The sequence below is a fragment of the Chironomus tepperi genome, unplaced genomic scaffold (genome assembly GCF_022539635.2).
Source record: "Chironomus tepperi strain 1889 unplaced genomic scaffold, CSIRO-AGI_Ctep_v1 contig_37, whole genome shotgun sequence".
NCBI classification, from domain to species: domain Eukaryota; kingdom Metazoa; phylum Arthropoda; class Insecta; order Diptera; family Chironomidae; genus Chironomus; species Chironomus tepperi.
Window position 1 is genome coordinate 286885 of NW_027226159.1, and position 72089 is coordinate 358973.

Below are 72089 nucleotides of genomic sequence, written 5' to 3' on the forward strand. Positions count from 1 at the left end.
ATAAATAAACTAAAACTGTCATCAACCTGTGCATTTAAAAGAATGTTGAAATAAATAATAAAATTTATTGAATTTGTTGAGACAAGTCTGATCAAATCGAGCGAGTAAATTACCATTTTCATTCCCAAATCGAGTCGTGTTTTGCTCTTTTTTGATAGACATTCAATTCAAATAAATCATTCAACTTCAATTTCTGGTTTTTTTTTGCTTTTTTAAGCTCCAGATCTGTAAATATATATTATGAAAATATAGATAATGATAAAATGAAGATCAGTGGATGGAGATGATGATGGAAAGAGAGAAAAAAGTTGAATGAAATTAGCGTTTATGAAAAATTGAATCAATCATCAGGCCAAAACCTGTTGGTTTTAATTCTTTGTTGCTTTGAATAAGCAGTTGAGCTTTGGTCTGGTTTGGAATTATTGCAATTTTGCAATTTTACTGTAGCTTTAACGGAAATTGAGTCGAAAACTCAAATGATTTTAACGGAAATTGATGATAAAAACTCAAATTCAACTGAAATTGATGCTAAAGATTCAAATTTCAACTGAAATTGATGCTAAAAGCTCAAATTTAACTGAAATTGATGCTAAAAATTCAAATTTTACTGAAATTGATGCTAAAGATTCAAATTTCAACTGAAATTGATGCTAAAAGCTCAAATTTAACTGAAATTGATGCTAAAAATTCAAATTTTACTCAAATTAATGCTAAAAATTCAAAATCAACTGAAATTGATGCTAAAAATTCAATTTCAACGGAAATTGGACTAAAAATTCAAATTTTACTCAAATTAATGCTAAAAATTCAAAATCAACTGAAATTGATGCTAAAAATTCAACTGAAATTGATGCTAAAAATTCAAATTTAACTGAAATTGATGCTAAAAATTCGAATCAACTGAAATTGATACAAAAAATTCAAATTTCAACTGAAATTGATGCAAAAAATTCAAATTTAACGAAAATTGATGCTAAATTTAACGAAAATTGATGCTAAAAAAAATTGATGCTAAAATTCAAAATTTTCTCCAAATTGTTCAAAAAAATTCAAATTTCAACTTAATTCTCTACTAAAAATCAAATTCTAACTGAAATTGATGCTAAAAATTCAATTTGAACTGAAATTGATGCTAAAAATGTGGATAAAACTGAAATTGATGCTTAAAGTTCAAATGAATTAAAATTGATGCTAAAAATCCAAATAAAACTGCAAATTGATGCTAAAAATTCAAATTGACTTAAAATGCCGCGATGCTAAAAATCCAAATAAATCTGAAATTGATGCTAAAAATTCAAATTGAATTAAAATTGATGCTAAAAATCCAAATAAAACTGAAATTGGGGAAGTTCAAATTGAGGATTAGAGGTGATGCTAAAAATCCAAATAAAACTGAAATTGATTTTAAAAATTCAAATTGAATTCAAAATTGATGAAAAATCCAAATAAAATTGAAATTGATGCTAAAACCTCAAATTGAGAAAATTGATGCTAAAAATTGAAATAAAACTGAAATTGATGCTAAAAGTTCAAATTAACCTCAAAATTGACGAAAAATCACCTCAAAATTGAGAAGACTAACCTCAAAATTGATAAGACTAAACTCAAAATTAAGAAGACTAACCTCAAAATTGATAAGACTAACCTCAAAATTGAGAAGACTAACCTCAAAATTGAGAAGACTAACGTCAAATTTGAAATGACTAACCTCAAAATTGTGAAGACTAACCTCAAAATTGAGAAAACTAACCTCAAAATTGAGAAGATTAACCTCAAAATTGAGAAGAATAACCTCAAAATTGAGAAGACTAACCTCAAAATTGATGCTAAAAATCCAAATAAAACTCAAAATTGAGAAGATTAATTCTTAAAATTGAGCTAAATAATCCAAATAAAATTGAGAAGATGCTAACCTCAAAATTGAATTAAGATTAACCTCAAAATCCAGAAGACTAACCTCAAATTGAGAAAATAACCTCAAAATTTAAAATTGACTAATCCTAAAACTGAAATTATGCTAAAATTCAAATTAACCTCAAAATTTGAAAATCCAAATAAAACTGAAATTGATGAAAAAATTCAAATTTAACTGAAATTGTTCAAAATTCAAATTTAACTCAAACCTAAAAATCAAATCCAACTGAAATTGATGCTAAAAATTCAAATTTAACCGAGAAAACCGCGCTAAAGTCAACAAACATTAGAGCAAAAAGATCATTTAATTCCGTAATTCTTCATCTCATCTCTATTTGTTCCAAATGCTTTTCATTCTCTTTCTTTCCTTATTTCTCTTTGTACATCAAGTCTATGTTTTTTGCCATAAAAAAAATTGTTTGCACATTACAGTAGATGGAGAAAAATGAGTTATGGATTAAATTAAATAAAAAAAAATATCTTTATAATGTCCATATTTTCTCCATCATTTCAAATAAAATTCCATGTACTTATTTCTCTCGTCCATAATCAATAATTCTATCAAGCTCTGGATAAATAGATCATCATTTCATTTTACTTTGATGAATGTATATGTGGACATACGGCGATAACATCTTATAGGGGGGAATGAAGTAGTGAGAGAGAGATGAGTGTATTGCAAATTGTTGAAAGAATTGCTGACTTTTTATGCCGCGACTTTGGTAATCTGACAATCAATCTGACTGGAATGAATTCTTAAAAAGACTTTTTTTTTACACTCAGGGGAATTTTTTGAGGACAGAGGTGTGACATTTTTGGAAGGAAGACTTTTTCAAAATCGATGAAGAAGTTTCAAAATTGAGAAGACTAACCTCAAAATTAAGGAGACTAACCTCAAAATTTAAATTTTAACCTCAAAATTGAGAAGATTAACTTCAAAAAGGATATTAAACTCAAAATTTAGAAGACTAACCTCAAAATTTTGCCTTACCTCAATTTGCCACAAAATTGAGAAGATGGGCCTCAAAATTTTAGAAACTTTTCAAATTTAAGAAGTATAATCTCGAAATTGAGAAAACTAACCTAAAAATCTAGCTCTAACCTTCAAAGGCTTAGAAAAATAACCTCAAAATTTACAAAATTAACCTCAAAATTTGTTCTAACCAAAAACTTGATCAAAAATTATAAAATTGCTGACATCAAAAATTTATCAAAATCCATAATTTACTGGATATTCCTCAATATACATCTAAGTGTACCAAATACTCCATCCACTTACTTAAGCCAATCTACAATTCATAAACTGCATTTATTCCAATGACTTATTCCATTCGCTTCACAAATGCTCTTTACGTTGAAAAAATATAAATACTTCTTTATATGATGATATATTATGAATTGATATCTGTCACAATTTTGATATATCATCTGGCTCTGTCTGCGCTTCATGTCATGAACCATTTGTAGCATTTTTCATTTCAACTTTTTTTTTCCTTCTCTTCTGGATTTTTTTTTTTTTATTATTCTTTTTTCAAACGATGAAAATGTTTCGCATTTTTATTACAGCACAAATAGACATTTATTTTATATTTTCTGTGCATCTTATGAGTTTGATGGGTCTGTTAAGGATGGATGTGATGGGTTGAGGTGGTCAGTTTTGTTTGGATTTGGGGATTATTGAGTTCTGGGTTGATACATTTGTCGGATAATCTTTTTTTGGATTTATCATTGAATTTTAAGTTTCTTGAATCTTGTAGACCCCTTAAAATGCGCTTTATGTCTTTCGAAGGCCTTTCCCACTTGTTGAAATGTACAGTTTCATTTGGATTTGGAGATATTGGTGATTCTGGACTGATTCATGTATATTTATGGATATATCCTTTAACATTAAGTTGCTTGAATCTCTAACACCCCTTAAAATGCGCTTTATGTCCTTCGAAGGCCTTCCCAACTTTTACTTGTTAGGGTGGACAGTTTTGCTTGAATTTGAACATAGTTGAGTGTTGGGCTGAAAAATTTGTCTGCTGAGCATTTAATGGATTTATAACTGAACTTTCAGTTGTTTGAATTTTGTAGACCCCTTAAAATGCGCTTTATGTTCTTTGAAGGTCTTTCCTACTTGTTGAGGTGGTCAGTTTCGCACACACGAGGAAAGAGAATTTTCTCATTTTGTATTTACGATGAATCTTCACATTATAGCTTCATATTTATGCGAATATGAAATGACTAAATTGATTGATTGTCGCTTTGATGGAATGTATTGACTCAATTTGTTAATTAATTAGTTATTAATGTAATTGTGTACGATTTGGAATTCCAAACAAAAAAAAAAAAATAATATTGAGGACTTGTGTTTGTAGTCACAGCAATCATTGTGTGCGATTTATTGTTGAAAAATTCATTAAATGCACATCACTTTTTGTGCAAATTCATAATTACAACTTGATGATGAAGCGGAATGAATTGACTGTACACGGTAAAGAAATTAATCAAATCCATTGATATTCTTGTGGATCGTCATCCGCTAATATGCATGTGACCGCAAAAATTAACTCAATAATTTCTAGAAAATTAAAAACAATTATTGACTTTCTTTTTTTTATTTATTTATTTTTGCCTTTTATAGATGAATCAGCAGTGCAAAGTGTGTGGCGAACCAGCAGCGGGTTTTCATTTTGGTGCATTTACATGTGAGGGATGTAAGGTGAGTTGAATAAATGATTTTTAATTGAAAAATTCTTTTTTCGTCGAATAATATTTTAATGGGATTTTATGATGACATGCTATACTCATTCTTTTCATGTAAGTGTAGAGGATATATGCGGTAAAGTCATTTTTTTTGGGAATATAATGATCTTTATTTGGTACAATTTAAGTTATTTTGTACGATTAGTTACAATGTTGCTTCAGGATCTCTAATTAGTCAATGAGACACTGGATATGACAGTGCTTCTTAAACTGTCTTCCACGACATCTTTTGGGGATATTTTGAGGATATCTAGGAGTTTCCTCATCTTGACTCAAATAAGGTTGGGTTCAAATTGCTATTGTAAGTTCAATTCTTATTGAATACAAATGGCTTACTTCCTTTACTGATTATACAAATCTGCTGTAATCCATGGATCCTCATAGTTGGCGTCAAAAGCTATCTCTAAAGCTTGCTGCCTTCTGCCAATTGCCAACTGATACACTGTTTTTATCAACAGAGCAACTCTTTTTGCTATAAATCAGTATCTTGCCTTTTCTAACAAGCATACGCTCAATAAGTAGGGCGGCTATCTGCTGTATTTTTACCGGGACAATTATTTTCTGCATTTTTTTTGCACGCTTCGTACGTAATTTATGTAGTTCTTTGAACATTAGGACTTAAAATAGTCCAAAAGAACCCCAAAAGTGCCAAACTTAGAAATGTCCCGATTTTTCTCAAAAGTGTTGCAAAAATCCTCTGGCCACTCTTCCAATATTGGTACAGGTGGATTAAATTTGCAGTATCTAGAGAACATACTAATTTAAACCGGAATAGACTCAGTGAGCATCTTTGAAGGTGCATGACGTAGAAATGGCCGAAATTCCGACCACATGCTGACTTGACTCTGGTTTGAGGAATGCCTTCAAATCTGGCTTGAGCTATGAGACATGCTGTTCTTATGTCGTATTTAGAGTCTTTTTTACGCTTTTTGCTTTCCGGGCTTATGCTTATATGTTAGTGTTGCGTCTATTTTTTAGTTACATCCGTGAACAGTGTATTATGGACTTTGAAAATTATTAATTTTAAGCACTGATTTCGGAACTTACTTAAATATTGATGAATGTCTATCGCTTGACTTTAAGTCCTGATTGGACAAAAATACATTAGAACTAGTCTTTGACTAGACATTGATTATTAGTTAAATATCAGAATCATCTGACATTATCATAGCAAATCCTAAATAAATATGTATAAACTGCATTGCCACTAAGATTATTCCCACAAATCGCCATCTCATTCCTGCTATGTCCAGCTGCAATAAAAAAGTCATTAAAATTCACAAAAAAAATTCCAAAATCCAACAATTCATTGTCTCTCATCTCTTTGACACAAGTACATCCATATTAATGAGCATACATAGATATATCCATAAAGGCAATAAACATAGTTATTGCAGATGTTGTTAACATGAAATCAACATGAAGAAAGGAATTTCCTTGAAAAATTGCAAAAAATTTCACGGCTATCCACGTCTATATGGATATACCATAGAATTCTCTCATGTATCCATATTCCACCTATAATTTCTGTACATTTTGTTAGTGCTGCTTATCTTGGACTCACTGTCATGACGATGACGATGGAAAAAGGTATAAAAAAAAGACATAGAATGAGAGAGGCAGGCACACATAGGTACATTATGGAAAAAAAAAAAAGTTGTAAATATTCTATTAATGAAGCAAAGTGCTGTCGCATGACTATTAACATAAATTTCCTAATCACCACAAACATCCGATGTCATGCAGCGACAGTCAAGCACAAGCAATATTACAGTTAGAGGTCGTCGAGGGCTCCAACTCTCTCAAGTGAATTCCATTCCTGATCGCATCAACTTGATTCTTTCTATTTTTTTTTATTGTCTTTAAGACGACAAAAATTCGTTCGGTTTTGTGCCTGTTCCTGCCTTCTCTATTTTTTTGCTTTTATCATAGCTACATCGAATGTCGGTGCAAAAAAAGAGAAACGTGAAGATAAAAATATCAAAAAAATAAATCCACATATGTATACAGTAAGTCGTATACGACATCTATTATATTCGCATCATAATCGCCTATAAAAAGGCACTTTAAAACGCATTAATTTATTCAAATTTCCGTCACAACAGTATAAATTATATGAATTTACAATTTTTTTTTTTTTGTTTGAGTGTCGGTGAGATAATTGGGATGAAACAGAGTCAACAAAATGAGAAATGTTGACCAGATGGACCAGTTGGAATGATTGGTGTAGATGGGATTTTGGGGGGTTTAAGCGCTTTTGGTGGTGGTGTGTTGTGGCACACAGGTTGTTAATCTTTAGTAGGGCGGCCATCTGCTGTATTTTTGCCAGGACGCTGCTGTATTTTTTCCTATTGCTGCTATGTCCTGACAAAGCCTCAAAATGTCCCGATTTTTCAACAAATCAAAAACTCCACACAAATATGGAATTTTTGACAAATTTTGAATATTGACTTTTTGAAGGTCAAGCCCAGCACTTTTTTGCAAGTTTCTAGCGTGATTTAACTAGTTCTTTGAATAATAAGACCCGAAACAGTCGAAATGAACCCAAATATTGCCAAACTTAGAAGTGACCCATTTTTTTCCAATAGTGTCCCGATATTTTGCGAAAATCCTCTGGTCATCCTGATCTTTAGTCTTCTATTCATTAAAAATCAATTTTAATGCTATTCCGGACATCTGGTCAGTCCGGATTAATTCTGATCTACTTGAATTTGACTGCAAGTGCCTATAAGTTTCTTTAAGAACTTACCATAATATTAAACTGAGCAACAGAATCAATCGCTAACAGGGTTGAGTTTGTCTCATAAAACCCTCAAAATTCGGCAGATGCTGACACAATGCACCTCTATCAATACACCTCTAGTTGCCCCAATGTAGTATGACCATACTGATATGAAGGTACGCTGACGACCCAAATGCTATTTTTGATTTTCTTAGACAGTGAAGCATTAAATTGGCTGTAGCGTGACACTTAAGTCACATGTATATTAAATTATAGGATCATCATATAAATTTATAAAGATGAACAGGAAGATGACTTTACAAAAACAAAACTATTAACCGAATGTGGTACCGAGTCAGAGTCGCTCTGGTTTAAGGCTATGTTTTTGATCGATTTCACGATTTGTGCTATTTGGTGCTATATTTCCAATTGATCAAAAAATCTAGCTAAGACAATCCCAAAACACATCTTTCATGCTTAAACTGTATTCTTAAAAATCTGCGCTCTTTAACAAAATTAAATCAATTCTAAAAATATGCCTCATCCCAACACAAACTAGAGCATTCAGCAATTCAGCCACTCGCCAATAGATAAGTTACATCCCAATAACTATAAAAATTTATGAGCAAATATATTTGTATGATAATGTCCACACTAAATTTGAATTCTTCTTGTTATTCTCTGTGACATATTAGAGGAGTTAGCACTGCTGTGACAATATCAATCGATTTCTAAACGCGATGCTATTTTGGCAGCCATTTATCGTCTTAAAACAAATGGATACGGCGTGTTGATTGTTTAATGACGGAAATGTTTAATACTTACCTTAACTAAATTCAATTTTATGGATATGCCGTCGTTTAATAAGCTGCGAAAAAAGCATTTTGTAATTTATAAAATGGATAGAAAATTAAAATAACGAATTTTTTAAATTTAAAATTGAATTTTTTATCTTTACGATCAATTTAAAGCAAAATTGGTTCTAAACTAGATATTCCCGAGATATTTTTTGTGCCTGAAAATTGGAACATTTTTTTAATGATTTTTGCGGTGTTTTGATGATAAAAACTTTTTATTGAGCTCATTTTAGTTATTTTATGGGATTTAAATGGAACATTTTTCTCAGGTGTTTCTGATGATTGCATTGGAATTGGAGATAATATTGTATGATATTAGGATTAGTCACCTGTGTCACTATGTGAAAAGAAATTTTTTAGTTCTTTTAATATTATTCAGGTTGTTAAAAAAGTTTGATGTTAAACACGTGGAAGAGACAAGAGACAGCATGGGATTATGGGATATTTTATAGTAACTATCGATGGTTCTAGATATTGTTTTGATTAGAATCTAGATGAAATTTAGAAAGATTTCTCTCCCTACCACAGGAGGTTTGAGCTGCCTCCAATTTTCCAAGGGGGCTTGTGCCCTCATGGCCCAACTTGACCACGTTACCTGTATTACTTCCTTAAACTGAAGTCGGTTCTATATTTCATGCATTTAACTTACTTACTTACTTCTTTAATCCCTTACAGATCATTGTCCTACAGATAGTGATCCATCGCCTTCTCTAGGCACCTAAAAGCTGGCTCTATTGCTTGCTGCCCATTACCAATTTAAAACAATATGCATGCAACAGCTTTATAAATGAAATTAAATTTACAATTAAATTATAGAATATCTTTATTCTTAGAAATGGGGGACCAGGAGTGGGCATATTCAGGAGGGAAGAGGTGGTTCAAGGCAATGGTTAAACCTCCTTCAGAATGTCCCAAATTTCCCACACCTCCTCTTTTAAAGCCAACAATTCTTCAATTGGCTTGGGTTTTTGGTAAACAAAAATCCCAAAACTCGATTCACGAACTTAGAAAAAAAATGCAAGTCTATCCCCTCCTACCTTCCCTTCAAAACATTTTTGGCCACATCCCTGACTTCGACTAGCTCATAATTCATCATTATCAGCTTAGTCACCATTTAAAACCCAATTTTAACACTTTAAAAACCATTTGTAATAAATTTCACAAAAATCTCCAAATCAGAATTTCATCTAAAATATTACAAAAACATTAACTTAATCCATCTAGCCGTCTTGTCATCCCAATGTCATTTCATCTTCATCAAAAACTACACAAATTAAAATTTATCACCTTAATACTCTACAAAAAATAAAAAGAATCGGAATTTATTCCACCTGCTTAAAACAAGATTCGATTTATTAACATTTGACATAAATTTGCCTTAGCTTATTTCAAATTCGCATTAAAAACAGTTTTCGGGTTGAATCTGAGGTGATATCAAGGCATTGGTAATGTGCGAAAGATTTAATCATAACTCAGGATTTTTGGTTTTTACCGGAATTTATATCTCGTTAATTAAAAATATATTCAGCATAGAAATCTGTTTGAATTTAGGAGAGGACTGGTTTGATAACAAAAAGTCCATCAATTCCTCTAATGTGATTTTAAAAGAAATGCTTCATAGTTTATCTTTATTGACTTGTGTTTTTGGTAAAGCCCCTTGTGATAGTTTTTGAAAATTGCCAAGTTGAGTAAAGTCAAGTTGATTGATGAAAATGCTAATGTCCAGTCAAGCTGACTTGAGTCAATCTAACTTGAGTTAAGCTGACTTGAGTCAATCTAACTTGAGTTAAGCTGACTTAAGTCAATCTTACTTGAGTCAATCTAACTTGAGTAAAGCTGACTTGAGTCAATCAAACTTGAGTCAATCTAACTTGAGTAAAGCTAACTTGAGTCAATCTAACTTGAGTTAAGCTGACTTGAGTCAATCTAACTTGAGTAAAGCTAACTTGAGTCAAACTTTCTTGAGACAATCTAACTCGAGTCAAGCTAACTTGAGACAAACTTACTTGAGTCAATCTAACTCGAGTTAAACTTACTTGAGTAATGCTAACTTGACTCAAAATCACCTAACTTGACTCAATTAAATCTTTAGTAAATTTACTAATTTGACACTATTTTACAGGGGAGTTCCACAAAATTCCATGCATCCTCATTCTCATATCTCACAAAACTTCAAAGAGAATTTTATTCCTATTTATTTGTCGACTATAACTTATTAAATTAGCATAGAAATAAATTTAGAGCAGTTAATTAATAATCAAATATCTATCAAAGATTTACAATTCCAATTCGTACACTTAAAAAAATGCCCCGTGACTATACAAACATAAGATGATGTTGAGAAAAATCTATTAATATTAATATTTATCATGATACATATATGAATACGCTGTGCAATAAAATAAATAAACTATCACAGACCAAAAAAAATTATGTTTATCGATTTATTAGCTTGTTTAGTTGGTTGGTGAGTTAATGAAGTGTTTACAGTTTGTAGTCAGGTTTGGAAACTTATTTGAATGAAGACTGAAGTTATGAATTAGGTTGATTCTTGTGGGAATGTGAAAGATTCTGAATTCGACATAAAAGAGTTATACCAGCTTAAATCTAGATCAATACTAATCAAATGGCTTCATAGGTCTTACCTGAACTTATGTCTATCTCCGGTTACCACTTGCAGATTCTTAACACGTGATACAATCCCGAATAGGAGAAATTTGTTAATCGATCCAAAATTCGGCACTAGACCGGTGTGATCCTGACTTAGTGTGTGATTCGGTTTCAATCAGACCCACTCCAGAGTCACGCTAGCTTGATGCCAGAGATTTGGAATCAATTAACTGACTGGTGCTATTCAACAAGTGCAATACAACCTCAATCGACAACTTTCTTCTAAAATCAGAAACCATTCCTATTTCTGCCATTTTAAACCAATTCCAATAAATGCGCTCTAGTTCTCTTTCAACTTCCAAACCACATTGCATAGCAATATATTCCTCCATTATCATATCGACTTCATATTTTATATCCAAAGTATATGAAAAAAATTAATTTCAAAAAACATTCAAAAAAATATTTTTAATTATAAAATTTTTTCAAAAAAAATTATCATATCCAACGAAGTTGAAACCATAAGGAAGAGAGAATGACAAGAAAATGTTAATAGCTGATCTTAATTTAAATTGATAGAAATTGAGACTATGTTTACACTGAGAGGTGTTAGAGTCGAATTTAGACAAATCGAACTTTTTGCTATTTATAAAGTCATGTGGATATTAATGGATATGATTATTGTTGGAGTTTTTTTTTATTGAAAATGCAAATTGTGTGAGTTGTTGAATGGTGAGGATGAATGCATGGAAGATTGTTGAATGAGTTTAGAGTCAAATTTGGAACAGATGGTCGTTAGTGATACATTTCCTTAACAAACAATCAGCCTACTGCAACTATACAATGAGCATGCTCATAAATGAATGAACTCAATCAATCGTATTCAGCATGCTCAATTTTCAGAGCATACTCATGAGCATGCACCTTGTCTATTCGGGTGTGGGTATCAAATTCAAAGTGGATATGCTAACAAGATGGGCATCTTCTTGAGAAGTATGTTATAGTATGCTAAGTTAATGGTATACGCACTCCAGAATGATCCATAACTCTTAATTTTGAGACTATGAGGTCAATTCCACTATGTGGATCTCGAATGTAAAATAAATCTAGAGTAAAGCAACCTATTAATGATAAAGAAGCAGCAGTTTAATAGATTATTTACACAAAGTAACCGAATATTTATCACAAACCTTAATCGACAATCTTCATGTTGCTTCATGCATTCATGTCGTACAGAAATACAACCACGGTACCTAAAAGCAGTCACTTTGTCTGTTAAGGAAACCTGTTAATCGATTCAAAATCCAGCAACAGGCCATAAAGAGTAGATTTGATCGAAATTCAGGAACATGACAGCGCCAAGCCGAACTACTGCCAGATTTTTGATCAATTAACCAATTTGTGGTACTTGAGATGATAGAATTGACTATTGTACGTAATATTGTGGATATAAATCTTCTAAATATGCCGTCAGATCCAAAAGACCACAAACCAGATGGATTCTGATTCGAATTTTAACTTACAGGGGCTTGTCCTTTGAATAAGTCAAATAAGTCAATTATGAGTATGGATAAATAAATAAATAAATAAAATAAAATTCTTGGAGCTTTAGAGGCTTTGATGTAGTTCCAGGTGTAGTTCTTTATTATCACTTAATGGATGGCGTCTTCATGTGTATTTCATACGGTTGCTATTCGGTCTCTAGCTCTGCAGCAGAGCCTTTTTCATTTGTGTGACTTAAGAGGACACAAAAAAACGCAAAACTGCTCAAGGCAAACTCAAGCCTAAATTATGAATCAAGCAATTAAATTGCCATTGTGCTTAGTTTGGCTGAAAAATCCAAAAACTGGTTTTTCAATCTGAACAAAAAATTCACACGTGAAAACGGTGTGAATATAAAAACTTTAAAATCCTCCAAAAAAAGTGTCAAAAGAATTGCCAAAACAATTTACTTTACCTTTAACGACTGTCCCGAACACAAAAAAAGGCGAAGATTTTCTTACAAAAGACATGAATTTATGAACAGTTGTTAATAATAACATCCACTTACGTCCAAGAATTATTTCATGCTTCATTTATTTTCTGATTTTCTCTTTCAATTTTTACACTTTTTTATGTGCCAAAAAAATAAGCGAATATCTTCGATTTATCATAAAAAAAAAAATCATGAAAAATGTCTCAATCAAGTGCAATTGACGATAAAATTCATATTCCCGAAAAAAAAAAAGTAAGTTGTGCTCATTCGTGCTTAACAATGAAAATTGTTCCCTGTTTAAGATGAAATGATGATTATTGTCCCATAAAAATTTACGATAATGCCTTGATATAGGATAATAATGAGTATTTGTTTGAAATAATATCTGTCGATTAACGATCAATACACAGGCACACATACAAAATATACCTCGTTACATTACATTCTTTTTATGAAACTAAATTATAATAATTATCTACGATTTCCTTCAATGCAATTCGTGAGATCAATTGATGATGAAATTAAGATATTCTCATTTTTTTTTTGGTGCATAAAAATTATATGTGAAAAAATTGAGTCATGATCATAAAAAGTTATTTGAATGCAGTTCAATGAAGGAATAAAGGGACGATAATTTGATGACTTTTGTTGGGGTATAAGGCGAATTTGGAGGGAGATGAAGGTGGTTTTAAGTGATTGGGGGTCCATTAGGGGGTCAGAATTCATTTAGGGTCAATAGTAGACATTAAAGCCCCACCATTTAACGATAAGACTCAACATTGTCCTGATAACATCAAGACAGCTGGGTATGACAAAAATGAGTTAGGCTCATTTTAAGTGATTAAGTGATTTAGAGACCAATGACAGACTTTATAGCCCTACCAGTTAATTACATTAGTTTATTAATAGCTTCACATAACTACCCGAGCAGCACACTTAATTAAAACAGCCATTCGTTGCCGACAGGTCACTTACATTTAGGTTTCATTCAAAATTGCTTGCCTGTAGACAAAACAACGGAAAGTCTGCAACCTTGGATAGAATAAAGATTAGGGTCCGTCGATGACGAAAACGCACTGCGATCTACGATCTGTTGTACCATCCCTGAGTATCGTTTAAAGTATTCCGATGTCCTTGATAAATTTAATAATGTCCGCGTATCGTTGCCTCCTTATATCCTGAAATTGACCTTGCCATCATTGAAATGTGCATCTGCAACCTTGGACGAACTATAAAATACAGCCCTTAATTACAGAAATGTGCATCTAAAGTGACATTTGTGTCACTGCAGAGTAACTGTTTTTGGCCATACTACCTATTTCGTTAACAGCTTCAGAAACTCTTCTTCCTACTTACTTCTTTGGCTGGGGCGCATGAGGGCCCATTGCTGCGCGTAGGGAATGTCTGAAGACAGCTCTATCCTTTGAAACCTTCTGCCAGTTCAGTACATTAATGGTAAGACTCGAAGTTGGCTGTTGTCTTCGCGGATTTACAGGAAGAAGCAAAATTCCCCTAATGGCTCCGCGACGGCTGATCTTGACCTATTGTACTGTAAAATGTACCATTTTCCGCATTGTGATACAGGAACAAAAGCGATGGACATAATGCTGTGTACTCCTAAAAAACCCATATACTTACACTTGCTTAACACTTAAACACTTCCAAAAAAATCATCAGTCAAAGCCACAAAAATGAAAACTTGCTCATAATAAATTAAGCAGCATAAATCATCAAAATTGAGAATTTGTAAAAATTAGCCTGAAAACAATGTAAAAGTCATAAAAAGTAAATGATTTTTTTTTATCGAGTCCAACAACACCAGTTTGCAGCACCAAAAAAAAATTTACAGCAGATTTTTAATTTCAATCATAATTTTCAATACCAATCGAAGTATATCCAATGTATGGACGAAAAAAAGTATAAAAATTATAATTGCTAATTAGGAATATAACGGATAGCTGAGATATCCATAAAAAATTCTACAAAAAAAAAAACTGGATATCTCTCAATAAAAGATATTAATTTATGCTTTCATCCTTCACATAAGGTCCCTGATGACTCTACATCATCGCGTTGTCTCGACATTTATTAACTGTCTACATTTAACGCGGCTCTTAACATTAATCGCATGTCTTTACATTAATTAAATAAATTGGAAGGAGTTTCCTCAATATTTTCATTAACTTTGTTTTTTTTTTTCTATCTCGTTCGATATGATTTAAAGCACATGCCATTTAGATGAACATCTTAAACAATTCTAATTCACACTAGATTTATACTCATGGCTGTATAGCTATTATCGCACGTTTTAAAAGGTGGCAAAAAGCTTAAAAAAATTGAAGTGCTCGTGTTGTTGTTTGCAATATTTTAAGATTAAGTGCTGTTGATGTTTTGGACAAGTTAGGAAGTAATTTGAGTTTTGAGCATTAAGCGCATTTTTTGGAAGTTCTTGATTTTCAAGATTGGTACTTTTATTAGGCATCATGGTGGATTAGCTTAGCCTTAATAATCTATTGTTTCCTACCCTTTAGACATTCAGTTACTAGTGGGATCCAAACCATTTGAAAGCTCATGATTGATTAGCTTAGTCATCTACTGTACCCTACCCTTGAGATATTCAGTTCTTGTGGGATACAGAACATTTGAAACTCTGATTGCATAGAAACGAGTACGTCATAAGACCTAAGGGATTGAACCCAGTAGCTTTGGAACGTAAGACCAACGCTCTACCATTTAAGGTCTATTTCATTAATAAGAATTTAGTCATATTTAAGTGAGAGTCTTACAACATCACTTTATAGTTCAATCACACTGCCATGTAACATAAAGTCATTAGATGCAGGCTTGAGTCCAACTAGGAAACTAATACTCCATCAAACGCATCAGTGAACTAATGCCAGTTGCAACTGTCTCTTAATTCCTTACTTACTTCGCTGGAAGTACAAATCAATTGGGATCCATGGCCTCCCTCAGATGGTGCCTAAAGCTGGTTCTGTCGCTCACTTCCATCTGCCAATTACCAATACCAAAAGTCAAATGTCTCAAAACCCATCAAATATGATTCATGACCTTCCATACAACAAAGCTATTGTAGTACAGAGCCTGATGTTGACTTTATCACTTACTTTAACACTTGCCAATTATCCAATGCTTTACTTCTTTAACATTAACATAATACTCAGCCATACTCACTTCAGCATAAAAACCAAATAGACACTTAACAATCTGCGTGTTGTCTACAACATTATCGACTAAAAACAACAAGAACACAAGATACCCAATATAATAAATTGCATAGATCGACAACATGATTAATCTTTTTATGAGCACAAAGAGAGGCACAACAAGCAGTGTCGAAAAAACTGTTGACATGCTAACATTAACATTAATTGCTTACATGAGAATCTCTTTTTTTTATTCATCCATTTTTACTATTTGTCGTGTTAAGAATAAACACGCGTGATAACCTTAAAAAAAGATGTTGACTAAGTGGCAATAATCAAGTATGATCTTGATTAAGGTAGATTAGGAATCGCTAGATGAGGGAATTGTGTAAAAATAGTGTATAAATTAATTTGCTATACATGTGTACATTTTGATGGAGATATAGATTAGAATGATGCAGGGATGGTGAGGATGTGGGGTTATGGCGAAGGCTTGAGGATGGAGTTTGTTGGATACTGTGTCTTGGTCTAATGAGTTATGCAATGAGCATTTGATAGATAAGAAGGTTTATGTAAGCATTGTGCCATTTTCAATTGCATTCTAAAATGATCCCCGGTAGCTCAGGAGGTAAGAGCACATGACATATAATCGGGAGGGCATGAGTTCGAGTCCCACTCGGGCCATGATGTGGAGAATTGTATTTTTTCTCTAGAACCTTACAAAAATTAAGGTTTTGAACATAGTTCATCCATCTAGCCTAGTCCCCCCTCCCAGCCTAGATCACTTAATATTGGAAGCCCTTCTAAAAATGAGTACAACCTAAGGTGGTAAATGCGGAACACATGGAGCCTAGTGCTCCACTTAGCCTAACACCAATAAGTACCAACCCCACCTTCCCGTGGTGAGAGGCCGTCAATCCAAGCCTCAAAGTGGGGCGGAGACGAACGGGGCTCTGGTCAACCAGGGTGCGTTGGCCCAGCAAGCCGCCATCTTTAAATAAAAGCTACGAAACCTAAAAGAAGGAATACCGGACTGGATATATCAATGAATACAACCTCAATTCCCTTAATTATTCATTTTTGCTTCCAATTCTACAAATTCCCATCCAATTCCTCCATAAACAAATCCCATAACATTAACAAAACAATTAATCTCAATTGTCTCAACCCATAAAGCTTTTCAGCTTCCACAGCCCTGCCTCAAATCTCCCAACACACAGCATTCGAGTACACGCGAGATTATCGATGTCAGATAATCTAAAAGACACCTATTCTCACTTCGCGCATAGAGCCTCAATGTGCCTGCAACTCAAGTAATGTGAATTTTAAATTAAGTCAATAAAAAAATGTCAAAAAAGCACCCGCGCGTCAAAATTTTATAAAGTCACTCAATAACATCGAATAATTTACATTTTACTTGGCTGGATAGGCTGACTGTCTCTCGATTTTGCCACTAGTTTATGAGATTTTCTCACTAGTAATTTTATTTTTATTATTATGCACAGCTAATCTATGTCGATTTCGAATGCCAAGTTATTTTTTTATGCCATTTAGATTGGCATTCTCTTAATTAGATAATTGCGAAACTGGAGCCGTTTTGTGAATGTAAAAAAAAAATCATTTAATCTGAGAATCTGATACATGAAAATTGTAATTGACAATCTCGAGATTATCTATTGAAAATTGACGGATAAAGTAGTACATATGTAAATGCTCATGAGGATTAATGTTTTCGCAGCTGAGCTAAGCTGTTTTGAGGTTTTAATTAAAATTGATCTTTGATTGGGGTATTAGATGGTGTTTTAAGGTTATTAGTCGAGTTAATAAATTTTTATAAATTTCAAAACTTATAATTTAAATTTAAAACAATTAAATTTTTTTAAAAATTTAAAAATTAAAAAAAAATTTATAAAATTGAAAAATTTTAAAAATTTAAAAAATTCAAAAAAAAAATTTAATTTTAAAATATTTTAAAAAATTAAAAAACAAAACAAGAAAAATTTTAAAAAATTTAAAAATTTTAAAAAATTTTAAAAAATCGAAAAAAAAAATGAAAAATTTTTAAAAATTGAAGAATTTTATAAAAATTGAAAAATTTTTTTTCAAAAAAAATTGACAAATTTTTAAAACAATTGACAAATTTTTAAAAAAATTGAAAAATTTTAAAAAAACTAATATTTAAAAAAATTTAATTATTTTTTAAGAAATTAAAAAAAATTTAAGAAGTAAAAAAAAAGTTTAAAAAATTTAAAAAAAAATTAAACTTGAAAATTTAAAATTGAAAATTGAAAAATTAAAAAAAAAATTGAAAAAATTGAAAAAATTGAAAAAATTTAAAAAAAATTTGAAAAAATTGAAAAAACTTAATTAAAACAATTCCAATTCCATCAAACCTACTATTAAACAATAAGCTATAAAAACTTAAAAATACCTCATAATGTTCATAGTCGTTCACTGCATTCACATTTTTTTTATTTATTTAATTCTCTTCCTATTTTCGTCTTATTATGTTAGATCTACTTAACATTTATAAACACTCTTAAGTCTAAATCAGCATGTAATTATTACTGTTAATCGCATTTACATATCAATCAAGTCAAATCACAGTCGGAGAGAGAGAAACTGTGTCTATCTTTTTCGTCACTCAGTCAGAGGCAATGTTGAAAGGTGTGCTTGTTAATTATTGGCAGTAGATTAGTGTTTTTGAAAATTTTGTGGTGAAATTTTGTTCAAAATTTTTTAAATTATTGAATGAAATTTAAAAAAATTTAATTTTTTTCTAAACTTCAAAATTTAATTTTTATTCTTTGTCTTTAAAAATTAAATATTTAAAAAACTTTAATTTAAAAATAGTTGAAAACTTTAAAATTCAAAAAAATTAAAAATATAAAAAATTAAATTTTAAAAATTGAAAAATTTTAAATAATAGAAAAATTTTAAAAAATTGAAAAATTGAAAAATTTTAAAATATTTTAAAAAAAATTTAAAAATTTTAAAATATTTTTGAAAAAAAAATTTAAAAATTTAAAAAAAATTAAAAATTTCAAAAAATTAAAAAATTTATAAAATTTAATAAATTAAAAATTTAGAAATTTTAAAAAATTGAAAAAAATTTAAAATCTAAAATTAAAAGTTTAAAAAGTTTAAAAATTTATGAAATTATTTCAACATTTCTTCCAAAATCCCCACAAAGGAACCTCCATCTCCATCAACTTTATTCATGTTTCTATAATTAATTTAATTCTCTCTCTCTTTTCACTTCCAAAATTTCAACATTTTTTTTCGAATGCGATCAATTTTCTTAACGCTTATTTTGTGCCGATCAGTGACAAACAAAAATAAATAAATTAGTTAAATGTTGGACATTATCATTAGATTTATTGAAATGACCGCTCATTAAGTGAAAGAAGTGAGATGATCGAGAAGCAGACATAACGAGATGACATTTTAAAATGGAAAGGAAATTTTGTCAATAATTAATGCTGTTTTGACAATCAGGCTTAATTGTGTGATGTGGAGTGGATGGAGGATTTGATGAGTTAGTCACAATGGATCACTAAGAGGCCAAGTGCATGCTTTTGAGAGGTTGTGCATCTTAAATATTCTAGGTGAGCATCTCATCCTGCTCTTGGACCACTCTTTTTACCTGCTGGGGCTTCATATAGTTAGCAGGTGCCCTCATCTAATGGATAGAATTTTTAAGACACATAACTCGTCAAATTAAACGCTGGAAATTCCAATTTGGGTATGTCCGCCTATATTTAGTCAATTTCTATGCCTAGATACTCCCTAGAGTACCCTACCTAGATTAGGTAGCCTATGTTGTCCAATAGACTAATCCCATAGACTACATTAGGTAGATTTTGGCAACAGGCAGCATATATTGCTGTGCGTTCCAAGACAAAGGTCATGTTTAGCTATAAATTGGCTTAGTCAGATGCTATGCCTCTCTAGAGCAGTTGTAGGTCCGGATACTCCCAGAAATAAGCAACATACAGCATATAACACTTGTATATTGCTGTATATGGCCATGCAAAGGTCATGTCTACCTTTAGATTAGTCTAATGCTTATCTACAGCCTTATCTTGACCTTATCTACTTCAAATCATTGACTAAAATTAAAAATCTGCGTTAATCGTCCTCATTTCCATTAATGCTCATTAGCTCGTCACATCTCTCAACCTAAATATCAGCTTAATCCATTTCAATAAATTTTTTCACGCATAAATTCAGATAAACTAATTAAATCGAACAGTTTTTTGGCATATTTAGAGTCAATTTATTCAGTTAGGCTCCAATGTTGAGGAAGAAGCGCCAAAAATCACAATTTACATGTAAATTTCATTCCTGTGCTCATATCTGCGTGATCTAAATTTTTTTTTGTTCGTTCATCTGATTTCAATAGCTGAAAATCATTTTAATCGTAAATTGTGTCATTTGATGGACCATAATATAAGGTTGATTAGCAATAACTTGACTGTGGCTGGATTTTTTCACACGATTTTGTTAAACGCTTTAAATGATAATTTTTATGAATTGCGTCGCTGTGATGATCATGATTTGAAATATCAATGAGTTGACCCCAGTATGGGATTAGAATTGGATGTGATATCATAAAGAGCATTGAGATATGGGAAATTGACTGGAGATTGTCAAAAATGATGATTTGTTATCTGATTTTTTTTGAATATAAAATGTTAAAAAAATTTTGAAAGTATTTTTAAGTTCAATTTTTAAAAAAATAAAAAAATCCAGTTTTTAAAAAATTTGAAAAATTAAATTTTAGAAATTCAAAAAAATTTTGAAAATTTCAAAAACGTCAAAAAGTTGAATTGTTATAAAGTTTAGAAATTTAAAAAAGCCAATTTTTAAAGGATTTTAAAATTCAATTTTTGAACTTTTAAAATTTCAATTCATTTTGAATTTTAAATTTTAGGAAATCATAGAATTCAATTCTTAAGAAATTTTAAAATCTGATTTTTGAGAAATTTAAAAAATTTAAATTTTTGAAAATTAAATTTTAAGTTTTTTTAAGAAACTTAAATTCAAAATAATTTAAAAACTCTACTTTTAAAATTTTTAAAATGTTTTAAATTGAAATAGTTTAATTTTTAAAAAGTTTAAACAACTTAATTTTCAAAAATCTAAAACTCAATTTTAAAAAGTTTAAAAAGTTCAATTTTAAAAATTTTAAAGAGTTTAAAAAATTTAAAAATTCTTTTTTTAAATAATTTAAAAATTCAATTGTTAAAGAGTTAAATTTTTAGGAAATTTGAAAATTTAAAAAAATTAATTTCAAGAAATTTTAAAATTTCAATTTTAGTAATTTAAAAAAATTTAAAGAAAATTAAATTTCAAAAAATTAGAAAATTAAATTTTTATTAAATTTTAAATTTTTGAAAAAAAATCAACAAAACATTTTTAAAAACTCTAATTTAAACAAAATTTATTCAAACTTTTAAAACATTTTCACAAAAACTTGTGCAAAAAAAAAGAATCATAAAAACTTATTGCCAAACATAAATCCACTTTAAGCAGCAAAAAAAAAAAAAAAAGTTGATCAAAAAGGAAAAAAAGCATTCTCAATAAATAATAAAAATTCATAATGACATGACACTATGCTGCCATATCCAATATGGATATCTATTCACAACAATAAAAATAAACTTTTTTATATTATGAGAAAAAAAAAATATAAAATAGAAGTTAATAATTTTCATCCTTTCTATATCCATTTCAATGCCCCAAGAGACACGATGACATATAGCATATAAGTTGGTGATAGATGAAATATTGACGAACTCGTTTCCAACATTTTAATGCATATGTACACACAATATTGCCAATTGCCAGTACAACAACAACGACGAAAAAAAGATTGTAAATCCAATAATGTATCACTAAAAGTCATGCGGATGTATACAAATTAAAGATTATCGTGATCACATTTGTTATTATTTACTTGAATTGAATAAAATAAAATAAAAAAAAAAATGCTTGGAGAGTCAACCAGGCACATATGTACATCTCGTTGAAATGATATTGCCATAAATGGATTTCTACAATTTTTATTAGAATTGCTCTGCTTGAAAGGTAAAAGAAGAGGCAAAAAACGTTTTCATTTCACATAATTTTATTTGTTGTATTTAAAAAAAAATGAGTTACAGTGTCATTAAATTAAAGTTAAGACGCATAATTCATCATTAGGGATTAAAAATAATGTTGCAAAAATTGCTATTTTGTATTTAATCCTTTTATACTTCACAAGAGGAAGATTCTTGGAATTTGCAAGGTTTTAAAATACATCTAAATTATTTTATACTTTACAAGAGGAATACTTTTGGAATTTGAACAGTTTTATAAGTAATTCTGAATTTTCTTATACTTCACAAGGAGAAGAATCTGGGAATTTGTATGGTTTTAAAGATAATTTGAATTTCCTTGAACTTCACAAGTGGAATATTCTTAGAATTTGTACAGTTTTAGAGTAAATCTGAATTTCTTTATACTTCACAAGAGGTAGAATCTTATAATTTGTAAGGTTTTTAAGTAAATTGAGTTTTTTAAACTTCGAAAGAATATTGAAATTTGTATGGTTTTAGAATAAATTTGATTTTTTTATACTTCACAAGAGATAGAATATGAGAATTTTTAAGATTTCAAAGTAAAATCTAAATTTCCTTACACGTAATTCTAGAATTTGTAAGGTTCTAATGTATTTTTCATAATACTTCACAAGAGCTAAATTCCTAGAATTTGTAAAGTTCTAATATAAATCTTCATTATACTTCACAACTTCAATTTAACAATTTTCTAAAACACATTGTTAATCCAGTCTATAAATAATCCACAAAGTAAACCCTCCAATAACAATTTTGTAAAAGCAACAATTACATTATGTATCTCGCAGACCAAGCGGCATTGTAGTCACCGCTCACACAAAACTTCACATAATTTATTCCAATACGATATATGGCCATATCTACAGAAAAAGGGAACTGCAAAATATCGACTTAAAATCTGTTTTTTTCAAATTTCTTCTAACTGTTGAAAATTCTACAATTTGATTTGGTTTTATGAATATAAATACTAATAAAACTATATAATGGTTTTAAAAAACATCAAAGATGTAATACTTCTGTAAAATGTCTTTTTGGGTTGGAAAAATTAAAACAAAATTTTTCGGAGAATTAATTAAGAATTTGTAAGGTTCTGAAAATTTGGAGAAATTTAACTCAGAAACTTTAAATATCTTCTTAATTTAATAATTTTCACAAAACACATTGTTAATCCAGTCTATAAATAATCCACAAAGTAAACCCTCCAATAACAATTTTGTAAAAGCAACAATTACATTATGTATCTCGCAGACCAAGCGGCATTGTAGTCACCGCTCACACAAAACTTCACATAATTTATTCCAATACGATTTGCCCATATATATATTTTCAATAATTGTTGTTGAGGCCATCAGTAATAATAATTTGAGTATCATGTAGAATTACATTATGGTTTCATCAAGTTTCACCTTCCACATTCTCTCATATAGTTCGCGATTCATTGTAATGACTATTTTGTGTTGTTTTGTCTTACTTAGTTTTGTTTGAAACACTTTAAATACATATTTTATTATTATTATATCTGTCTACAGTACTCGATGTAGGTGTCATGGGTAACATTTATCAAATTTATTACCTTTTATACTTTGTGTATTCCAATTACTTACATTTATTGCCATACAGCTTATATCTGCATCATTTAAATTGCTATTATGAACTCGTCATAATAAAAATTAACTTTTTGTCTAAACTTAATTTATCACACATAAAAAAAGTAAGCCTTTTAGGATGCGTAGGTGATGTTAAAAAGTCGTAAAATAATTTTTATAATGAGTCAAAATGTCAAAATATCACGTGCTGTTGATACATTTTTGAATGGCGAGGTGAATTACATATTTGGACAAGATTAATTTTCGGTGCCTTTTGTGATGTTAGGGTATCTATTTGTAGCATGTATTAATTATTTGTTGCTTTTAAAGGTGCTGTTGGAGAGCACATGGAGTAGAAATTGGGAATAATGTAGTCTCAGACTGGCGTGACTCTAGTCAATGACCAGAATTCGTTGAAATTCAGTATCAAGCTAGAAATAGTCTAATCTGGAGTAGGATTTTTAGACCATTCTATGTCGTGTGCCTTTCTGGGGCTATGGAAATGCCAAAAAGGTTCTTATTTTCATGCAAATTTTGAACATTTAATTGGATTTTTGTAGAAGAAAAGCTAGAATTTGAACCAATTTAACTTGTATAACTCAGTCAAATCCAGGAGTGGACAAACTGTGTACCACGGCACACAAGAGCACTCCCAAAAATCCTCAGTAATGTCATGAACTGTAGGATATGTTTGGTTTCGATCAAGGTCCACCACAGTTCTAGTCCCTGACAGTACAAAGTATCCGCTAGGGCACTGCTATGTCGTCGTGTTAGCGACAAAACCCTGATCCTAATTGGTAAAGGGCCAGCTCTCCAGACTGAGATTTATTAGCTGAGCATGCTCATAAGCTTTGGTTTTAGTTTGCTCTGCTCTTGAGAGCACGCTCTTTGCCTGTTAGGGGGAGTTGCCTTAATGGCAGAGTGACAACTGATTCCATCCATTTTATCGGCAAATAATGCGGTCAGAAACATTTCAGACTCAATATCCATCCCAAAATCCACAAAACACCCAATCCGACACAAAACATCCAACAATCCTCTCAATATTACTGCTAAAACTCTGATTATCTAAATAATAAGCATACAAATTGATCATTTAAACTGTAACATCTAAATCGGCACCATCAAAACGAGAGACTCGCTTATCTCCATGAAAAAAATAAACAGCATAATTGACACAAAACTGAGAAAATTTGTATGTTTATTGTTATGATACAATTTTGAATATCTTAAAGAGGCTTAAAGAGATCAATCTATATGTAAATAAATAATATAATAAAACTTTATATTCACAAACAATATTGAATATACATGAAGCACTTTAGGTCTAGGCAAATATCAATAATATTTTTTTTAGTATTGTGAGAATGGAATTGGATATAATAAGAATAATTGAATTGAGAATTGTAGTTTAAATATTTTCTATTTCAATAAATAGATCAAGATAAATAGAGGTGGAAATAGTGAAGGAAAATATGAATTGTGACTAGGTATGATGTGGAGCTGTTTTAGAAGTAAAGTAATAAGGTTCTCTTCACTTATATATTTGAGAATGGGCATCAGGGAGGGAAGGAGGTGGAGTGGGAGTAAATGGGTACTAATTGAACTATGTTTGACAATTTATGACAACATTGGTCAAGACAGCGAAGCAGTAACAACGGTATAGTGGTTAGAACAAAGCCATGCAACCTGTGTACCGCGGCACATTAGTGTGCTTCCAAAAAATGTTTAAAATGCCATGAATCATACGCCTTGTGCAGTTTCGGTCAAAGCTCTCCACCAGGGTGTGCCACCAGAAAAATTAGAAGGTTGTCCACCACTGGGTTAGAGTGTCAGCCTCGTAACCTATCGACCCAAGATCGACATAATTTTCGTGGGGTATTTTGTTGCAAATTTGTACAGAGGCACTCTGTTGAAAAAGCAGCTTCTTAACTTACCGACTCTAATGATTTCATGCCAGGATCAGACAAGCCAAATCTTCAAGACCAAGAGTCAAAGACAAGCCAAGATCAAGCAGACCAGGATCAAGCAAGCCAAAATCTGATAAACCAAGAACTGACAAACCTAAATCAGGCAAACCAGAGAAATGCGGTAGTGCAATGAGAAGAAAGGAAGCATCTAAATGCGCAAGAAGAAACGGAAGATTGGCTAATAGATGCAGATGCTCTGCTTGCTCCAGGACCAGAAATTCAGGTTTTTTCGTGTTTTTGTCAAAACTCGGTTTTTCAGAGCATTTTCATGTGAGGCAATTTACCGGTGCCTTAATCACTACATTGTGTGGCTTAGGATAATATTAGTTGGATTCAGTGTTCTTAATCGGTATTCTAGTCATGCAACTAGACTTGCGTCAATCACGTTCACAAAAATTGTGGTTAAGTACTCTTTGCATTGACCCTAACAGGCTTTAGTTACCTTAGTGGTCTTTCTGCGCTATGAAAGCATGCCTTTGCCTGTTAGGATGCTGTACCTTAAACCTGCAATTGTCTAGAATTGGGAATCAATTAGAGAATAATTCACACCAGTGTGTCACGGTATTTAATGCGGATATCACTATATTAATCAACAAACATCCCATAAAGTGCCTTACTACTTTATTCAGTATAACTTTTCCATATAAAAAACTGATTAAATAAAGTAAATTAAAAAATGAACTCATATAAAAATCGCGCTAAAATCAAACAATATTCAATTATCGCTTCGAGTGTCGATCGAGAATTCACGCTTCACAAGAAAATAGAAATAACAAAAGGAACTGTATCAATATTTATAAAGCGCACACAATTTGATTGATCTGCTACATTATTCTCTATTAGTTCAAATAATTAATCGTCACAAATAAATTCTTCCATAAGTAATGTGTGTATACATATATATCTATATATGCAGTCGGTGCGGTTGAGACAGAGGAAGGCAATGTAGAATAAATTTATTTTAACTTATTCTACTATAGATATTTATATATAGTGCTTTTCAAAAGCAATTGCAAAGTTAGTTTTTTATTGCCAACAACGTGCCATCAGATTTGTTACCTCCAGCGATTCCGCTTACATCACAAGCATCGCTGACTGGCTACAATAAGTTATATGTGAATAGTGGAAGAAATATGTATAGGAATTGGGGATTAGGGTAGAGGAGGTTATATGGCGCAGTTTTAGGGATTTTTTGGGGTTTGTCCATAAATGCAGGCTTACCAGCCTTGGACCAACTATGAGGTACAGTCGAAAATTGCATCTAAATCTAGGAATTGTTGAGATTATAAGAGCTAAGCTTTGCTAAGCTATGGCTAAGCTATGGCTAAGCTATGGCTAAGCTATGACTAAGCTATGGCTAAACTATGTTAAGCTATGAATATGTCCAAATTGGACTTCAAATCAATTTATTGAATTTTAAGGACTTGAACTTGAGAATTTTTAATGAACTTTCTATGACTCCGTGTCTTGCATGCCATTTTGATTCAGTTTTTAGGAATCGAACTTGAGAATTTTCAATGAAAAACTTAAAATTATCAAACTTAGTGAAATGTCAACAGCCACAAATGACAAAAGGCAATCAACATTTTCCGTCGGCAAAACCAATTCCCCAAAATGCACAAAACACATCAAAATCTCTCTCAAAAGAAGCAACTTAGTTCTGATCGCGTTAAATCGAGAACGATCCAACTGATCACCACCTGCATATTGCAATTGAGACTTACATTATAAAGATTTATATTATTCACTTTTTGAATAGACAAACCGGATCATATTTATAAGTGCTTGAGAATGAGACAAAAGAGAGAGGATATATTGATTGAATAAGGCACAAAGCAGCATAATATAATTTTAAAATTAAATAAATAAAGAAAAAAGAATGAATGAATGAAAAAAATCCAGCAACGTCATATTCATCTCCACCCGAATGGATATTTAAAAGCGTAAAACAATTACCATTATGCATGCTTTATAAAATAAATCTCTTACTCGATTCCGAAAAGGGAGAATACTTCTATTAGAAATTGAAATGAAAATTTCCATTCCGACAACAAGTTTGCACATTGGCGCACTTAAAAGAAGCATTTTCATTCTGCTGCTACTTGTGCTAATGTTAATTATCATTCATGCCGCATCATTGCCGTCTTACAATATTTACAAATAGGCATTTACGAAGAATTATAATGCAATATGTCAACTTAGAGCTTCTTGATATTACCAACATTATACTTCTATGTAGCTACTGGTCTAGAGATGAATGTTGAGTTTTTTTATGTCATTATGGCTGTTGTTCTTGAAATTCAGTTATTGAGGTTCTTAAATTGTTGATTGTGGAGGATCAATTGTGATCCATGGGGTATGGTTCTATTGCTGGTTCTATCCAGTTGTCAATGTGTTGTGCTTACGTAGCAGTAGCATGAGAAATGGAGCATTTAAGGTTAGATGCTTAAGGTTCAAGGGGGTTAAAGGGGGTAAAAAGTTGAATTCCATGCGATTTGACAGCATTAAGGTAATCAGTCTCCAAACAGACTCTAATGGAGTCTGCGGGTTCAGGAGTCGGACTCTAAAATTGAGTCATGCAAACTCTGAGTCCATGTATCCCTAACATATAATAAGCATGCTCACCATCACACCGGGATTGAATTATAGAGCGATGTGAGCATGCCTGATGGTATTAAGGTCCTATGTGTGGACAGCGGGTTGACCATGACCATCAAAATCCACTTCCTCCTTTTGAATACGTCCATGCTGTCTCCTGCTTCCAAAAAATGCGCTTCCTAATCTCCCATACCTAATTCCAACTACCATCATCAACATTCTACTTCTTATTCTCATATTTTTATTGTTATTATTGCTTTTATTATTATTTACAACTTCTGTTACTTGCTCTTTCATGTACGGAAAGATGTCTTGTCTCATTTTGCCTCTTTATTGAATAAATAATAGTCTATGGGATTTTCTAGAAATGCAGCTTATCTGATTCAATTTTTTATTAGTTTTGAATTATTCTTAAAAATGTAAATGGAAGTGACTGTTTGAAATTCAAATGTTTATAACTGTCGAGTGAAATTTGAATTGTTTTGTGAGGTAGATGGAGATGGGGGAATGGATGAATGTAGAATTGTGGGGATGGTAGGAATGTGGGTTTAAATTGAGTAATTTGCAGTTTAGTGAGATAAATTGGAAGTCATATAAAGTAATTTGAATGTGAATATTTGAATGTCATAGGTTCGAATCCTAACTCATTAAGATATATCCGTTGCGTATTATTAAATCTCTTTTTTTACTTAAATTTATAATTTTTGGACTAAATCCAATTTGGGAAAGATCATTTATTGCGATACCCCTCTCCCCCCTGAACGTTTACTAATTAAATGGCCCCTTTACCCCTCTAAACGTAATAAATGACCTGTCCCTTAAGTATAAAGCAAGTATGAAGCATTATTCACTTTAAATTCACAGAAATTTCGCAAAAGTCATTAAAAAAATTTATCATTTATGCTAAACAGCCAGCAGCGCAGCGTCATATTGATGAGACAACAATAAAATTTGACACCCCGACTAGGTCATAATCATATTTAATATTTTTTTTTATGAATCTAGTGTAATTCAAGTATTTAAAAAATATGAATATTAATTTATTATTGCTCATTAAAATATATGAAAAAATGGGAAATTTATGGGACGTAAAATCGTTAAAAAAGCAAGTCTCGCAAATTCTAATTCTCATTACAATCAGATCAAAATCTTTAATTAACAAAAGAAATCCACAAAACTTCTTTCTTTGTTATAAAGAGTCACAACAACTTATCAAATTTTATATATTTTGACCAGAGTTGGAAAACAAGTGCTGATGACAGGTAAAAAACCGTACAAAATCTTTATAATTTGTATGGTTTTTGTTGCAAATTCTTGTTAATTTGTATGGTTTTGGAGCTAAAAACATATAAATTATCAAGAATTTGTACAGTTTTTGTATGGGTTTTTTGCTTCAAAACCACATAAATTATCAAGAGTTTGTACGGTTTTGGTATGGGTTTTTTCCTCCAAAAACCATATAAATTATTAAGAATTTGTAGGGTTTTGGTATGGGTTTTTTTTCCAAAAACCATATAAATTATCAAGAATTTTAAGGCCTGACACTTGTTTTCAGGAAAACCATATAAATATCAAGAATTTGTACGGTTTTGTAGGAAAAATCATAGAATTTATCGAGAATTTGTAGGGTTTTTGTATGGGTTTTTCTTTTCAAAAACATACAAATTATCAAGAATTTGTACGGTTTTTGCCTGTCATAGGCACCAGATTTGCAACTCTGATTTTAACGACTTAAATCTCAATAACAAACAAGGATGACTGAAATATAAATTCAAAAGATTTAAATGCTACGACAAACGACGAAACTGAGGAAGAGACTTAATAAAATGAAATATAATAATATACATATGGTAGATGGAAATTAATATACAATTTAAATAAAGACAGCAACTGAATTCGATTTTTCATAGCCATAATTTTTTTTAAGTCATTCATTCATTCCCATGTTCCTATTATTTAAATATTTATAATGCTACATTCTACAGGGACATTTACTCAACTCTTTAAAATGAAGCTATAAAGCAAGTCTGACTTGACATTTTGGTTTATTTTTCATACATTCTTCCTGCTCATATTTCTCATATCTCCGACATAGCTTATCGGATTTTCTGCTATTGTGAAAGCAATGTTCAATTATTTATCAGTTCTTTTTTTTTGCATAACATGCATATTAATAATATTGTCGTGGAGTAAATACAGTAGCCAGTTCCTATAATCCCGTATAATTGATTACCACATTTTTCTTTCTCTTATTTTTCATATTAAATCCTCTTCTTCATAATATGTATGTTTATTTAGTGCAGGCTGTTAGATTGTGGTGGATGGGAATTGTTGGGAAGTAAGGCTTGATTAGTCATTTTGTCTGGGATTTGTTTTCTTGTGAAGTATATTGAGATTTACTAGAGAACCATACAAATTACATACATAATCTGATAAATTCTAGAAATTCTCTCTTGTGAAGTTTATTGAGATTTACCACAAAACCATACAAATTAGATAAATTGAGCTTTTCCACAAATCCAGAAACTCTTGCTTGTGAAGTTTATTGAGATTTACCACAAAACCATACAAATTCCAGAAACTAGCTCTTGTGAAGTATATTGAGATTTACCACAAAGCCATAAAAATTCCAGAAACTAGCTCTTGTGAAGTATATTGGAATTTACTACAAAACCCTACAAATTCCACAAATCCATTACTTGTGAAGTATATAAAAATTTTACAACATTTTTTTTCAAAAATTCGCCACATCCACCACTCAAACCTTATTACTTCCAATCAATACAGTAATACCTCGCATTATGCTTTCAATATTTTTCATCATCTCATTTGAATGTGAAAATTTTTTCCAGCCTTTCTTTTATTACAATTTCTTATTTATTTACTTTAAATTCTTATAAATGCACCAACAATTGTGTATCCAACAATGTAAGCAAATACGACAAACAATTGTGATGCATCCGAGAAGTTGTGGATGAATATGCATACAAAAAAACGTGATGAAGTGCAACTTTTAAGCAGTATAAAAGGAACGCTCTTTCTAAAATAACTCACAAGGCCAAAGTCAAGTGCGCGGCTCGTTAAGTTTTATGATTTATGTTAACATTGTAAGTCTAACATTAATCTGAATAAATATAAATCAATTTGCATGGATTTTAATGAAAATTAATGAATGAATCAGAATGGCTGGGGAATTGCAATTTCCTGCAAATGGATGTTGACTATATATGCATGCTATACATATGCAATAATTGAATTTAATGCTTAATTGATTTTGCATATTGCCAGACATACGTCATGTAAATTAGACTAAGTGACGAAGTCGATTGAGATTTATTGGCACTGGACTTGGAACTGCAAATTAATTTAGATAAAACGTGAGAAAATTTGAATTTTTGTAGATAAATCAGCTGTAAACAGCTCTCAAAGCCCTATAAAATACAAAATCTCATTTCCCATAATTTACAGCACTAGAACCATAAAAACAATAATATCCAATAAATTACGGCAATAACAAAAATAATGAATGAATTAGTTCCTCAATTTATAGCACTTTTAATATATTTGTAGCAGCAACGATCATTCTATACATAAGCCTCACCATACCTACATAATAAATAATCAACAATTTACATTAAATACTCTCAATTCAAACAAAAGCTGATGAGATAATGATTGTTAATGTCGATACATTTCAGCTATAGAACTGAATCTACATTCATTAACATTGAATGAATCTATCATCATCAAAAAAATAGTATATGAATTTTAGAAGGGAAGAAGGAAGGAGAGGAAAAAAAATTGACAAGTAAGGAAGTCACCAAGGGGTACTAAAGTGGGGTTAAGGCGCATTTTTTGGGGAAAATTGTTGAATTTATTAGAATTTGGGGCTTATTTGCTAATGAACTGACGTAATGTGTCATATTAAGCCTGCTATCAGGGATGTAGCCAGAAGAGGGAGAGGTCTCATCCAACCCTACCCCTCCCCATTGAGAAAAATTTGAAAAGCAACAGGTTAAGCCTGCTATCAGGGATGTAGCCAGAAGAGGGAGAGGTCTCATCCAACCCTACCCCCTCCCCTCCGAAAATTTGAAAACAACAGGTTACGCTCCTGCCTCCTACCCTAATTTACTAAATTCAAGAAAAAAGAACAAATTCTCAAAAAATAAAACCAACTTAACTAAATCCAAACAGCATCCAAACCGTGTGCCAACAGTACCAACCATACTTCACAACCACCCACCCCCAATCTTCCCACACTTTATCCACAAAACAGCGCTAAACACCGAGATCACAAGTGAGATGAAAAATAAAAACTTAAATTGTTCCATAAATGCTCTAATGTTCAGCACATAAACGTTTGTAGGTACATTCACAAGGCAATGATTCATACCTTAATTCTCGAATCGTGAGAATCATTTATAGTCAATTTACCCGACTTCGCCGACTATTTGAAAGTAAATCTTGCAAGCAACAACATGAAATTGAAAATTTTTTTGATAATGAAATTTTTCACGGTCACTAGGAATTTTATTTGAATATCACGATCTCCTCCGAAACACCTGCCGTGACTGTGCATGCTCTTATTGATCGTCTTCTATTTTTGGTCTTTTCATGCATTGTTGTGCCTATGTGGGAATATTTATTATTGTTTAATTATCGTTGATTTGTTAATGAGGGCAATAAGGTGTGGGAGAGTGATGAATTGGAGCGGGATTTGTGGGATGGAAGTGATGAGTTGCAAGACAGACACCTGTGATAGATAGGCAAAAAATGAACAAATTATTGATAATTTGTATGGATTTGTATGGTGTTTTTCTTACAAATCCATACAAATTATCAAGCATTTGGACGGTTTTAGTCAGTCACAGATATGCCTGTATTGCAACTCTGGATGGAAGTGATTGGATTTTGGGAAGGTTTGTAGCAGGACTGCACATCAGCACTATAGTTCATTCTGTGGATATCATTAGGATTGCATTTCATGGGAAGACTGTCAGGTATTTTCCATCAATACTTCACAGTCATGAGGCTATTTTGAAGGTCTTTGGCCATTTCCATGCTGTAGTTCAAGTACCGGAAGCAGCTCCTTAGATCAAACGATGTCCAAAGCTCTAGATTTGACATAATCTAATTGAATAAGCAGTTGAAGTATCTAAACTTCTGGAAAAGATAAGTTTGTAAATCGGATGAGATTCGAACCGACAACCTTTGAAGTTGGCACACCCAATTCAAGCCAAGCATCTTGCCGATTGCTCCACAAAGACACTTAATGGGTGACATACTGAAGTTGACTAAATGCACTATTTAAATAAAGTAGAGTCAAGTAAGTCAAAGTCTCGGTCTCGGACAGACTACTCAGGAATTCTCAGTCTCGATCTCAGCATCGAAAACCCATAAAGTCAAGCTATATCCCACTCAGACTAAATTTTCTCATCGTCTATCCAAATTATTCATTCATAATTCAAACATACAACTCAATTCCATCAAATCTACTCGATCATGCCTTAATATTCAAAAATAACATTACCGACCAGCAATGAGTCAACAAAAAATGACTTAAAATTCCCACAAAAAAATAGTCTCACCTTCTCGCCTACCTTCTTCTACTTTTAATTGAGGCGCCAAATCTATAAATCAAATCTTTTAGCAACAAAATGAAAATATCAATCACATGCTACATTTAGGTATTGATCTATTCCGCTAATGTTACTGATCTATCATCCATTTGTGCCTTAATACATAATATTCTACATTACATCGCAATTAAATTAGAGCATGAAATTCTTGATTAATTATTGACACGTTTTGATCTATCTCACAAAGATTTCCGACATATTCATCATGTATCATGTCTATAATGAATATTCACGGGTTGAGATAATGCTACATGCCACACAGTCAGCGAGAGAAATAAAGCACAAAAAATAGACTATGATAATTAATTGAGGGAAATTTAAGTAGACAAATTGCAGCTATGCCGATGTAAATATTTATCTAACAAGAAGCAGGTAAGCAAGAAAAGAGAAGCAGTTGCAGTCGTACATGCAAAACGAAAACGCAATTAATTAAATAAACACCGCTATCATGTTCGCAAAAAAAAGCCACTTAATGGATATAAAAATGAAAATTATGAATGTTAAAAGGTGTAAAAATAGCCTAAACCAGCTCGCGGCAATAAGCTATACGGCTTTATAGACCAAAAAAAAAAAAAACACGATGCTGTGCATTCGTGGCATTCTAATTAACAACTACATGCAGTTTTTGTTGAAATCATCAATAAAATAAATTTATGAGATTGAATTAATATCCTAGATGGTTGTGGATGTTTGCTTGTTCGTGCTGTTGCTACTGAAAAGAAACAAGTGCAAGTGGAAATGTCTTGATATTGTGGGGAGTTGTAGGCACGTAGTATTTTTGATTGTAGAGTGTGGATTCGGATTGGAATGTTTGGGAATGGCTGTTGAAAATGGACTTGTTAGCTGTATTATCAAGTTGTCTCGAGGGCTTCCACAATTATAAGAGGCTCTGACTTACTGTCTTCGCTGACGGAACAGATCAATTGTGATCAATGGCTTCCGATAGATATTGCTTAATGCTAGCTTTATTGCTGGCTACCTCATGCCAATTCCCGATTAGTTGATAGTAAGGAGCCTTATTATTATTGACACTCAATTAAAGAGCTTCAACCAAGGTTGATCAGGAATCCGTTGAGGCTCTGTCTTGGTTGCTCTAATCTTTAGTGACATAAATGAAGAAAGCTCTGATACGGATCGATTAAGGCTTCATTACGTATGCATACATTGAATTCGTCCAAAACTGTAGGCCTACAGACAAAGAAGCAGACAAACAGCCTAGGACGAACTAAAAGGTACAGCCGAAAATTGCAGACCTGTGCATCAAAAATGCGGAAAATGCAGGCTTTCGGTTCTTGACCGAATCATACGTTATTAATTCCAAATGGAAGCCGCTTCTTTTTGTCTGTCATTTAGACTACCTAGGAAGTCTTGGTCTAGGTCTCGGCATCAAGAGTCCTTACGATAGGATTGATGATCAACAAGCTAGACGTGCTGAAAAGCTACTAGCCACAATCAATTTTGGCTTTATTTTAATCAGCACAAAATGCCTTAAAAATCCCAGCATTATCCCAGAAATGTCACCAAAATTACACACCTGATACCATCCAGCATGCATTCTTTCATCCGAAACTATAACAACCAATCATGCTCATTCGAAGATTCCACTAATAATTGCCATCAAAGTACGTTGAAAAATGTCTGTAAATTCAATTATTTCCGGACTGTCATTCAATTACAATAACATTCATTAAAGGAACTGCCAAAATTATTAACCTGAAATGGATCTACGCACAGCAAAAAAATTATAAATTGGAAGCAGTTAACGAAACTCAGTTCCAACATTTTTTTGCTTGCCTTTTCTTTAAAGTCGCTAAGAATGCAATTTATGAGGCATATGAAGCACTGCCAATTGAGCAATACATATTTGTCACATTATTAATTCTCATTCCTTCTTCCTTCATATTCCCGTCCTCTCTGTTACTGTCATATCTTAACAGCATACAGTGCAATGATATTAAACTGGAGTAATTGAGGAATATATTGGCTTTTTTTTAAAAATTACCGCAGCAAGGAACATTCCATTCGTGGATCGCTGGCTCTCTTTTTTTAATGTAAAATACTGAAACGCATATTTTAATGAAAAATGAACTTCATTTATTAAATTGAGTTCGGTTTTATGGCGAACATGAAGAAATTACATGAATCTTTAATTGTCCATTTCGCGAGTTTTTAATAATTTTTATGGAACTTGATTTTGTGGATGATGGGGGAGATTGTTGGGTGCATATTGTCGGGTGCGAAATTTCGAGTGATTAAGGACTTATGATCTAAAAATATGAGGAATTGATGCAAAAGAAGACAAAAAAAAATAAAGTGTGAGCAAGAGCTTTGGTAGTATTAATATTAAAATTTTAGGAATTGAACCTTCATTAGATTGTGCATATTTAACAGTTTACATTCTTAAATTATTTTAATATGACATAATGTAAGTACATAGTTACTTACTGAATCCTATGGTGTGACTCCATCCAACCATACTTTCGCTGAGTGACCTTACCCTCATTAATGTCTTCCTGGCTAGTTCTAACCAAGAGTGGCGAAACAAGCTTGTTTTGTTTCCATGTGTCGATGTTAAAGCATGTCCCAGAGTGTGGCTTTTAAGATGTTACTTTTTTTTTGTGACAAAAAATATATGTCGTTTAAATTCAAATTATTTTTTGACCGTTTTTTTTCCTTTTCTTTGTACCATAAACTTTTATTTTAAAATTTGCAGTAATACTTGGTTTGATGACCAATCTACTGGATCCCTAGTCCACCAGATTTTGAGGATCCGTCTAAAGAAAGTGTCATTAGCTAATAACTAGATTCAACTAATATATGAGCAAAGGAACCGAAAATACAATTTAAATTGGCAACGATTTTGCGCTTAATATCCAACCATAATTTCCAATTCCATACTCATTTTCCTTAACATTTTTCTTTCCCTCGTTTAATTAATTTTATTTCAATATTTATTAATTTTCTACGCCGCTTTAATGTCACACTTGGTCACTTAAAAAATCAATTAAGTCACGAAAATATTAAATAAAAAGGCAGAAACCGGCAGAAACATGATTAATTAAATTATGATGATAATTTGGCCAAATAAATATATGAGAATAATGATTAGTGCAATTTTTCATGCACCTTGTGAACATACATCCATATGTTGTGTATGTATATAAAATTTTAACGCTCATTAGTCTTAAAGTAATTGAATGGGACATGAGATACATTTGGCTTTCACGTCATACTCGATGGCTCATTATGATTGATGATATGTTTACCATCAAAAATCATTAAGTCGACGGCCTCATTTCTTTGCTCAACTTATCACATCATATAAAGTCTTTTTTTAATACGAAATATATAATAAACATAGGATGGAAGTTAAAAGTCATGTGCCGAAAAACGAGGAGTTAGGGTGATTTTGTCAGGAATTTTAGGGAATTTGGGAACATTCTGAGATCAATTTCTCAGGTGCTGGAAGGAACATTAGCGACTGTACTTACTGTACTTACTGTACTTACCGTACTCACTGCAGTTACTGTACTTACTGTATTTACTGTATTTACTGTACTTGCTGTACTTACTAAACTTGCTGTACTTACTAAACTTGCTGTACTTACTGTACTTGCTGTTATTTACTGTACTTACTGTAATTACTGTACTTTCAATAATGTGCTGTCCTTTTGGAGTGTCTGACCCTTGGGTACATCTGCTATAGCTGTAATGTTCCAATTAGTATAGTACCCTGATACACCCATACAGGCACCTATACCATACCGTACCATAAGCAGAGCAATCGGTCCCTGATCGTCAAAGTTGATAAATCCCTTCCAAAATCACCACAAGGAACACGATACATTGTTAATAATTTTGAAACTTAAAATGAAAATTATATTTTGTTCACATTATTATATTGTTCAAAGCTAGTAGTTAACATGGGTATGCTGCAGTTTACTGAACAAATATTTTCACTTTGCTTGCTATAAATTACACTTTAATGCTCAACATTACTTATTATTATAAACACTAGGCGCTATGAAAATTGTAAGTTTTAATACTTTTTTTTTTAAAGATAAAGTTAAGTAAAGTTTGTGAGATGGATAACAAGGGAGATCCGAGAGGGGGACACTTTTGGGACAATGTTGGGACATTTCTTAGTTTGGCACTGCTGGAGGTTTTTTAGGCTATTTGGAGTTTTATTATTCATAGATTTAGTTAAATTATGTTTGAAACTTGCAAACAAAAAAGCATCGTCCCGACATAAATACAGCAGATGGGCGCTGTTTGTGACATAACTGTAATGTTTTTGGGATGTTTTGAGTTTTTGATAGAATTTGTTCAATTTGATTGAGTTTTATTAATTTATTGGTTAGAATTAAATTGAATTTGATGAGATTTATTGATAAATTCAGCAGTTCGAATCTCAAAAATTTAAAAACTTTATAAATAAATTTGATCTAATTTTGATTGATTTTTTTAACTTTTAATTCAAGTCACTCTAATTTTTTTGGTAGTTTTCAAATTTTTTAATACATTTCAAATGCAATCATCTGTTCCAAAAACTCAACATAACCAAACTCTACATCACTAATTACATTATAATTGATTTATGATCTCTCGCCATTAATGGGTGTAAAGTAAGGTGAAGAATTACCTCACAATTTGCGTTTGTCTTTGGATGTTTAAGTCTTTAATATTCACATACAATATTTTTATTGTTATTGAGGAAGGTAAACATTAGTGAAATTAAGCATCGAGCATTTTAAAACGGTGATTATGGATTACTTTAGTAGTGTTTATTGTATGTTGAGTTTATGAGCTTTTAGGTCAATTTTATGGCTTTTGAGTCGTCTTGAGGATGATTTTGGTATGCTTGAGACTGATTTTAGTGACTTTTTGGACGTTACCCTACCCGACATTGAGGGTACTCACCTAAATGAGCTTGATTATGAGTATTCCTTTATTCTTACACTGGGGCGTCATTGCCACCCGGAGAGAACCTCTAAAGTCGGCTCCATCTTTCGGCAACTTCAGCCAATTCCACCCGACATCCATAAAAATTTAGATATACGACCATAACATCCAATCAGCCAACCAACCATTTCGCGTAATTAAATTAATTAAAGGATGAATCAAAAAACGTCCAGTCACAGCTGATCCAATTTAAAGTCTTACCGAAAAAAAAGAAGGCCATTAACGTAATATGCTCTGCAAGTGTAACAGCATAAAACTCGCAACGTGAATGTGCAATAAAAAGTGATTCAGATTAATTTTACGTATGCATGACTGTCATTAATAATAAAAATTGAAAAAAAAGCACAGTAAAAGAAATGATTATAGTCGTTTCATCTCCGAAAATAAAAAATAAGAAGTAATAAGAGATCGAAGGAAAGACCAGGAGATCATTAAGGCAAATATATGGAAGTTGTGGAGTAATTTGGGGAGTGAGGATTGAGAGCATGTTTATTGAATGATGATGAGGGGTCAATGGAGTAGTCATAAATTCATTTCTGGGATAGAAACACAAACGTTTGCTACTCCGTCCAACGTGGGCATGGTGATCAGGGTGACTAGGGTAACTAGGGTGACTAGAGTGATCAGGGTGACCAGGGTGACCATGGTAATCAGAGTGATTAGGATGACTAGGGTAATCATGGTGAACAGGATGACCAGGATGACCAGAGTGACCAGAGTGATCAGGATGACCAGTGTAATCAGAGTGATCAGAGTGATTAGGGTGACCACGATGATCAGTGTGGTCAAGGTGATCAGGGTGACCAAGGTAATTAGAGCGATTAGGATGACCAGGGTAATCATGGTGATCATGGTGACTAGGGTGAATAGGATGGCAAGGGTGACTAGAATAACCAGGGTGACCAGGGTGATCAGAGTGACCAAAATGACCAGGGTGGCCAGAGTGATCATGAAAAGGCTACTTGGCACAGAACAGTGATGAATAAATGTATTAAATGATGTCCAAATGAAAGTAATTTGTACAAACTAGTCAAATGGAAAGCCTTTTTTTGTACTCTAATCTGCATCTCAAAGTTAAATGTATAAGTTATATTCTCAATTTGATTACCAAATCTCAAGTCGTTAACGGTTTTAGAATAATCAAAACCAGGTTTCAAGGGTTCAAATCCTATCAAAATAGAAAATTTATTTCTTTTAAATAGTTTTCTAGATTTTTTTTTTTTTTATAAAAAACATAATAATAAATTTTGTTTGGCCACCATGCTGCCAATTGCTTCCAATTTATAGCTCCAAACCTAACCCAACATGATCCAAAACTCACCACTTCCCAATCCAAAATCAGCTCAAAATTCAAAAAATTAACCAACAAGTGCGAATAAAGTGTATCATTATGCAAAAGTCCTCGGCCTTTAAAAAATATGTGTATTCATACATGCTAAATAAAATCAATTTATTCTGCTGTTACAGTCACATTACTCATACGCTATGTGAATGCAGAATTACAAACCGATTAAAAACTACATGCACAAAAAAATAAAAATTATTTAAAAAATTAATTTAAAGTTCAAAAGAAAATCAGTTCAAGTGAACATTCACAAATCGAGACTTAAATAAAAATTGTTCAAGAGACCACCGCATGAGACACAAAAGAGAAGTGTCTCTCAAATATATTTTTTCGAAAGTCTGTTGAGTCTACCACTTGGTATCATTAAAGGAAATAAATCAATGGTAATTGGAGTAAATTGTTGTATCAACTACTGATGATCAAATAATTACAGATCTCGGTTCAAGTGGAGTAGATGAGAGAGTGGGCATGTATGTGAGGGAAACAGAGACTTTTTTTTAAGCATGTCTGTTTTTGAACATTCACTAAAAAGATGTTATTTGGTTTAATTGGCATTATGTTTGTGCGTTTGAATGAGGATATAGGAATTTTAGGGACAAGTTTATAAAATTTAGTATTCAAGAGCATGGAGGGATTGGTAAAGGTCAAACCTCACCCTCCCTTACCCCTTTTTTTCAAAAGTCTTCCATTTTCTAATAATTTTTGCATAAAAATCCAGCAAAAAACCCTAAATTTCACGAGCAAAATCACAAAACAGGGTCAAAATCAGTAGTCAGGTCATCATTGCGTCTAGTCTAGTCTAGTCCATCTAGTGACATATACCCTAGCGAATACGTCGTGCAGCTCAGGATCCTATTAAATATATGCTTAGGCCAATTATGAAATATGCAAAAACATGCTTAGAAGTACAAATTGCCACATTTTCTAAATCGTTAAGGTTCGAATCCTTCCTAAATAAAGGTTTTTTAGTTCATGGTTATACCTGTATGCCTAATTTTTTTTCATCAATTAATCTATTGCACTTTTTAACCCACCATATGACTTTATTTTTTGCAACCTTCCATCCACATCCTTACATCAAATAATTCAATTATTGCATAAACATGCTTTACTTCTCATTTATATTCCTTTCACATAAAGTAACAATAAACAAATGACTGACTCAATTGTGAGCATGGACGTAAATTTATTGTAATTACACTAATTGGAATCAGAGCAGAGTTAATAAATCCATGACTCTTTTTTCATCATCATAATGTCCGAAAATTGGAGCATCATTAGTGTGCGACTTTTTGTGAAATTCACATGAATGATTTTGTTGCTTCTTATTTGTAATTATTTCAATTAATATTCAAGGTCGGCTGTTGAGGAATATTAGCGAGATTTAAATGATTTTGTTGGGGGTTTTCTGAGATGCATGGGAATTTTAATGTGTGTTGGGAATGGAAGTAGATTTTGTAGAATATTAGGATAGAGATGGAGTTAGGTTGGCAAGCTTTCAAATGATTGTTATTTAAGGAAAGTAAGCCCAAATCTATTGAACTCGAAGAAGGAAGCTGAATTATTGCACGTGGAATCAGAAATTGGCAAACGGTAGCCATCAATAGAGCTAGTTATAGGCGATATCTATAAGAGACAAAAATAGCAATTGATCTGTACGGCCAGCAAAATAAGTTTGTAAGCATAAATCGGATAATCAAGGAAAAATTAGGACCAGAGTTTGCTAGGCGCTAACTTGATGCTGGAATGGGTTTAAATCCGATTTCAGGACAGTATCACTCTGGCATTGTACTGATTGACTGACTTGTTCTACTCGAGAAGGTTTTTCAATTTCGGAACTGGGAACTTCTCAATGTGCGACTGCCGCTGATCAACTTTAGGGGCGTTCTCTTATTTATTAACACTTTTAGAGTCTAAAATGATGAAGGAGGTGGGACATGTATCGGTTCAAAGTTTACTGTTGGGATATTCTCAAGTAATAAGTATAAGGTATGCTAACAGACATATAGGCCGGTTTTAGATACCCTAGTGGTATTTTTGTACCATGAAATCAGCCTCTTAGCCTCTTAGTGGTCATAACAGCCGGTTAAGCTATATGTCTTCCTATAAACCACCTCCTAAAAGTGCTAATTTAATTAAAATTCATCAAACTGTCTCCACAACTTATGACTCACAACTCTTAATAACTTCCGATCCCCAAGCATCTCCTTAATTACTTAATACAGCATAAAACCTTTAAAAAGTCAATCTCATTCCATTCATTTAAAGATTATTTATTGAGACATAAATTCAATTTAGTCTCAATGACATTTCCTGATCTCTTCTAGATCACAACATGTACTTTACATCTTGTTAGCGATTGTTAACTTTTACACCTTTCCTGTGAGCATAAATCATATGGGTGAGTGTAGATCTAAGCAGCAACAGCAGCAAAAAATACAGCCTATATCCATATAATGCATGTTGCATTCACAATCTCCGTCGAGTGTGGATTGTAGTGAAATAATTAATCTGAATACGAGGAGAATAGAAGCAAGTTGTGAAGAAGGCAAGCAAAAAAAAAAATGATTTTACATCTGGTTAGAGCACATGTATATGCTTTTGTATAACACACAACAACGGCAGTAAGAGCAACAAAGCGCAATTGTCAATAGTTATACATAAGTTGTGGATGTATTAAGCCTCTACGTTCGTCACTAATTAATTTTAAAAGGTGATTCATGTAATTCAAATTGCTGACATAATATTGCATTAAAATTGATATTAAAATTGAGATTGTACACTCACATCACTCGACTGTGCCTGCCTATGTATATATATTATGCATCTTACCCGTACTTTGCATAAATAAACATTTCAACGCTAATGAATTGCATTTTGCTGTATTTTTCATTCACTTTATATATATTTAAGGTAAATTGAATGGCATCGTTACGTTGAGCATCTTTGGAACGAGGATGTATACAGACGATTTATAGTTTTGCATTATTGATTTGCTTTAATTGTTCTCGTTTTTATATTTTTTTGCAATGACTTTTGTTTGTTCTTTATTTTCACTGAGATAATAACTCTATGAAAAGGTCTTATAGACTGTACTGTAGATTAGTGATGGTAATAAGATGCACAAATTTGCATCTTAGATGCTGAAATTTTTACAGTCATTAAAGTTACATTTATGATTTTTTGTGCATTAATGATGCAAATATTTGGTTAAATTGTGTACATTGTTGCATTAATGATGAAAATTTCTGCTTCAATTATGCTAACATCTGCTTCAATTATACAAAGACAATTCCTGAATTAGGAGTCGACTCGGATTTTGTATGGAAAAGTCGACAAAATCGACTTCGAGCTCAAAATTCAATTAAAAATTATGCTTAAATATTTCTGGATGATGCAGAAATTTGGCATCAATGATCTAGTATTCTGCATCAATAGCTGTAAACTCTGAATTATTGATCCAAAATTTCTGCTTCAATGATGCAAATTGCGCTATATTTTCAAAAAGACGCTAAGTTTTTCATTCACGATTCAAAAACTCTGCATCAATCATCCAATATTCTGCATTGATGATGTCAAGGTCTGCCTCAATAAAACAAAGTCGACTCAAATTGACGCAGAATTAAGAAATGAGGCAAACTATTTTGTTGATGATGCTGAAATTCTGTATTAATTATCAAGTATTCTGCGTCAATAATATAATTTGCTGCGTCAATAGCTGTCCATTCTGATGAAATGATCCTAAAATCTGCTTTAATAATGCAAAATGTGCAATATTTTAAAAATGATGCTAAGTTCCTCATTGATGATGCTAAAACTCTGCATCAATCATTAAATATTCTACATTAATGATGCAATGATCTGCTTCAATGATGCAAAGGTACACTGGATTAAAAAAGACACTAAGTTCTTCAAAAATGAAGCCAAAATTGTGCATAAATCATTCAATGTTCTGCATTAATGATGCAAAAATCTGCTTCAATGATGCAAAGCTATAAGTTCTTCATTAATTATGCCAAAATTTGAAATCAATAATTTAATGTTTTGCATTAATGATGCAATGATCTGCTTCTATGATGCGACGTTATGCTGACTTGTAAAAGATCCTAAGTTCTCAATTAAAGATGCTTAAAATTCTGCATCAATCATCAAATATTCAGCATCAATGATGCTAAAGTTTGAAATTCCCTGAAAAAATCTCCTTCAACAAGTCATTTAAGATGCAAATTCAAGCTACAAAAACATCCACAAAAGTCATTAATGATCACACAAATTACGCAAACCCATCAAATCATAAATCATAACTGAAAGCAAGCAACACTTTTAAATATAATTAAACCAATAAATTAATGAGTAAGTGAGAAGAAAAAAATGATTAAATTGCATCGTTTTCTTCCTCTTTCCATCTCACATGGTATCGATATATATTTCCATGAAATGATCGTACAAATAATAATAATAATTATTATAATATTCATTCAATATGCGCCTGTAATGTCGAGCAGATAAATGTACATAAATTGCATTTTAACGCTATTTTCTTTTGAACATTTAAATTATCATTAATTCGGTATGTACATTGTGCAAGGGATGGGTTTGAGGATGTTGGGGCTACCTAGCATTCGGGGATTGATTGCTGTATAGTTTATGTATTGCACTTTGTCATATAGTCAAGTTGGCCAGCGATAGCTCAGTGGTAGGAGTATGCGACAATGTATGCGGCTTGAAATCGTAGGGTGTGGGTTCAAGTCCCACTCGGGATCCGTTTTTCGGATCTTTTTTGGCATATTTAGTCAACTTTTGTAGGTTTTGTCCATCAAATCTTCAAGCTATCTGATTTAATTGCCTACAGAGTCACTAGAACCCCAAATTACACTTTATCAGCTCAGTTATCACCCCTAGACCCCCTCCCCCCCTGTCTCTCGACTCTATCTCCATCTCTTTTCCAAATACATTCAACTTGAATGTCGAGCATCTAACTCAATTCATTTACAATTGACAATAATAATTGACTCTGACTCAGGCATAAATGTAATTTTAAATTGAAATGAAAAAAAAAGCAGCGAACAAAAAAAAAATTATAATTAATGCTAATTAAAGCTTGTAAATAAAATTGAATATTGACAATTCCGTGCACCAATTTGCAGTTTGGATGACGATTGGAAAAAAATGGGAATTGAGAGCTATTTTGTTGTTATTGGCAATATATTTTGTGTCCGTGAGATGCTTACGATCAGACCGAAAATTACATTACTATAAACATGATCATTATTGCTGTTATTATTATTTAAATATGTTAACATATATTTTAAGGTGTTTATTATACAAGAACAAGAGCAGTCCTTGCGGGGATGCTGTCAGAATCGACAATAATTAAGTTCCGCATTTGAGAATTTTGAGGTTAAATTTCAAAAAAATCCGAAAAAATCATCAAAATTCACTTTTATTCCAAATCTGACAAAATTCTCACAAGGAACTGTCCACAGCATCCGCTGATAATTTCATTTATTTTTATTGTAAATTATTGATATAGTTTTTCACTCTCGACTCTCACTCGCGACATATAATCATTAATAAAATACGAATATTGATAAAAAAAAATAACCTTTTTTTTTTGCTGCTTCAATAACAGTTGCGGTACAAGCAAGAACATTACCAGCTAACGACTTCAACAGCAGTCTGAATAATAAATGCTTTTTAATTATAATTATATAGCATCTCACACGATCTATAAATTGTTGTACTTTTTCAGTTATCTATGGAAAATTATAATTTTCAAACATTAACTAATGTTCTTGCTGCTGTTGATGGCTCTCTTTGGTTTTGTGTGGAATTGGGAATGTTATGGGGTGTATGGGGTGATGGAGCGCTGTTTTGTGGATTGGAAAATTAAGTGATATTTGCTATAGCTGACTGATGAGCTCTGTCTAGACCTAAATGTAACAGGAATGAATTTTGATCAAGTTTAAGGTATTAATCAGAGCTTGAAATGACTTAAATTGACTTTTCCATACAAAATCTGAGACTATCTCAAGCTCTGGACCTGACAAAGTGTTTTTGGGTTTGTGCTGTAAACCAATACAACGATAAGAACTGTTTAATGAGTTCAGGATAGAGAAATAAGGTTAAAATGTGCTTTATGCCATACTTTCTAATCCACCCTCGATAGCTCAGTGGTAGGAGCATGCGACTGAATTGTAGAACATGGGTTCGAGTCCCACTCGGGCTCTGATGTGGAAAATTGTCTCTTTTTCTCTAGAACCTAAGAATTAGTAAGGTTTTGAGCTTAAAGGGAGGGTTGTACCCCCTTCTTTGACAAGACCAAAAACTCATGAACCCCCTTCATCTACCAATAGCCCGATCACTATGCAATCCTATACCTAATTTCCAATTCTCTAGACTTCATCTCATCTGGAAAACATGTTAATTCCAGTAATTCCACAATAAAACGCTCGATAGCCACAAAATGCTCTCACAAATTCCCATCATTCCACAAAACATCAGCTAACACCAGATGAAAGTAGACACACAGAAGCTAAAATCACTTATGAAATGAGATTTATGTGATCTAGAATTTCATGGAAAAAAATGTATATTTTCTCCACATGCTGGATGCTTCTTTTTTTGTATGTCTCAGTCATCATTTCCTCGGCTACTGGCTAAAGTCAAGCATAAAATTACAAACATTTGATGAAATAATTGGATTAGTGAAAAAAAAAACATATAAGAAAGTATGGATGGATGAAAAAAATGGCTTTACAGTAATGATCATTGAACCATTTTGTTGGAGATTGCGATAAATTGAAAATTGCAACAAAAAGTGCTTAAGTGAAGTAGCGAAGACTGAAGAGTAGCAACAAAAAAAGTGGCTTAATTTGAGTACTAGCTTGCACATTCTAAACTGCACTAAGAGCGGTAGCAACAAAAAAATGACTTCTCATTAAATGTATTGCTCTCATTGCACTTGAATGTTGTGTGGTTAAGAGACAGAGTTGGGATAGTGGAATGGAATTGAAGGGATTATACAAAATTGAAGATGAGCTAGGCTGAGCTTAGAGACTCCAAAAGCTGAGCCATGGCTGAAGCTACTAGAGCTGAGCTAGAAGTTGAGCTAGGGCTGAGCTAGAGCTGAGAGCTAGAGCTGAGAGCTAGAGCTGAGAGCTAGAGCTGAGAGCTAGAGCTGAGAGCTAGAGCTGAGAGCTAGAGCTAGAGCTAGAGAGCTAGAGCTGAGAGCTAGAGCTGAGAGCTAGAGCTGAGAGCTAGAGCTGAGAGCTAGAGCTGAGAGCTAGAGCTGAGAGCTAGAGCTGAGAGCTAGAGCTAGAGAGAGCTAGAGGCTGAGAGCTAGAGGCTGAGAGCTAGAGGCTTAGAGCTAGAGCTGAGAGCTGAGAGCTGAGAGCTAGAGGCTGAGAGCTAGAGGCTGAGAGCTAGAGGCTGAGAACTAGAGGCTGAGAGCTAGAGGCTGAGAGCTAGAGGCTGAGAGCTAGAGGCTGAGAGCTAGAGGCTGAGAGCTAGAGGCTGAGAGCTAGAGGCTGAGAGCTAGAGGCTGAGAGCAAGAGCTGAGAGCTAGAGGCTGAGAGCTAGAGGCTGAGAGCTAGAGGCTGAGAGCTAGAGGCTGAGAGCTAGAGGCTGAGAGCTAGAGGCTGAGAGCTAGAGGCTGAGAGCTAGAGGCTGAGAGCAAGAGCTGAGAACTAGAGCTGAACTGAAGCTACATACTCCAATACCAAATCTGTTCCTTAAACAAATCTCTTCACAATAGTAGAACTGAACAAATTGCCAATCACAGCCTCAAAGTCAACAACAAACAATAAAAAAGTCAATAAAAATTCTTCGAGTTTTCCAACTCTAGGTTAAAAGTCATCGAACACTCAGTGCACTGTGTGCAAATGCAGGAGCACAACAAAAAAACGCTAATGGATAGTGAAGTAAGTGAGTGAGAGAGAAAGAGAGATGAGAAGTATAAGAAAAAAAATATAATTATATTTAACACTTTACTTTACTGCAATTCCTTTTCACACATTTTGAAGTGGCTTGTAAGGCGTATATGATACAGATCATGCTGTCGCTTCAATAAATGTCTTCTCCATATTTTTTTTTTTGTACCTTCTTTTCTTCAATCTCTTTTTTTTCTGCAGCGTCACCTTTATTAAAATACCATGATTGTTATCAAAAAAAAAAAAAGTTGAAAGAATTTTCTGCTTCCTTTGAAAAAATGCACTTAATGGTTCTATTGAGCTAAAGGTGGAATTTTTGCATTTTTTAGCACACATTTCTTTTTTTGCTGCGATATAAATTGATATTGACTTTAATGATAATGTACAATAAAGGCGTGAAGTTGCTCTTTGATCATTTCCAGAGCAATTTTAAGAGAGATCAATACCTAGAGACACCGCTAATGACTCTCATGAAAAAAAATTCTAACAGATTTGTTAGGTTTCATTTCTTTTGTCCCTACAGCATCAAAAAAAGTCCCACAAAAAGAGACACGAGAAATAATAAGAAAAATTTCTCACGTTCAGGATATCTCCGATCAATGCCCAACAAGCAAACAAGCATTTCTCTTATCTAAATCATCAATTCATTTCAGAGTGCACAATTTCACAACATATAAGTCGAGTGAAAGAAAGGAACGAGAACATTTTGTGGTGTAGATGAATAATATAAAAAAAAAAAATGCACAAATAAAAAATGAAAATTAATTTAAGTAGTAAAATAAAATATATAAACAGAATGAGAATTCTTCGTATGCTTTATAGCTCATTTAACGATGCATTAAATTAATTTTTAACGCAGTTCTGAGGGGAAGTGGAGTTGAAGATTGATTCAGTTTGAGCTTGTATGGGAACTTGATGTTAGGTAGCTCAGCTTTAGGTACAGCTTTAAGTTCTCAGCTCAGCTTTAGGTTCAGCTTCAGCTCAGCTTTAGCAGCTTCAGCTTAGCTTTAGTTCATTTTCAACTAAGCTCAGGTTCAGTTTCAGCTCAGCTTGTTTTTAACTTCAACTCGTCTTTAGCTTCAGCTCTTCTTTAGCATTAGCTCGACTTTAGCTTCAGCTCTTCTTTAGCTTCAGCTCGTCTATAGCTTCAGCTCGTATTTAGCATCAGCTCGTCTTTAGCTTCAGCTCGCATTTGCTTCAGTTCGTCTTTTGCTTCAGCATCTTTAAATTCAGACGTCTTTGATTCAGCTCAGCTTCAGTTACAGCTCTTCTTAAGCTTCAGCTCAGCTTAGCTTTAGATTCAGTTCAGTTCAACTTTGGCTTCAATTCACCTTTAACTTCAGTTCAGCTTTAGCTTCAGCTTTAGCTTCAGCTTCAGCTTAGTTTTAGCTTCATTTCAAGTTTGGCTTCAGTTCAGCTTCAGCTCAGCTTTAACCTCAGCTCGTCTTTAGCTTCAGCTCGTCTTTAGCTTCAGCTCGTCTTTAGCTTCAGCTCGTCTTTAGCTTCAGCTCGTCTTTAGCTTCAGCTCGTCTTTAGCTTCAGCTCGTCTTTAGCTTCAGCTCGTCTTTAGCTTCAGCTCGTCTTTAGCTTCAGCTCGTCTTTAGCTTCAGCTCGTCTTTAGCTTCAGCTCGTCTTTAGCTTCAGCTCGTCTTTAGCTTCAGCTCGTCTTTAGCTTCAACTCGTCTTTAGCTTCAGCTCGTCTTTAGCTTCAACTCGTCTTTAACTTCAGCTCGACTCTAGTTTCAGCTCGTCTTTAGCTTCAGCTCGTATTTAGCTTCAGCTCGTCTTTAGCTTCAGCTCTTCAGTTTTAGCTTCAGCTCAGCTTCTGTTCTGCTTTACCCTCAAAATGAACTGTTTGACCTTAAAACTGCGCTCTAGTCACTTACTCAAAGTCATTCCCAACATGTCACATTATGGGATTTTTGACTCATTAATGACTTAAAAAGAAAAGTGCTCGAGAAAATCTGCACAATTAAAGGCACACATAATAGAAACAAGAAGGAGGTGGACATCAAAAAAAAAGTAAATCTTGATGGACTTAATTAAATATTCATCGTTGCATCTCTCGTCCCGGCAAAAATCCCGTAGGGATGAATGGCATTTAATAGAGCTTTTGTGTAAATTTATTTTTATGACGACTATTTGCTGGACTGCACCATATGAAGATTCCGTCGGTCAGATACCAATAAATTAATGCTCCTATTCACTTTAGCTGATTTATGAGTTCTGAGAAATTATGGAAATTTATTTCATCTTGTGCTATTGGACGGATGGAGGACAAAGAGATGCGACAGTAAAAGATGAATGCTTTGTGATGTCCGCATTTAACAACAAAAGACTACTCACTGGTTTTATGGTCATTTAATTAATTTAAAAATGAATTTTTTATTGCTAATGCACAAGAATTCTTATAGTGTCACTGTTTAGAGTCATTAAAATGCTTTTAAGTCATTGAGAGGTTCTTTTGGGGAATTCAGAGGCTGTTTAAGTCTTAATAATTGTTAGGTTTGATAATTTTTGGCTATAAATTAAACAAATATAGTCGAAAGTGTAATCAAAAAAATCGATTTAAATTCTGAGGATGTACTGCAGGGGTGGACAACCTTTTATTTTTTGAGGCACTCCTTGGCGGTAAGGTTCGACCGAAACTTCACACAGCATGCGGTTCATGCATTTCTTCTCTCAAAAAATCGATTTTAATTATAAGGATGTGCAGCAGGGGTGGTCAACCTTTTGGTTGGGGAACCAAATTGTATCTGCACATGGTATACGGTTCATGGCATTTATTAGCATGCAATGACTAGTATCTAATGCCTATAGTGACTAAAGACAGTTGTGTGACGTGACACAAGGTTGTCCACCACTGATGCCTAAAAATCAGATACGACATTGTGGAAATTAACATTATTCCATCGAAATTGTCTCCATAATAGCCAGTAAAGTGTCAAAAGACACTAATGTGCCGCAGCACAAAGGTTGCCCACCCCTGATGTGCAGCAATCAGACACGATATTGTGGAAATTAACATGATTAAATCGAAATTGTATTTATAATAGCCAGTAAAGTGCCTAAAGACAGTATTGTGCCGCGGCACAAAGGTTGCCCACCACTGACGCACAGCAATCAGATACGACATTGTGGAAATTAACATTATTCCATCGAAATTGTCTCCATAATAGCCAGTCATAACATTTTATCATAACCCATCAATTACAATGTCAATTAAAGCCTCTTACATGAATATGAAAATGAGTTAATTATAGCATAATAAAGTCCCATTAATTGATGTACCTTGTGTGTTTATATATCGCAAGGTTACATCCTTCACTTTCTACACTTGCAGTCATTTATTAATTGTCTTTTTTTTTCTTATCATAGTCATTTTTCGGCCGTACGTACAACAACTTATCATCAATATCGGAATGTAAAAACAACGGCGAATGTGTGATTAACAAAAAGAATCGTACAGCATGTAAAGCATGTCGTCTTCGAAAGTGTCTACTAGTTGGTATGTCCAAAAGTGGCTCACGATACGGTAGACGATCAAACTGGTTCAAAATTCATTGTCTACTTCAGGAGCAACAAAATAAAGTCAATCATAATAATAACAATAATATAAGCAGCAATAGCAATAATAATAATCATGTCTTACAAAATGAAAATAGCAATAATAGCAATAATAATAATACATCGATAACAAATCAACCAGCGATTCTACCAAATGACTTTATATCGTCGCATTTCCTAGCGAATTTATACAGCAATTACAACAATAATAATAATAATAACAATAACATGATTAAAGGTCAAGACATCATCAAACGAGTAAGTTCACCAAGTGATTCCGGTGCATCGTCAGCCGAACTTGATGAGACGAGTATCAAATTTAATAATAACAATATAGCCAAAAGTAAAAACCTTAATTCACTTAAGCCACGTTCCGATAGCCTTAGTAGTGAAAAACGTGAGAAAACCAACTCGTCGCCAAGTGATGGCTACATTAGTCCAATAATAAGTAATCGTAACTTGAAACCATCACCAATTGCACCATTCCTGCCATTCTCTATACATCATCATGGATTACCGACGGCTATGTCACCGAGGACGCCAACTGCACAAGAAATATTTATGCTATCATTACCACAAATATCATTGACACCGTCGCCACTCCAGAAGCTACATAATAATTATGCTGATAGTGAGCAAAACGAGCCAATTGATTTATCAATAAAGTCGTCATCTAGTAAACGATCACGTGATAGTAATGATAATGATGATAATCATGGTAATAGAAAAGCAATTCGATCATCAACACCTGATTTACATCATGAGGCAGCTGCAGCGGCACCGAAGACAGTTCCTTTAGATTTAACGCTTGTAAGATCTGGATAATTTTTTATTGATGTAGACCACACATTATGTGATGGATGGGTGTTGTGGGGATACACTAAGATGGATGGATGTAAATTGACAAATTTTTAAGGAAGTATGCTTCCTTATGGACCACATAAGGGCCATAGATCCAACCCATATCCATCCACCTAAGTGTATCCCAGTGTTGCAAAACAGACACCTGTGATAGGCGGAACAAAAGCTGACATAAGCGAAAACCGTACAAATTCTTGATAATTTGAATGTTTTTCTTAGAAAGCCGTACAAATTCTTGATAATTTGAATGCTTTTCTTAGAAAACCGTACAAATTCTTGATAATTTGAATGGCTTTTTTTTTCTTACAAAACCTGATAAATTATCAAGAATTTGTACGGTTTTTTGCTTGTCACAGGCCCCTGTTTTTCAACTCTGGTATACACTAAGGTGGATGGGTTTTCTATAGACTTTGTGACTCTATGTGATCCCTAAGGTCACAAACTTCCTTAAAAAATTGTCAATACATACCCTAATTATCCATCTACCTCAGTGAATCATCCCAACTCCAACTTAGTCTTAAACTCTCATTAAAATTATATTTTTTTGTACTACGCATTTCAATTGTCTTGTAGAAAATTTTAAGGCTGAGAGTTTCACGAAATTACTAGTTTATGAAATCGAAGAATTCATTCAGTTTTTGTAGATGATTGATGCACATGTTAAGACACACGTACTTGGTAGTGAGTAATTTCTCAATGAAAGAGGTTGCTGAAAATGTTGTAAAATTTTTTTTTGAGAATTTCATTGAGATTTGTGATTTTGAGGAAGAAGATTAAGGTGATGTGATGGGATTGAGGGAGGTCATTGAACTAGAGGAAAGGTAGAATTGGGTTTGAGGTTGCTTTTTGTGATTTGTCAAATAAAATTAAGCTAATCGGCAGTTTCTGGGAATGTTTTGCCGAAATTCCGATCCCGGAAGAATTTCGGGATATGGACGGGACAGAAACGAGAGTGGGACGGGACTTTCCAGGAAGTTCCCGGTCACGATATCGAGAAAGTATATTTCTAGAGATAACTATTGCATCCAGATCAGTGTTGCCTAAACTCGTTGGTATCATTGCACACCTTGGTGGTTAAGCACGACTTAAAATACACCCGGCATGCGGTTTATGCAATTTTCATCCAATTTTGACGGCACACATTGTGTTCCGTTGCTTTTTAAGACTGCACTGATCTAGATGAACTTCCAAAAAAGCACATGACATGGAAAATCACTGATAATACGTGCTTCGTTTAGCGTGTTTTTGGTTTCCGGCCATATTCGGTGAATTTCGGTCACAGAGTCTTAGAGTCTCAGAGTCTGAGAGATTCAGACAAGAGTCAAGTCGGTCTTGAGCTGAGTTTTCGATCATTTACACGCCATGTGTCTTCAGGGACTAATCGTCCTTAGAACTAGACATACAATTAGTCAAATGAATACTTGTCCAGTAGGGGTTGATCAGGGAGTTCATTTAATAAGCAACAGAGTATTGTTAGCTGCTGATGAGAGTCGAACCCTTGTCTTTTAATTGGCTTCATCATGAATACCATAAATTGTTTCCAAATCCGATCTCACGCCGACATGACTCTAATTTAGTAGATTTAAACAGAATCAGACACCATGCCAGAATCAAGCAGTTCTGATGCCGTATTCTAAATCGATTAACCAACCAGTGCTATCCTAGCATTCACCAAACATCCACATAATAACCTTTAAGTGTTAATATACCTTTATATACTCCAACAGTTCAATTTCAACTTTACAACCACACCACAAATTCAATTAGATCTCTTCAAACATTCCATATCCATAAGTAGCTAATCCATTTCATGACCTCGGTACATAAAGCAAAAAAAAACTCATCTCATTCTCATTTCCAGCTCATTCTTAATTAAATTAATATTTTTTTTTTGTGCCTATAACAGCAGATAAACGAATGAGCTACAGATTTAATGTATTTTAGATTACTCTTTTTTTTTGCCTGCTTGCTTGCCTCAACCTCATCGGCCTTTCTTCGTACCATAATCATTGTGCCCTGTTGTGCTTCATTTGCTCTTCTTTCTCTTATTGTGTGTGGTTTTTGCGCCTTCGTTACGCTTTTTATTCATTTATGTCCATTGTTTGTTGTCTATAGACATGTGTAGTGAATTACTTACTTACTTACTGCCCCAGCATCTCTCTATGTCTAGCACACAATATATATTATAATTTCATCATAAAATAATATTAATAATATGTATAGTTTAGCCGCTAAATTGTTAAATCTCGTGAAAAAATTATTACAACCGAGCACAAAACTCATTCATTCAATGAATGGAATGGCAAATGGGCAATGATAGCCTTTTAATAAATGTAAAATGGTACACGCAAATGTAATTGAACATGAAAAAAGTTTTTTTTTTTTGAAATTATATAGAGCCAGTTTAATGTTTAGTCAATAGTCATAATGATGATAGTATGAAAAATAAATTAAAAGAAATTGTGAATGGAATGGATTGGTGGAAGGGGGAATTGAGGATTGAGGACGGTGGGATGTTGAAAGTTGCTCTTGTGAAGTATGTAATTTTTAGCAATTTTTGGCAAATTTGTATGAAATCTTATACTTCACAAGAATAAATTTTAGGCAATTTTGTATAAAATTTTATACTTCACAAGAATTAATTTTAGGCAATTTTGTATGAAATCTTATACTTTACAAGAGTCATTTTTGATCAATTTTTAGCAATTTTGTATGAAATCTTATACTTCACAAGAATCAATTTTGCTCAATTTTTGGAAATTTGGTATGAAATCTTATACTTCACAAGAATCAATTTTTCGAATTTTGTATGAAATTTTATACTTCACAAGAATCAATTTTTGGCAATTTTGTATGAAATTTTGTATGAAATCTTATACTTCACAAGAGCAATCAACCCGACAAAATGACAAAAATTAACCTCAAAACCCATCAAAATCAGCACTTTTAAAAAACTTAATTTCTTCCTTCAAGACATAAAAAAAAAATCTTCTACTTTGACACAAAAGCAGCAACTAAAAAACTTTTTAAAGTTGAAATAATGGTAAAACATAAAAGAAACGAAATTGTATCGTTTATATCATTAAATAGTAATTGAAATACTCTCTCGTAAGTGCTTTACATTTACTAATGACTGGATTGCGTCTGATTAGGTTCATCAAGCATCAAATTCCATAATCATTTCAATTATTTTACAATTGTACATAATAGGAACAGTTTTGCTAGCTTTTATAATGAAAATCGGTGTTCTTAGTGCAGGGGTGGGCAACCTGTGTGATTCGGGACATTTGAAATGGTTGGAACCATATACCGTGTACGGTTTCGGTCGACGGTCATCACCAAGGTTGCCCACCACTGCATTAGACCCCCGAATTAAAAATTTATCATACTTAGGATTAAAATTGATTATTTTTAAATTAATTTAATAAAAGAAAAATTTTATTACAATATTTTTTTGTTGTGAATTTTCGAGTGAACTGATGTGCCAGTATTTTTTTTTATAGTAAATCGTACTTGATAAATTATTATTTGTGTTTAAAACTCATTGTTAAGGTGCCAGTTGACCTTTTAAAAAATACTTATTTAAGTTAAATATTTTATAAAGATTAATTTATAACAGTTTTTGATGAATTATTTTTTAAATTATTATAAGATATCCCAAAAGTACTTTTTGAGTATTATTCTGAACATTCCGCAGCATTTGATTGACTTTTGAATCAAGTTTTTTGACAATTTAACTCAGAATTTTTATTAAAATTTTTTTTTTATTTTATTAAAAATTCATGAAAATATATAAAGAAATTCATCAGGATATGATCATGTATACATTCCATAAATAAACACAAATTCTATGCAGAAATAGCTTAAGTCCATTCCATACCTTTAACTAGACATAATTTACCAATCAATAATTTTATTTTTTAATTTTTGTTTGTTTGTTTTTTTTGCTTTTTGTATCGTGATTTTTTATTATTTATAGTCTATAGATAGATTAATTGAGTATTATGTACTAAGATGAAACATTCTTTAAATAATTAAGTGATTTTTTTTGATAAGAAATAAAAGAAAAAATTGTAAAAGAAGATAAAAAACTATTTATTGTATTTTTTTACATGAAAAATAAGATAAAATGAAATAAAATATTCCTTAAGAAAAATTTCATTAAAATGTTTTTGTGTACTTGGAAGGGCTTAATTGGAATTGTTTTAGTTTCAGGTTAGAGTTTTGTTAAATATTCTGGTTCAAAAGCCTGATATTATGCAAGGGCACATTTTCCCTACAGTTTCACGCTTTTTTTCACGAACTATAAGTAATCAGCGGTTCCTCACCGGATTCTAGTTCATTCAAAAATTAAATGTCTGTTTTTAACGTTTTAGATACGCAGGCTTGATGTTTTTTTTTCAAATCTTATCTCGAGTGACATAAACCAAATAGGTTTCATGGTCTATGAATACTTATCATTGTCGAATGTGTGTTTAAAAATCTTTTTCGTTTCCAGAAGTTTTGCATCATTTCCGCATCTAAGTAAAAGTATTGCAGATTAAGAACATAAATTGACAAACGAGGAATCCAGCTGTATACTAATTAGGAGCTTGCTTAATGCCATCGACATTTACCACAATTAACAAGTACTTAGCAGATTAAGTCATGTGAGCTTGTGACGTTTTTCAGAAGGTTGCAATATTACATTTAGGAGCAAACTATTTAGAATGTTGAAAAATGCGAATCCAGGCAATTATGACTCTAACCTTGGACAAACATCGGTCAAATCAGACCTAAATTCAGTATTCAGCCTCCTTATTATTCACATTTTCACCTGATTAAATGAGGATCAAGACATACATAATAACAGCTTCAGACAACATTAAATTGAGGTACAAATCTAGAACGAATCAGGAATTTGTAGTTTAACATATAAAAAATGAAAAGAAAGATCCAGAATTACCTAATGAATAGGATATTGATAGCACTTACTTGTAAGTATTGCTTAATTCCGACAGAAAATTGTAACATACGTCCCACATTTTTAGGAAGCATCAGAGCATTATGACCGATTAAGGACAAAATTTGGACAAATTCATAAATGACCGATTTGAAGTTCCATGAATAAATCAATTCCATCAAGTAATTGAGATCCTTGCATAAATTCCCCACAAATAGTTCCCATGAACTTCAACAAATAATAATAATGTTCTACAGATAATTCAATTAAAAAACAAGATAAAAGTAAATAGCAATATGAAAAAATATTTTTGATAAAGCAACAAGCAAGACAGAAACGAAATTGAGTAATAAGGAGGAAAAAAAAAAAAAAAAAAGATAAAGTTTATCTTCGATGCCGTAAAAGTTGTTATTTTATTTTATCTATTTTCATTTCCCACATTCTCACATTTTAATTTAATAGCTATAATAATATTTAATTAAATTATCCTTGCAGCAAAACCAATTAATGCCAGTTTATAAATCTCTCATGCATTGCAATTGGCAATTGTAGATGCTGGATATGAATACAGAGTTGTATTGAGTTGCAATGATTGTGAGAAAAATAACTATACATAATATTGATTATTAATTAGATCGACTTCATGTCTAGCCGTCATGTAACGCCTCTGCGAATCAATTTATCGCCGCTGCTTGCTGTTGTTGCTGTTGAGTGTAATTCAGTAACATGCAAATAGATTGTTTATTTACTTAAGCAGCTGAACACAACAAGAACATTTTTTATTTGAAAAAGTACCAAGTTGGGGAGTTATTGAGTGTGGTTGGAGACTAAGGCGCATTTTTATTTCAGATTGCGGATTTACTTGTCGAAATTTATTCAATAAACAGAAGTGCTCAAACTTTTATTATTCACGACATAACTCAGTGATAAGCCTCGACCGAAACCGAACATGATGTACGGTTCATGACATTACCAAGAATTCATGGCTAGTGTGCCGTGACACACAGGTTGCCCATCACTGCCATAGAGGGACAACCAGACGGCTTAACTAGTCAATATGAATGTACGAGAACAGAACAACATGTTTTTAGGCCCCTATGTGCCTGTATTTACAATAAGACTCTAAGTGACCCTTGTGGCAGTATGAAGACTGAATCCGACCCATTCCTAAGGTATAAAGTGCTTTTTTCTGCATTGTGTCGCTCGGGGTAGTTACAGAGCCAACCTATTGCATCCGGATGGCATTAGATAAACAATCAAGTTGTCGACTTGGACAATGAAGGGTATCATTGCATATATAGGCATATCATTGTAATTCCTACACATTCTACTACATAGAGTAACACACAGTGGTAACTCATGGTCCCTCAGTGGTAGCTCATGGTGCCTCAGTGGTAGCTCATGGTGCCTTAGTTGTAGCTCATGGTGCCTCAGTGGTTGCTCATGGTGCCTCAGTGGTTGCTCATGGTGCCTCAGTGGTAGCTCATGGTGCCTTAGTTGTAGCTCATGGTGCCTCAGTGGTTGCTCATGGTCCCTCAGTGGTAGCTCATGGTGCCTCAGTGGTAGCTCATGGTGCCTTAGTTGTAGCTCATGGTGCCTCAGTGGTTGCTCATGGTGCCTCAGTGGTTGCTCATGGTGCCTCAGTTTTAGCTCATGGACCCTTAGTGGCAGCTCATGTTCCCCCTGTAGTACTCAGTGGTCATTCAATGGTACCCTACTACCATAATTCAGTCCTAGCTCACATTCTCATCCAGTGATGGGCAACCTTATATTTCACACCATTGTTCCGCGATATATAGGTTGCTCACTGTTCAAACCCTTCCTAAACTCCCTTCTTTTCTAGGATGTTAGCGGATAAGTGACCCACAACTTCAAACAGCACGATGAGTCTTACCGTCAATGCATTAACGTAGCAGCACCATGAAGTCAACAATATGCTGCTCAGGAACTATTCTTTTAATTCAGCTGTAACTCAACAAATCAAGATCTCTGCCACTTACCCGTCCAAACTGCACATCACACACCATAAATCTCCTCAAAACAGCAGCTAAAAATAGAATTGCAATTTACAGATAGAGAAGGAGAAAAAAAAAAAGGCATCAACAAACAAGTAAGCGGCAATAAGAGGGTAGAGAGAATGGAAATTGCATAAATTAAATGACTTTTTTTTGTGCGAGATAATCTCGATGTAAATTATTAGAGTGCTAAATATTTAACTTCAAGATATTATTTTTCCTCCTTTTTATTCAGCTTCTCTTCTGTTGTCTGTTATCTCAAATTGTTGCTTGTTGTTACTTCTTCCTTTTTTTGTTGTTGTTGATGTTGCTTTGACTTTATGGAAAATATGCAAAAATGTAATCATTTTAGATGTAAGTGAGGTTAGAGGAGGTTGGATTGGTTGTGTAATGAATTGGCAGGTCTTCATTTGGAGGAAGCCTTCTTTCTTGTGGGGGTCAGTTTCTATAGATGCCAGCTTCTGTCCTGTTTACCTTTTGTTACATTCTTTGTAGATATTGATTTCGGGAGTGATCGGTTGTAAGCCTTACCATCCCTAGTCTGATTGTGGGACTGCCACCCTTCAGACAAGGTGGTTTGGATAGGCTTTTACTCTATCCTTTAATGTACATATCCCGGCACATAGCTCGGTCGCCAGCGGTGTATTTAGCGATATCAGGGAATACCAAGAGAAGGAAAACACTTGACGTGTGGTTAGCTTCGGAGTCAGACTTCGGCTTCCCCAATTCTCCAGGCCAGCTTCTATGGAGCCTGCTAATTAATAAATGATAGAGGAATTCTTCGACATTCCTCGCGATCTCTTGCCATCCACAAAGTCTGCAGTTGTTCCTTAAGTTGTACTGTTACTATATCTGCATCCTGAAATAACAGATAAAGCTGATTATTTTATCTACTCCGGTATTCTTATCCTTCCTTCACAGGGCCATTAATCACTCGTAGCACCCGTCTCTCCAAGACACCTAGTGCGTCCTCATCCGCTTATGTTGAGGTCGGTTAGTTGATCCAAAATCCAATACCCGAGCAGTGTGACTCTAGCATGGTGTCGGATTGAAACCATATCTAGCTTCATTTCAGAGTCTCATCGATCTGGATCGGATTTTTGATTGAATAAACAACTCTTGAGACTCTGGTTTGAATCCAATACCCAGATGGTAGAGTCACGTTGCTTCTATCCTGGATTTTTGATTGATTAACCAACTTAGGAGACTCTGGCTTGAATCTGATATATATAGGTAGAGCCACATTGCTTCTATCTTGGATTTTTGATAGATTAAGCGACTTACGAGACTCTGTGATCCGGCAATCTGCTTCTGAACCAGATTGTCGATATATTAACCGACTTACAAGACTCTGGTTTGAATCCGGCACTATGCTAAAGTCAAGCTGCTCCGATACCGGATTTTGGATCGATTAAACGAATTATGATGATCGGAAATCCAAATTTAAACTATATTACTAGATTAGAGGGAGTTCACTTGTTAGACAACTCCAAAAATTGACTTATTGACCCCGTACCCATCGTAGCAAAATCATGACCCCTTCCAACCCCCCTCATCCTTTCTCAACTTAACATGTGAATGACTTCAACATTTTGAAGAATTGACCATGTAGCTTTAAACGTTTTAATTCCAATATTCATCTCATTTTAAAAAAGCCATCATAATTATCACCACAAATCAATATTCTACAGCCATCAGCCTCATCATTTCATTAATTTATTAAATTCATTACACTCATATAGATAAATATGCATGTGTAAAAATTGTAGTCATTTTGCAAAAAAAAGCAATATTGCCTTGCTTGCTCGCTTGTATTCTCCTTTTATATACATAAATTGAATTAAGTGGAAAATGAGCAGATAAGATCTTATTGAAACAAATTTCTGCTCTTGTAGTTCTTCGTGTTCGTTTTTTTTTTTTATTCCTGCGTCACACTCGACTCGCTTCTTATCTCTGATGCCTGCTTTTTTTTATTCTCATAATTGAAAAATTTGCTCTGCGTTACCTCTTTACAACTTGATTTGATTTTTATATTATTATTTTATACTTCATTTATTGTGAGATCTTGGAGTTAATAATAAGGTTAAAGTTGATATTGAATAATGACTAGCTGATTGAGATACAAATGTTAAAGCTCATGTAATTTGAATGGATTGATAAATTCTTAATAGTTTTAAGTTCGAATCTCAATCTGTAACCTAATGACAATCCTTGAGTAAAATTAATGTAAGACCTCCTTTTTACTGAACTTTTTTCAAAATTTTATATTTTTTAAATTTTTTCAAATTATTGTTAATTTTTAAATTTTGTTAAATTTTGTAATTTTTTTTAAATTTTTTTAATTTTCAAATTTTTCAAATTTTTTTTGAATCTTTGAAATTTTTTTACAAATTTTATTTATAAATTTTTAACATTTATTTTTTTTAAATTTTTTTTAAATCTTTGAAATTTTTTTACTTTTTTTTTTTAAATTTTTTAATTTTTTTTTTTTTTTTTTAAATGTTTTAATTTTTTTTAATTTTTAAAATTTTTTAATTTTTTTTTTTAAATTTTTTTTTGCAATTCAGATCATTGTGATTTTTCATGACTAATTTGTTTAACGAGTGAGGATACGCTTGACCTCTAGCACTCAATAGATCTTACAGTTTATATTGGGATCAGAAGCCTCAATCCTATGATGGCGCTATTGCCAACTTATTGTCTTTAGCCTACAAAGAGAGACTGTGAGTCGCGGTTCCACTGCATATGATTTATAATAGTATTGCATTGTTATCGGAAATTGGCTAGTGGAAGTCAACGATAGAGCCAGCTTCAGGCGACTCCTGTGAAGGTTCATGGATCACAACTGATTTGTACGACCAGCGAAGTAAGTAAGCAAGTTTGATTCGATAAAGTACATTTAAAATCCTATAAAGTTACTTTTGCAGACTTTGTGGACGGCAAAAGATCGAAAGGAAGACCGAAAATGTTCTAGATTTGATGTGTTGATAAGAACGCTAGAGTTCTCAATATCCCGAATTAACAGCAGTAATAGAAAGATAGAGCTACAATCGTTCTTTAAACGCGGCAATGGGTCCTTGTGCTCCCCAGCCAAGAAAGTAAGGAGTAAGTACAATAATGTTTTCCGGCCGAGTCTCGTGTCCATGACCGCTTGGTCGGTATAGCAATAATTACGTATTACAAAGCAAGGGGCATAACCAGGATAGGGGAGGGGAGCATTGGGGTCTGTCCTTTTTGTCTACTAAAAAAAACATCCAAAAAAACAGTCGGGCCTCCCTAGTAACATTTTTGTCTACGCCCTGCACAGAGCAACCTCAACTCACTTCAAACCTTCAAATTCATCCAGAAACCCTTCATTCAGGTCTGTTCAAATACCTGTACAGCAAAACAAAACAATTAAGTTCCAACATGCAAACAATCAACCGCCAACAGTCGACTGCATTTTTTATATTGAATTATAAATATTTATTTTAATTTGCAGCACGTCACGAGAACCGAGAGAAATATGAATGCAGTCAAATGAAATTAAATTCCTAAAAATACACTCAATTATTCATTGAATTTATGGAACAATTAAGAACATTTTGTGTGGGAAAATCCGGAGCAATTTCATGTGCAATGAAGATGTTGGAGTTAATTAAATGTGACTGGATGAGGTAAGTATGTAAATTTCGAGGAACTAGTTGATGTCATTTGTAATAATGACTTTTTGCGTTTGAATTTAATTGAAATATGGCAAAATATTATCTTAATCCGGTAATAAAGTTGGTATTTAAAGATTAATCTAGATCAGCCTGGGAATTTAGTATGTAGTGTGAGAATTGATGACTAGAGTTGTGAATGACGAAAGACTTAAATGCTGGAATAAGCGATGATCTCAAAATTGAATCATTTTGGATAATTGATAATAGTGTAAGGAGGTTTTTGGAGTTACATTTAACATTGGTATCCAATTTTTTTTTTCAATTCCAGTGAGATAGCCACTGGCTCAAACCCCAAGCACAGAATATTTTTTAAACGACAACTCAATCTTCTCTCTACTCTACTGTGTGCAAATATTGTTCAATTATTAGAAATACAGTAAATAACACTTGGTTTACGATGTTTTAGTCGGGCACCTAAAGTGTCAAATTCGATTAAATCCGTCTTCAGGTCGAATTCAAGTTCAAGTCGAGTTGCAGGCGGATTTTCGACCATTTTTACGTCTTGTGTTTTTCTGGCGTTTTACGTAAAATTAACTTTTTGGCCATCCTTTCCTCCTCCTCGGTAACAAAATCGAACCGTAACAAGAGCTCAACTCCCCGCCCCTCTTAAAACCGTTAAGTAATTAATAAACGGTCCTTACGTTGAGAAGTTAAATGTGTCGGCATTCCTGTTCGTTTCCTACCCATTTTTTGAATTAAAAATGAAATAATTTATTAAAATTCGATCCAAATCCAAAAATCATTGAAATGCCATAAACGACACATGGTATAACTCGATAAGTAAGTCTAGATGAAATTCTAGAATTAATTGATGATACTTGGACGAAATTATAGTAATATATCATTTTGAGTAGAGACACAATAGCTAACAGATAAGGAGTATACTGATTATATTCGTGAGTATGCTCATTTTAGTGAGTATGGTCCATGTCTGAAAGGGAATGCTGACGTACTTGATACAAACACAAGACAAATGTCTAATTTAAGCTCACCAGACCGATTTTAGCATTTAAAGCTAATGATGTTAGCATTTAGCAGCTAAAAACGTTCTAGTCCTGTTCAGAATCAAGATATTCATTTTAACTACTACAGGTAGTTCTGATTGACATCATTTGTGCCCCTTTGCTTCTCAAGAAATCAATTTAAATCACTTGCAATCCAGAAGCAACAAATTAACTCCATCCACCTCAATAAACATCATAACATCTCAAAGAAACAAAGACCCAACGTCCATTACTCAAATTATTGTTAATCACTTTAAATCTGCACGAAATTGGACTCAAATCATGTAAAAATCAGAGATTGCAAAATTTACAACAGACGAGCATACAACCAGCTCCAATTCCGGGAGATCCAATTTCATTTGTGTTAATTCTGTTTTTGTGTAAATTGCAACAAAGTAAATCAAGTCTTAAAAAATTAATAAATTCTGATAATTCCAAAAATATCGCTCATAATGACCGTTATAGTCAGTAATAAAGTCGGAAGATCTGAAGAAGATCAAAACATGATATTTACCTCTGCTCAAATCATTCGGGTATAAATTCGACTCATGTACGTATTAATAATCAAGAAAGAAAAAAAGTTAAGAAAAATTATTGAAAAGAAATCCACAAACATGCATGGATGGCTGTTTTTTCTGAGAGATAAATTACAGAAACTTGGAATGAATGAAGAAATATCAAAAAGCATTTTGCCGATTTCAATATACTTATAAATAATATATTTTTTGTTGGTACAGATAGAGAGATATATGTGAATGAATATATACACCTACTCATACTCAATGACTTGTACGAAGCGTTAATCACATTCTTTTCTGTTCCATTCAATATTATCTATATTATAAACATCCAATTTCTATGCTGATACAGGAACGGAAGCCATGTGAAGCCATTATGTGAAGCCATGTGAAGCCGAAAATTGAGAGATATCAGGGAGAATGGGGGTGTAATGTGAAGCCATGTGAAGCCATGTGAAGCCAAAAATTGAGGGGTATCAGGGGGAATGGGTTGTGCAATGTAAAGCCATGTGAAGCCATGTGAAGCCGGAAATTGAAGGGTATCAGGGGAAATAGGGGGTGTAATGTGAAGACATGTGAAGCCAAAAATTGAAGGGTATCAGGGGAAATAGAGGATGTAATGTGAAGACATGTGAAGCCAAAAATTGAAGGGTATCAGGGGGAATGGGCTGTGCAATGTAAAGCCATGTGAAGCCACGTGAAGCCGAAAATTGAAGGGTATCAGGGGAAATAGGGGGTGTAATGTGAAGCCATGTAAAGCCGAAAATTGAGGGGTATCAGGGGGAATGGGGGAGTAGTGTGAAGCCATGTGAAGCCGAAAATTGAGAGGTTTCAGGGGGAATGAGGTTTAATGTGAAGTTATGTGAAGCCGAAAATTGAGGGATATCAGGGGGAATGGGGTGTAATGTGATGGCACGTAAAACTGAAAATTCTGAAGATGGGCGCCACGGGCTCTCCCGATACTCTAGTACTTATATATAACGAAAAAAAGAAATTCCTTTTTGATATCGATATTTACTATATCTTTCAATAGAAGTGAGAAATATTCTCACATAGCACAACAACATGCTAGATTGCTTAATACAAACTTTGAAGAAATATGAACGAAAATGTAAAAAAAATAAAAATATTTATATGAAATACCGTGGAAATTTTTTTAATTTTCTTAATAACTTTATATTTCGCAAGAGCCTCAATTTTTTTCTAGAGCTTAATATTATGGCAAAAGTTTTGCAGGGTGTCAGTGCATTTTGTCTTATATTTTACAAAATTCCAAAATTTTGATGGTTCAATCAAATTTGATTAATACTCCTTGAACAGAGTTGTAAAACGGCCTGATTATCCCAGGCTGAGAAACTAGACGGTATCGGCGGTATTTATATGAAATTGCCATCACAACTCTGCCCCAGAAAGTACATGATGTATGGATGGCGAAAATAATCCGAAAGAGACTCGATGAAATCCATCCTAAGGCTAGAGTCAAATCTGCCTGAGCAAAAAATTTGGGTTATTTTTTCGTCGTGGTCAAGGTACACAACAAAACATTCAAAGGTAGTATAATTATTGGATGTAACGACAGCAGTTAGACTGTCGATAATTGCTGACACCCGTGAAAAATTGATGCAAGTACATATTAACTCAGAAAGGCTAATTCTTTCCCTATTTAACATACATTGTTTGTAAACAAACATAAAGGCAATTGATAAATTCCTTGGTGCAATTTAGGATTTAAGATCTTTTGTGTCCGCTTATCATCTGAGTAAATATCGATAAAACAGATTGCCAGCACTGATGTCAGTTCGGTTACATATTACTTTGTAAACGATACTTATTTAGATAGTTATCGCATTTGTCATTTCGATCAGCTCTTGATTGATGTCGCCTAAAGCTAGGCCTATCGCTGGATCTGTTTACTTGACCGGAATATGGATATATAAGGGATCAAAAGATGGTTAATATCTAAATTTGGTGTATTTCAAAGACATATCCTGCTAGTGATCTATGGCTCTGTAAATGAAGTAGAAGATAATCAATCACGATATGATGACAAATTGTAAGTTTTCTAATCAACACCTCTTTATAGATGGTGATATTATTACCAGTCTATAAGTAGATTGTCTAAGATGGATTTGCCATGTATATGGCATCAAACTTAGTAGTAAAAGTTGTGAATGGCAAGCAATCAAGAAGAAAACCGACAAATTTTAAGAGTGGATGAGTTCGGAAATAAAGTTAGAGTCTTTAAAATCCCCAAAAAGCAGATGGTACCGAAAAATGAAGAGTTCACTTCAGGCATTTTCTCGAGTCGACTTCGAGCTCTGCTTAATATTCCAGTCAGAATAAAATTCATCTTCCCAATATCATGACCAGAATTGTGAAGGCCGATGTCTGCGGCCGAGAGAATCGGCCAGTCGTTCATCGTTTTTATCGCTCGCCGTTTTTGGCCGACCGATAAAATCAGGCCGTTTCACAACTCTGATCATGACTTCTTAAAATCCACAAAATAATGCGCTATCAGCTATTTCCAAAAAAAGTTATGATGCCTGCCTTACTTCTCTCTTCATTCGTTCATTTCATTCACAATCTGTTTCTATAAATCTAAGCAATTATTTTATATTTCTTATTTTTTTTCCTTCTCTTTAGTCAGTCATACACAGTTTTTAAGGTCTTTTATTTATACATTATGTTATTTTTATATTAAATTTAATGTTCTAATAAGTTGTGCTCCAGTCCTTATGTACAACACTATTTCGCGAAAAAAAAACAGCACAAAGAATCATTTAGGCTCTTATTTGGGTTGATTGAGGTTGCTTTATTGCTGCCAACACTTTTTTTCATATAAATGACTTTATTAATAACACGATAGATCAACCGCAATCAGTGAGAGATCCAAGAATGTGCTGAATGAATTGACTGAGGGAACTAGAGAAAGAAGAGAAGTAAGAAGTAAGATAAAGAGCAATTTTATTTAATTAATGGAAGGTGTTGAATTTCAAGCATTTTTATGTAGCACCTTCAGAGTCAATTTAGACTTTACTCTTAATTGACATGATAGAAAGCTCACAGCTTAAGCAATTCAAGTGATCAAGTTTCATTGCATTAATGACATTGAATGAGGGAAATATATATATAAAAAATAATAATGTGGAAGTGAATTGATATTTCTCGGAACTAGCTCGTTTTGCTTGAGATAATTTGTTAATTGAGATGTTCAGCTTGAGGGGATGACGGGTTACTCTCTACGGTGCTTTTAGGAGGGTCTTGGTCATAGCTGAACTTACTTACTTATTTTACTGACTGAACAGATCAATTGTGATCCATGACCTTCCATAGATGTCACTTGAAGTTGGTTTTATAGCAGGCTCCCACTTGTCAATTCCTAATGCCAAGTGCAACACTTTTCCAATCGACAGCCACCTTCCAAAATTTTTTTTGTCACCTCCCTGATCATTTGTGATAGCTGAACGAGATTCTTATCAGTAGCCTTTCTAATAGGTGCTAAAAGTTATCATAAAATGGAAATTTCAATTGTTATTCCAAGACTACATTTTAGGCATGCCTTTTATTTCATTGTGGAGCTATAAACTCCCTGCAATAACCTAACTCTAGCCCAAACTAGTTAATGAATAATGAGTAGTTTTTAAGAGTTTTTTTTCCGTTCGAGCAGTTAATGAGAAAAGGATGGATACATTCGTCACCTAATCTAGTCTGACTAGCTGGGGTATCCAGTTTAGACATTCATTCATATCTGTAAACTCCTTTTCATTTATTTCTGTTAGACAGATTAAAGGAATCCACTATGAGAAGGTCGAATATGGGATGAACATGCTTGGATACGTTTTAACTTGGATACGAGAGGATATTTGCAACTGGCTGCATTTTCTGCGCAATATACCCTTAAAGACACTTTGTTCCACCTTAACACATGATGTCATTTGAACATGCTCAATTTTGTCAGCATACTCATTCATATGTTCCTTGAACGCTTGGGTCATTATGGATTATGGATGCATTGGAAAACATCTTATACACATTTAAGTACGACATAACATAGAGTGCTTACTAACATACCATCATATTACAAAAAAACAATCCACAAATGTTCATCCTATAAAAACCGCGCTCATAAAAGTTACAATCCAGTAAATTGAACATAGAAGCCTCTCTTTTTGCCTCGTCGATCAACTCACAGCCGATGGCAGCATAAAAATAATAAAAATTTATTCAAAAATTCTCATAATTAAATTAACATGTAGACATAAAACATAAAATATATGTATAGTGATGAAGTAGACGAGATAAATAGTCAGGTAAAGTCAGGATAGGTAAAAACTGGTAGCAAAAAATGAATAATAACATAAAATTTATGTTCATGTTGGCAGAATGTAAACTAAGCTTGCAGCACAATTCTCACACATATTTATTTCGCTATCATATTGCCATCCACATATTATTGGTTTCGAATGCATGCATGCCTCAGATTCCAACAAGTGCACACAGTCAATAAATTGTAATTATAGGAAGAAGATGTATGAGGTGTTAATTACTTATTATGATTATTTCACATTCTTCTTTGCTACAATCTGCTACTTTACGGTCGCATAATTTGTGGGATGTATGTTGAATGTAATTGTCACTTTGTAATTACAGTCAGTTAGCATAAATATGAGGATTATATCGGATTGTGATCATTTAAATATGAAGACTAACAAGGATGTGTGAGTATAATTGATATCAAGCACATCTGAGTACTACAAAGTAATCGACTTAATATATTGAAAATCCAGAACCAGCTCGATGTGACACTGGGATGAGAACAGATTTGAACCGAATAAGCCACCAAGTTGGGGTCACTCGACCTGGGGTCAGATTTTTGATCGATTTATCAATTTGTGATGTTCTTGACTTACTTTAAGAATGAAAAGACAAAATGAGGATAATATTAAGTAAATGGCAATGACATGCTGCACTTTAGGACAGCAAAAGCCCTTTAAAAACCCTAAGACCTCTTTAAACATTTTCAGATGCTTCAAGAGACCTTTAGACCCCTTTAAAGACCTTCTCAGTCCTTTAAAAACCTTCACAGCCCTTCAAAGACCTTCACAGGCTAGGGGTCCGAAAATTACCGGTAATCGGGATTTGACGGTAACGGATATTTACCGGTAATTACCGGTGATTACCGGTAATATCCGTATATTCCGACTATAAATATCCGAATATTTAGGGTAAAATTTTTTTTATTTTTTGTCACTTTTTTTGTCATTTTTGAAAAAAGCTAATTGTAAACGATTTTAGAGGATGACTTGTATAGAAGAGATATTGCTTTAAAAATTTTGACTATTGGACTTCATGCAGTTTAAAATTTCCAAAAGAAAAAATTTGAAAATTAACCGAAATTTGGTCAGTTTTCGTTTTAGCCTGATTCAGACTGATTTTCAGATGTAATTTTTTGGTAATTTTTTTCAACAGTAAGCAAATAAAAGTTGTAAAATATATCCAAATATCCAATGCTCACTGCGAAAAAATGTGACCAAATATTACATTTGACTTTGAAAATTATATATCTTGGAATTGACAAATTTAAAAATTCTTTTGGAAATATCCTCAATATATGTTAGTTTAAAACACTTTCAAACAAATTTGAACAAAACTGCGAAGAGTAATAAGCATTAAAAGTTTTAAAAAATTAAAAATGTCTAAAAATAACTTTTTTATCCTTAACAAAAAAATAAACTACGGTCTTAATAAAAAATTCGTTAAAAATCTGTTACCGCTGGATAATCCATAGAAATGAACGGTAACGGTAATGGATATTACCGGTAATTACCGGTAACGGACGGTACGGATATCCGTCATTCGGACCCCTATTCACAGCCTCTTTAAAGACCTTCAGACCCCTTTAAAGAATTTCAAAACTCTTAAAAGGCCTTCACATCCCTTTAAACTCGTTTAAAGACCTTCGAAGCTCTTCAAAGATCTTTCATACACCTCCAATTTGTTTCCAGCTTGTGAGACACTTTAAAGACCTTCAGAGCCCTTTAAAGACGGTCAGATCCCTTTAAAAACCGTCAGACCCCTTTACAGACCGTCAGACTCCTTCAAATGCCTTCAGACCCCTTTTAAGACCTTCATAGCCATTCAAAGCTCTTCAAAGACCTTCAAAGCCCTTCAATTGAAAAGACATCTATATTGTCAATCATTTAAGACTGTCAAGGGGAAACCAGCGATAGATCCAGCTTCAGGTGACATTTATGGGAGTTCATGGATCACAATTGAACTTTACGACAAGCGAATTAAGTTAGTAAGTAAGGTTTACAGAATGCCAATTTACAACAATCAAAATAAATCGAAATCCAAGAACTATGTAGTCAGTTAATCGATCCAAACTCTGTCACTCGACCAAGCACCTCTAACACTCTGACTTGTAGTTGGACCCGGTTTAAATTAGGCATCAAGCCGGCGTGACTTTGACTTGTTGTCAGATCCAATTTAAATTGGACACCATTCATGGATTTTTGATCGATTACCCAACATGAGCTATTCGGGTAGAGTCAGCAACTACTTTCATATGCGCTTTAGTCAATCAACTCCAAGTGACTCCATAACTCGTTCTTCTTTACTTTACATTTAATCAATTATACACATTATTGCACATACATTATCAATTCGCATTAAATTTCAATTAAAGACAGTAAATCGATTCCAGCCTTAAGTAATGTGCTCCAACATAAGCATACGATTGATTCTTTAAATGCTCATGTGTACATGTGGCATATCAAAGAGATCCGAATACATAGTGATTGTGACTTGTAAGTAATTGGCTTCCTTTACTGTATGTAATTATATCTTGTGCTTAAACATTTCAAGAATTGAGGTGTAAAATGTGTATGAAGACTTAATTGTTGGGTGTTAATTGATTAGGAGTTCCTTTAAGTTCTGAATGGCTAATTTATGGACGGATAATAAAAGGTGTGATGCGGAAAAAGGAGTCTTAAGTTCTAGTCATAAACATATAAACCTTTGGTATGGATGGAAGTCGGTGAACTTTCACAGCTTAATCCACGACCATCCTAACGGAATCACCGACAATAAGCCATAATGACACAAATGCCCACAAAAAATTCCAAAAACGGCAATCTAGAATTCAGCTATTATTACTTCATTACAGCATATAGTCTACAATTTTTCATTTACAACTAATTATTGACATTAAGCCTTTCTCAAAACTTTGGACGACAACATGTTCCTCAATTTTATATCTGCTTTTTTTTTTTTTTTGCTGTAATTTTCGTAACTCGTAATTACAACAATTCAGGCACAAAACCTAAGCGAAAT

General features: G+C 33.1%; 1 protein-coding gene across 1 annotated transcript; it reads left to right on the forward strand.

Annotated features, from left to right (window-relative positions):
* The first annotated feature begins 4507 nt into the window (after positions 1-4507).
* LOC139098704 (protein embryonic gonad-like) lies at positions 4508-52647 on the forward strand. The gene is made up of 2 exons (XM_070650970.1): positions 4508-4618; positions 51522-52647. The coding sequence occupies exons 1-2, from the start codon at positions 4541-4543 to the stop codon at positions 52533-52535; spliced, it is 1092 nt and encodes a 363-aa protein (XP_070507071.1). The 5' UTR covers positions 4508-4540; the 3' UTR covers positions 52536-52647.
* Positions 52648-72089: the final 19442 nt, after the last annotated feature.

Excerpts from the sequence above, each read along its gene's own strand:
- LOC139098704 (XM_070650970.1), top strand. The coding sequence starts at position 4,541 with ATGAATCAGCAGTGCAAAGTGTGTGGCGAACCAGCAGCGGGTTTTCAT. Across the intron at positions 4,619-51,521 it reads TTACATGTGAGGGATGTAAG|TCATTTTTCGGCCGTACGTA; the intron begins GTGAGTTGAATA and ends TTCTTATCATAG.